The sequence below is a fragment of the Zalophus californianus genome, chromosome 8 (genome assembly GCF_009762305.2).
Source record: "Zalophus californianus isolate mZalCal1 chromosome 8, mZalCal1.pri.v2, whole genome shotgun sequence".
NCBI classification, from domain to species: Eukaryota; Metazoa; Chordata; class Mammalia; order Carnivora; family Otariidae; genus Zalophus; species Zalophus californianus.
The window spans coordinates 97,920,232-97,992,320 of NC_045602.1; the positions used below are offsets into that span (position 1 = coordinate 97,920,232).

The 72,089-nt window shown below is 43.1% G+C and overlaps 1 pseudogene; it reads right to left on the reverse strand.

Annotated features, from left to right (window-relative positions):
- Positions 1 to 11,773: 11,773 nt before the first annotated feature.
- On the reverse strand, positions 11,774 to 58,305 carry LOC113938090 (annotated as a pseudogene).
- Positions 58,306 to 72,089: the final 13,784 nt, after the last annotated feature.

Genomic DNA, 72,089 nt, shown 5'->3' on the forward strand with positions numbered 1-72,089 from the left:
TCATTAGCAGTTGCAAAAAGGTGATATTCCAATTCAATAATTCTTCACCTAAAGGCTGCCAGTTTCTGTAAAGAGAAATTTTCTCTCATCTACCAACTCTGCAAGTTTTAATATGTGCACTGCACCAGACAGTGATGCCTATTTCACCACGACCACCTGGACATGTGTGATTGAAATAAAGTTGTGGGTGTGCATAGAGGGGCTGCGTGGTATGAAAATAATAGCTTCTTTGAGCATGGGAATTATACTTGTCGCTGAGAGGTCTCACATAGAGAGCTGAGTGGGAGTCCAGGACAGTTGGGAAGAGATGATGCGCATCTCCGAACGCACACTTCCTTCCAGAGTTCTGCGTGTGCGCATTTGTGTGTATATTTGTCAATTGTGTACAGTTGAACTCACACAAGTTAAATGCAAATGTGATGTATAATATCATAAACTTTGTTATATTATAGGGGTTAGTTCTGTGTACTGTTTCTCTCCCCTCAGATTATAAGCACATTTACATGATCTTCATCAACCTCAAAGTCCTCAAAGTCAAGATTCTTACAAAAGTCATGTGCCAACTTGAATCCCTGCATTCTTACCTCGCTTTCTGTCTGAGCAGTCCTTAGTTGTGTTCTCCCACCCACTGCCAAGACAGGAGCCCGACGCAAGACGTTGTGTCTCTAGTTGCTGGGGGTCTTATCTATAATGTAGACTGAGCCCTGTTTCTATGGCCCCATGATGCTCAAAATAGCCAAGCAAAGTAACTATTATTATCCCTGTTTTCACATGAGAAAATTGAGGTTAAGAGACATAAAGTAGCTTATGCATAGGAAAAGAGTTAGTGAGAATACAATTAATGTTCCTCTATATTTTCCAAGCAAGATTCTGTCTAGTATCTCCTTTTTTTAGTATAAATTTTTTAAATGAAGTATAACCTATGGAAAAGTGCAAAAAGTCATAAGTGCACAACCCAGTGGATTTTCACAGAATGAACACACCCATTTCCTCAGAAACCAGCTCAAGAAAGAGAACAGAACTGGTAGGCCCTTCATGTTCCTTCCAGTTACTACCTTACCGAAGAGTAACCACTATCTAAACTTCCAACAGATTAGAGTAGCTTTATTTATTTTTTAACTTTATATAAGGGGAATCATACCAAATGTACTATTTTGTGTCCAGCTTCTCTCACACAACATGAGATTTCATCCAGCCAAGAACTATATTTCCCAGGCTCCCTTGCAGCTAGGTGGGGACATGTGACTAGTTTTGGCCAATGGAGTGTGAGGGAGAGTGTTACTACCAGGCATAGCTGGTAAGAATCTGGTGTGCCTTCCTTACATTCTCCCTATACCTTCTGTGAAGACCCCTGAAGGTGTGTATTGAGCCTGGTAGTGTTTAAGCTGGAAGGATGCCAAATTCCTAAAACACTGGTCAGACAAGGAGGGCAACCTGACTGGGAACATCCACGTTTGACTTTGCATGTGCAAGAAATAAACTTCTACTGTAGTGAGTCATGAAGGTTTGGAAAATATTGGTTATAGCAACTGGCCTACCCTGATAGATACAGTGAACTCCTGGGTCTCTCTGTTTTTCAGGACAAAGTTTCAGAGGGAGAGATCCAATGTGGCAAAAGAGTATTTTTCCCTCATCTCTTTCTTTCCAAACCCTTGAAGAAATGATTTCTTTAGCATAGGAAAAGAAAACTATATTTCCTAGACTGTGCCTTTCACCCCTGTGACTTATTCATTCCATAGCTGGGGCCTCTACCTCCCACCCCTCTTCACCCATTTTGCTCATCCCCCCACCCCCCAAGGTGTTCACTCCTTGCTCCCTCTACGTTTAAAGAACGAAAAGTCTTTTCTCCTACATCTCTAATTCCAGATTACTTGAGGATGATAGTGTGTGTAGGGATTATTCCAGATTTCTCGTTTGATTGTTTACACCTGAAAAACATGCCTGGAGGGTTCCTGTTCTTTCAGTGTCAGGGAAGACAAGTGAGGAGGGCACTTGAATTTTTAATCTAGAACAAGGGCTAGCAAACTTTTTTGGTAAGGAGCCAGATAATAAGTATTTTAGACTTTGCAGGTCACATACAGGCTCTGAGGCATATTCATCTTTGGGTTTTTGATTGTTGGTTTACAAACCTTCAAACATGTACAAGCTATCTTAGCTCAAGGACCATACAGATACAGGCCACTGGCTGGATGTGCTACGTGAGCCATGGTTTGCCACTGCTGGTCTAGAGCAGTACTCACTTTGACCTGGATCCTGGTGTCTCTGGATCCTTTCCACCTTGTGGAAAGAACCTGCCTTCTAATGCATAACCTGGAGCAAAATTAAACAGGGATTTACTCAAGCATTCTTTGGAGGCTGCTGAAGACTTGAAAGAGATTCTTTTCCGGCTTCCCAGCCCAACAATCCTCAGTGAGGTCTGGGGACCTGGCCGAGAGGTCAATTGAGAGGTCAATAGCCAGAGGCCTGGCTGCTGTGGCTTTGAATCGCTCCTGACTCACAACAGGTGGGTATGGACCACAGCATGATTTCCTAATGCCCTCTGGCAGCAGAGCGCATCCTGGGCGGTATCAACAGGAAGATTGCTCATGTCAGATTATCATGTATTCCAGCCTAGTGCCGCTTCGTAATCGTGACGTTTTTATTTGATCCTAAATGCCCGGGGGCCAGGAGGTGACCTCTCTACTCACTGCAACCTCTGAGTTGGCAGCCATTGAGTTCCTAGACCCCTCATCGATGCCTGCTACTTTTTGCCCTAGAGCCAGTTCGAGGCCCTCAGACAGATGCTAATACGCAATTGTGGACACTTTACCCAGATATTTGTTTCACTCTTTCTCAGGTGCTTTAATTCCCAGCTGCTCCACGTGTGGCCTCCGACCCAGTAGCATCAGCATTCCCTGGAAACTTGATAGAAATGTGGACCTGGGACTCTGCCTCAGACCGATTTGAATCTGGATCTACATTATTAACAAGATCCCCTGGTGATTGGTATGCACATTCAATTTCAAAATGCACTGCTGTAATACTTGTTTTGTAGATAGTTTAGCTATATACATGGTTCTTTGTCTGTACATTGAGCCACCTGAGGAGCTTGGAAACATACAGCTGCCTGGGTCCCACCCTCACAGTTTCTAATTGATTTTTCGAGGTGCAAATTAGTATCACCTAGTTGCACATTAGGATCACGTAAGCTCCACTACAAACCAATTAAATTGGAATCTCTGGGAGTGGGTTTTTGGTTTAGCAAATCTGCCTCTGCCCTGGGCCCAGACATACTGGCAGTATCCACGAAAAGTCTGTGTATTTTGGTGTGGGCTGAAAGGAGCCTTTGTGGTAGGTCTTTCTAGTTAAATACTGCTATATTACAAGCTCTCCCCAAAGCTCAGGGGCTTAAAACAGCAAACATTACCTAGCTAATGAATCTGCAATTTCGACAGGGCTCAGCAAGGACAGCTCGTCTCTGCTCCACTCAGTGTCAACTGGGACAGCTTACCTGGGAACCACAGGATTTGCTTCCAAGATGGCACACAACACAAGGTGGTTCTCTCTGTTGGTTAGGAGCTCATCCAGTGTGGTGGGCTTGGTTACTGTCCACGTGGGCCTCTCCCCGGGCTGCTTGAGCTTCCCTACAGCATGGTGGCTGGGTCCTTACAGTAAGCACGCCACAGAAGAATGAGGCAGAAGCTATGTTGTCTTTTATGACCTAGCCTCAGAAGTCACATTGTATCACTTCTGCCCTAATCACAAGATTCAGGGTGAGGAAATAAGTGGGATGAGTATAAAAGTCATACTATAAAACAGAGCATGTAAGATGGAAGATTGCATTGCAGCCATCTTTGAAAAACATAGGCGACCTACCACAGACCAACTAGAATATGTTTGTATGATGATAAAATGATCAGCGACAGGGGCACCTGGGTGGCTCAGTCGGTTAAGCAGCTGCCTTCAGCTCAGGTCATGATCCTGGGGTCCTGGGATCGAGCCCCACATCCAGTTCCCTGCTCAGCGGAGAACCTGCTTCTCCCTCTCCCTCTGCCTGCCACTCTGCCTACCTGTGCTCTTTCTCTATCTCTCTGTCAAATAAATAAATAAAATCTTAAAAAAAATGATCAGTGACAGAGCTGTCTAATCAGTGTTATCACTAACATAAAAATTTTTTGGTATCCAGAAGAAAGAGAAGCCTAGAGGTTCGCTTTAGAATATAGTGTATTCATAGAAAATTTGAGATCCAGAAATGCCAACCAATCAGGAGATGATTGTCATTGAAAAGCTAGCTTGCTACTCACAGTTCCTGAGAGGAGGTGGCATGCCACGTCATGGTTGGGGGGGGGCACATGAAAAAATACTCAGCTTGGTCACATGCAGAGAGAAGGGAACTGTGGGCGAGAGGCTGTACTGTGGTATCTGCAGGAAAGAAGAGGTGAGGCAAGGTCAGCAGGCTTAAGATTGGCTGGTTTGAGTAATTTCTGCAAGCCCTGGGCCATAGGAGCTGTCCCTGGTTGTCTGGTACTTAGCCCTGGGCTGATCAGGCAAGTGGATAGTGGCCCGGAGTGTGAGACCCTGTAAAGGAAGTGGTAGGAGTGTGGGATCTGGATTGGTTGGTTTGTATTTGAAAAGAGTGCTTATAGGCATATTTTTGTTTAAAAATTTTCTCTAGGAATTGACTAGCACTGGGAGGGTCAGCAAGACCCCCAGATGTCAAAGCAACAGAATACAGATAATAAAAGTCATGGTTAACACAATACTCTAGTAGGATCCGTGTTTCTCCTGGGTCTTTTTTAGATCTCATCATTGGTAACAGCTGTCACGCAGTTGTTCCGCTAATAGCTGAGTGGCCTAATTGCTCAACTTTCTCCTTTGTCTTACACGAGCAGGGGCACCTCTTGGTTGTTTGCCCCCAAACTACCTCTTGAAATACCCAGGCAGAAGACATAGGTCTTGGCAATGAAGAGGATTAAATGCTATCATGAGGGCTCCAGAGGTACAACAAAAAAAAAATCTATATATAATCCTATTATAAAGGATTAAGTAGGCAGAGGAGGCAGTTCTCTGTTTATAGAGAATCTATGGGCTACTTCCTTTAAGGGATCCCACTTCAGTGGCCAAGGAGGTGACATTTAATAGGATTATTAAAGTCTATCTACCTTAGAATCTTCCCTCCCAGTCCACTGAAGGGGATTCTGATTCTGGACACTCATTTTCTTGTCCAGAATCTACATTCAATGGGGCTGTCAACAGGAAAGACTGCTGGGGCCATCTCTGTGTGGCTGGGCTTCCTTACCACACACCAGCTGGGTTCAGAGAAGGAGAATCCCAAGTGTAAGCATTATAAGAAGTCTTACAGGTGAGGCCTGGAACTGACACAACATCACTCTGTTACATCCTACTGATTAAGCAGCCACTGGGACAAGCCCAGAGCACAGGGAAAGGAGGACAAATTCTACCTCTCAAAAATCGAGTGATGGAGAATGAACAGTCACCTTTAAAAAAAAAAAAAGATTTATTTTGGACACCTGGGTGATTCAGTCAGTTAAGCGTCTGCCTTCAGCTCAGGTCATGATCCCAGGGTTCTGGGATCCAGTCCTACATTGGGCTCCTTGCTCATCGGGGAGCCTGCTTCTCCCTTTGCCTGCAGCTCCCTCTGCTTGTGCTTTGTCTCTCTCTCTCTCTCAAATAAATAAATAAAATCTTAAAAAAATAAAATAAGGTTTATTTATTTATTCTAGAGGGAACGAGAGAGAGAATGAGCGGGAGGAAGGGCAGAGGGAGAGGGAGAGAAACAGACTCCCTGCTGAGCATAGGGCTCGTCTCCGGGCTCCATCTCTCATGACCTGAGCTGAAATAAAGATGAGCCACCCAGGTGCCCCACAGTCATCTTTAATCCACCACACAATGTGAACCCAGGACGACAAACCAGACTCTCTTTTAGATTCTGAAAGTTCCAGAAACAGAGAATGTGCCAGGCTGAAGACCCAGCTTGATGCTAATGTTCTTTTTCCTCTGCTTGGCAAAATAACGTTTTACTGTTTATTCTCGATTCATAATTTTATCAGGATGTGCTGAAGTGTGTCTTTTTTTTCATTAATCACATTTGGAACTCCACGAGCACTTTTATCTGCAAACCAAGTCTTTGTCAGACAAGCGGAGTTTTCAATTACGTGTTTGATTAACTCCCTTCCCTCTGTTTCATCCACTCCATCTGGAATGCCTATTAGTCTCTTGTAGGTCTCTTAGATCTGGCTTCCAGATCTTTTTTTTTTTTTTCCTTGCAGCTTCTATTTCTGTATTATTCTTTCTGGTTTGAGAGAGATTTTTTTTCACTCTGTACTTTATCTTCTCAGCCACGAATTCAATTGTTAGCAGAGACCATTGTCTTCCATTTGTCTATTCATTGGAGCAAGGGAGGGGGTGCAGGGGTAAGGATAGACAACACACCTGCAATTTTTATCTCCAAATTAAGATATGAATAAAATCATGCTATTCAAACTCAGGGAAGCCCTTTGCCTATAATGTATTGTTCTGTATGTGTGTGTGTGTGTGTCTGTGTGTGTTTGTGTGTGTGTATAACCTACGGGTGCAGAGGTTTCCACTGACAGGTGGCATTTATGAAAGATTAGATAAGTGGGCATTTTCCCTTTTGCCAATTTTAGGACATAACCTTTAAAACTAATTACTACCTCTTAAAATGCATTTTAATATAATTAACATTAATGATTAATGCCTTAATATAAAATACAATCACTTAAAGTTATATACATCTGGTAAGAACAAAACAAGTGATGTATTATATGAATTCCTAAAAAAAAAAAGGAGAGAAAATTGTAATAATTTAATGGAAATGCAAGGATACAAAACAGGTAAGATGACCAAAATGATGATATACATGCTTCTTGGGGATTAATCCTGTGTGAGTTTCTTCACATCTGGGTCTCGGCCTATAATTATTACCTGAACAAATGATCTGTTTTATTTGTTCAGTCGCTGAGAGTAGAAACAGAAGGCAGATGTGGGGTGAATGAATAAAATAGTAACAGGCAGTTCTTTAGGGGATGTTCTTAAAATGTGAACCCTGGCTTAGCAGCAGCAGAACCTGGGAACTTTTGAGAAATGCAAATTCTCAGACCCCACCCCAAACCTACAGAAACTCCAGAAGTGGGGTCCAGTGATTAATGTCTTAATAAGTCTCTCAGGGGACTGTGATGTTCGCCCAAGCTGAAGGGTGGTTTCTTTAATCTGTCACCTTTCCTATAGACCAGGAAGCTATGCCAGTAACAAAGGTCAAGTTTCTTGTAACTACTATCTTTCCATCCCAATGCACCAAACGTTCTTCATTCTCCTCAAACCTCTTGCAGTTCACGCTTCCACACTCTTGGACAACCACTTAACTCATATTTGACATGACTTAAAAATCATTAAAAAAGAATTTCCATGTAGGTATGTTTTCTGCTTCTCAGGGTCAATTTTAGTAATTTGTTTCACAAACATTTATGCATTTATTATAGGTCACCAAATGTATTATTCAATAATAATTATTTTTTATGTCCTCTGTGGTATATCAAAGGTCCTTTATTTGCCACAATAATTACTTTGCTTACATTTTTTCTAGCATTTTATTATAAAAATCTTCAAACATACCAAAAATAGAAAGAACAGTACAATGAGCCCCCAGATATCCACCATCTAGATTCTATCATTGTTGGCACTTTTCTTTGCTTTTTCACAAACCTATCTAGCAGGCCATTTTACTTTTTGATACGGTTATTACTATGTTGTAGATATCAGTACGTTTCACCCCAAAACACTTCAGTATGAGTATTATTAGCTACACTTAGTATTTGTTTATTTTTTTAAAATATTTATTCTGTTTATTTATTTGAGAGAGAGTGCACATGTGCAAGCAGGGGGAGGAACAGAGGGAGAGAATCTCAAGCGGACTCTTCTCTCAGTGCAAACCCCCCTAGGGGCTCGATCTCATGACCTTAATATCATGACCTGAGCCGAAATCATGAGTTGGGCACTCAACCGACTGAGCCACCGAGGTGCCCCCAGTATTTGTTTGTTTTTAAGGTAAAATTTCCACACAGTGAAATGCTTAAATCTCAACTGTTCGATTTGATGAGTTTGGGCAAATGCATACAAATTTATGCCTTGAATCCACTCCAGTCCCCTAGTGTGCTGGTAGGGGATAAGGAAAACGGCTACAGAATGATCAACTCTGAGTTATGTGCTGGATACTTATTGAACAAAGATAATCATTTAGGTATCCAGTCAAGAAAGAGTCCTGTGTAATGGAGGAATTAAAACTGGCCTCAAGCGCCTCAATTATAGAAGGAAATAGAACAATATCAGAAAGATCTGGAGGAATAGTGTGGCCCAATCTCTGTGAACTTGATCGGGCATTGGAAAGTGAAGAGGTGATATTCTTTTTTTTTAAATAATAATTTTTATTGATATAGAACAGACATATGTTAGGTGCAAAAGTGAGTGAATCTCAAGGGCAGAGTGAAGTAAATATTTAAATATATATATACCCGTTTAACTACTAAGAGGTGATATTCTTAGACAATAAGAACTCAAACAATATCATACACATGAGCCACTATCAAAGAAGACAACTTTTAGGTTTTTGTTTTTAATTTATTTGTCAGAGAGAGAGAGAGAGAGAGAGCACAAACAAGGGGAGCGGCAGAGGGAGAAAGAGAGAGAACAAGGCTCCCCGCCAAGCAAGGAGCCCAATGTGGGACTCCATCCCAGGACCCTGGGATCATGACCAGAGCTGAAGGCAGACGCTTGACCAACTGAGCCACCCAGGCATCCCAAAGAAGACAAATGTTAAGTAAAATATAGCAGCCAAGACTAGCGGAAAAGACACAGTGTGACTGGTGGAGACAGCGATCTCCATATACGAAATTAAGATGAAATACTGAGTAATGTGGTCTATAAGGTAAATTTTGTATACTTAGATAAGGTGAATAATATTTTTACTGAAGCAGAAGTAAAAAAATATGAATAGCAGCATCCTCATTTTGTGAGGAGTTTGTCCAAATTTTAAACCAAGAAGTAGAAATGTGGCAGATGAGGAGTTTTCTCTCCTGCTCCCTACTTTAGCTGTGGCACATGCCCCACCTCGCCGCTGGAACCAAAGCCTGCCCCAGAAACATGCAAAGGGGTCTCAGTAAAGTGATGAAAGCAGATTTGAGTGTAACCACGCACTGGAATTATGTGAAGCAGAGACTGACCTTGGCAGTGGAACATTTATTTCATCTTCTATATGCTTCACTCTGATGCTCACATTAAAAAAAAAAATGTGTAATGACATTGAGCTGGGCTAGAACCACTGAGACATGAGAAATGGGACCCTGAGGTTGGGGCAGAGGGGCCAAGAGACCCTAGTGCACCAAAGGGGAGGGGGGAAAGAAAGGGAAGGGAGAGTCTGCCTCCTTTACCTCCCCTCACTAAGTTAACAATGGGCTTTTTCTTAAATCCTCACTCATTGTGATCCTTGTTTGCTCGCTCCACTGGACTCTCAGAGGCCTACACCTTCCTTGCAGCCTGTGGATCTCTTCATGTTCCTGGCCTTCCATTTCCTTTCTATAAAATGGAACTGGTAGTTCCCAAATGCAGTAAGGTCTAGGCTGATGAATCTGTAAGGTTGGGATGAGGTTTGACTACAATAGTATAAAGGCATTTTGCAAGTGTGGCCCAGGCCAGCCACTCTTATGGGATACAGTCTGACCCACAGGAAGCAGGCACTCTACCCTCCTAGGCTCCTTTGTCTCTCAATGCCATCACTAGATTAACCTTCCATGAGGCAGAAAGCTCCCCCTTCCACCTGCAGCCTTGAGTCTTCTCTGTGAGGGTCATGTGGCATCTCTGTCAAAGCTGGAGGGGTAAGACATACAAGGACTGGTGAACGGTTACAGTCTTTCCACCAACTTTGACATAGTGAGTAGAAACTGACCAGAGATGGCCTTTTCAAATTACTAACATTTGTTATAGTATCATTCAACGTATCAAAGAATTTAATCTCTCTGGACTAAATTTTCCCTATCAATTCATACACATGTTTCTATGGAACAGGGGTAGAAGCCAAAATGTCTTACTCTCTAGGAGATCCATGAAGGGCCATCAGTCACCCGGCAGGCATGGATGCTCCCTCCCTCCCTGGTGTCCGTAGGGACCATCACTGTGGATTGGATCTTATACAAGGGCTCTGAAACCAGTAAAGTCCAGGGCTCTGGCCAGCAAGTCCACCACCCAGCATTAATTAAGCAGACAGCATGTTCCCCTGCAGCTCACTACAAGAGCCACCGAGCTATGAGTACCTACGGTTCTTCTGAAATTTATTTAGTGAAGGATAGTTGTGTTTCTCGGTGGCGTAGCAATCAAGTTATATTTCACAAATGAATACGCATTGTTCTTATTCTCTGTATGAGGAACGTCTTCTCTGTGATTGGTCCCCTCAATGGTCTTGCTTGCTCAGACCTTTACCATGATTGGCTATATGCAAAGTAGCGAACCCTAATATATACGTAGTTATGATTAAGTGCAGATATTGGCTCTGCTACCCAATTTCCCAAACTGGCCATAGGCTTCATGGTTTTTGTAAACGAGTAACCATAACAGGTTAGTGAAGACATTTTATGATAGCCCATCCCCGTAATGTGAGCAGCCCTCTCGTGTGAGTATTGACAGAGAGATGTGGCCAGAATGGGGCTTTAAAGTCATAGTTCATATATTTATTACCCTCAGTCCACAAGACAAATGTCAGGTTCTCATAGGATCCCCTCAATGTCCTCCTCACTAGGCTGGAGATGAGAGTAAGCAACTCCCTTCTCCTCTCCTCCTCTTCTAAGCAATCTTGGTAAAAGATGAGGAGGGGGAAAAAAAACAAAAACAAACCACATCCCTTTTATAACCAAGAGGCGGGTGTTGGCTGCATCATGGACCAGGACTTTGGCATAGATGACCCAGAACTTACTGGGATAATTTGGCATCTGTTTTTTGTTTTGTTTTGTTTTGTTTTAAGCCTGTGGAGGCCTTGGTGGAAACTCGCAACAAAGATTCTCCTTTTAACATCCTACTAAATATTGCCATTCTGTTTAAATCAAAAAACATTAAAGTTTGTAAAAAGAAAACCTATTCACGAAACATTGCAAAATCAATTCAATACACCAAATGTAAACAAGCAATAGATGTGCTTCAAAATTGTAAAGAACATGCTTATCTTGGTGACTTGAAGACCCAACTGATACTATTATGAATAAGCCCACTGACTCTGTTTTAATAAGCCAACATCCCCCCAAACATCATTTGGAAAGGGGGAAAAAAAAAAAGAGAGAGAAAATTGACTTTTTCCTCTGTGTTGGCTGCTGAGTTTACTAAAATAATACGTACACATAAGGGTAAGAGTCAATAGCTTGTTTTATTTTTCAGTGAAATGAATTCATCTTCAAAATGATCATCATTTCATTTTGACCCTCTTTGTACTACATAGACTTAAATATCTAGGTGGTACTTGATAAACAGCTTTAAGTATGGTAGTCTTAAATTGGCCCCAGATGTCTGACTCACCGCTCTGTTGCATGACCAGTGCACTCCACATTCAGGCACTGGGCTACCTTCAGCGACACTTGGCCAAGACACCAAAACCAACCACTTGTTCCTGGTGGGACATGGCAGGTGGCCAACAGCCTGTTTGCCCTTGGTCAGAACCGGTTCAGGGACTAGGTGTGCTGCATCAGCTTCCAAGAGACTGAAGGAGCAAATAAGATGGTGAGGTCAGTCCTCAGGCATTATCTAAAGTGGAGAGGAATTAACTCCGAGGTAGGGTGCTCAGAGCTTGGCTGAGGTCTGAATCCCAGCTGTGGCTGGCAGCATATCTCTAGTGGGCTCTGTCCAAAGCCTCTGAGTCATCACAGTGGTCTGGAATAACACTGGGGGGTCAAGACCCATTATTAATAGCAACTGGCAGTGGTCAGGATGCTGGAGGTGACCCTGAGGCTGCAATCATTTATAACATCATCAGTCACTGGCACTTTTGAGTGCAAATGCGTATGAGATAACTCTTGAGATTTACAGGGATACTGAGCAGATGGAGAAAGCCTGAAGGTGTACGGGTGAAGGAGAGGGACATTGACTTTGTTTTTTGTTTTTCCATGAGAGTAGTCATTTGGCAATCAATGTGTTATCTGTCAGGGCAATTTGCTTCTTGTTGATTTTGCCATAACCACGCTTGTAGATCAATTCATTCACCGACTTCAGATTTGGTTACCCCCATGCTATATAAGGTTCCACAATCCTTAGCATGTTAACTGAAGCCTTGTTGAGCTTAACAAAGTTGCCATTGAAGATCTGGTGAAGGCGAAGAAGCTGCAACACCTTTCGAACCTTTGGACTCACATCATTGATACCTCTGATCCTGATGACAAATGCCAATTTGGGTTCCGCAGGTACGTAGAAGTTGCCAGCTTTTCTTGCCATCCTTGCCATTCGAATCTCAGTTCTGTACATCTGCCTATATTCCTTGTGGTAATGCTTAGCTTTTTCATAGATAAGCTTCCTTCTTGCCTTTCGAAGCATCTTCTGAGCAAACTTCTTCCTCAGACGCTTGATCTTCAACTCTGTGAAATTCCTTCGCTTCTTCTTATGGGTTTCTGGCACAGCAGGAACCTTCTTTTTCTTCTCTTCTGCACCCTCCATGGTTCCAGCTGGAAAAGAGGGGGACATTGACTTTGGACAGAAAACCTTTGCAAGCAAAACCATAAGAAAATGCATTATAAGTAAGAATGCGTAGACCAACTGTGGGTAGTTGAGGAAAGAGGATATGATACGTCCATCCATTTGCTCAACCAGGCAGAGAGAGGAGTATAACAGAGGCTCACAAAAATTGGATTTGCTTTAGCCTTGTGTCTTATTCATTTTTAGTGCCATTTTCTCCTGGCTCAGCTGGTCCAGAAAGAATTGTGTTTATTTTACATTGAGAAGCTGGATCCCTGGGGTTCCTACTTGCTTCGAGCAGCAGGAGAACCAAAAAAGAATGAATTCTGAACACTCTGAAAAAACAGATTTGTGGAAATGCACTGGAGATGGTTTTCAAGAAGAATTTATTCAAGGAAAACCGGAGCTTTTAAAGCCCTGCCAAAGCGAGTGTCCCGTGGTGTTTCCCCATGGATTGGCATCCATTCTTCCCATCAAGAGATGCCTACCCTCCCCTGCAGTCTGCTCAGGAAGCCCCTGGCTCGGTCAGGTCTTGCTATTCAAAGGGTCATTATTCAGCACCGTGGCTTCTGCCTCCTCTCTGCCACTTTTTGACCATCTCATTGCTCCCTAGCATTGCTGCCAGAAGGTAGGCAGCAGGGGAAATTAAAGGAGCTGAGCCATGAACCCCTCACCGTTGCTACTGCTGATGAATGGTCGGGGTGAAAGGGAGGTGGAACGATCCCCCAGATGGAGGCGCAGGATATTCTGAGATTTTTAAGAGCTCATTCTATCACTCACATTGGAAATTTGACAGCTAACTATATGCAGGTTGGAGGTAAGGCAAGACTCCGACCAAGACAGGCAAAAAATACGATTTTCCTAAGTGATTGCTTTGAGAGGTTGAAAAATAAGTTTATGCTAAGTGATTGCTTTGAGAGTTTGACTTTAGAGACTAAAGGAAGAAGGGAAGATGGAGAAGTAGTGGGTGTGAGTACGAGGCACACCACCCTTTTCTAGAAAGAACTGCTGCTAACCCCTTGATGCTGAAAAGAGCTAAGTGATTTCTATCTGGTGACCCTGACTCACCAGCACCCCAGCTGGTGACTTCAGGGAAAGCACCCAAGTCAAAGACTTGTCAGTCAACCTATGAAAGGCTTCTTGTCAACCTATGAAAAATTGAGTTTGGGAATTCTTGGGAATTTGAATTAAGCATCCTAGAGAAATACTTATTTTAGAAAGTAGTCTTAAGGCCACAGGAGCCTTCCTGGGCCATGTTTCAGTAGACATGACAAGGTAATGGACAACTGGAAGAAAATCGAGAGACAGAAGTAGGCTCATTAGCGTGTACCTGAGTCATGTTAATTGGCTGTGTAGAGACTTGGAAACCTCTGCTGCTGGTGTCTCTGGATCTGTCTTATGAATCTGCATCTTTGCTTGTGCTGATTTGCAAACAGTGATTATCACTGAAACACAAAAGATCTAAGTGCATCCTTAGGATGACTTGTCAGGAGTGATGTAGCGGCGGTGTCTGCTTTGGGGGCACCTAGAGGTAGCTGACTACTGCCCCTCCACACGCTAAAAGTCAGTGACTGTTCAGCTACCTGAATTCAGTCTCCTGTGCCCCCCTTATGTGGCCCATCAAAAACCATGACAGAATAAGGTGGTGTTCACCACTTGGCAGAGTTAAGACATAGGTGAATTTTGTCTTCTCTATTCAATAATTTTCCTTTTTTACATGATGTTTAATGTTTTGTTGAAGCATAATGTACATACAAGAAGAAATCTTAAGTGTACAGCTCCATGAATTTTTGTAAACTGAACTCATCAGTATAACATAGTCACCAAAACCTAGATCAAGAAATAGGACATCACCAGCCCACCAGCAGCACCTTGGCATCCACTTCCCATCACAAACCCCTCCCCCAGTTAAAGTCAGCACTTAAAAAAAAGGAAAAGACTTATTTATTTGAGAGAGAGAGAGAGCGTGGGGGAGAGGGGCAGAGCGAGAGGGAGAAAGAGAATCTCAAGCACACTCCCTGCTGAGCACAGAGCCCTACACAGGGCTTGATCTCATGACTCCGAGATCATGACCAGGGCTGAAATCAAGAGTTGGACGTTTAACCGACTTAGCCACCCAGGTGCCTCAGGTCAGCACTTCTGCTGGCTTTTGTACTTTATATGAATGGAATCATAAAATATGTGCTTTTTGGTACCTGAATTCTTCACGCAGTATTATGTTTTTGAGATGCATCTATGTTGTTCCCTGTAATTATAGATTTCTGTTGCTGTGTAGTATTCTATTATGTAAATATTCCACAGTTATCTTTTCTACTGTTGATGAACATGTGGGTTGTTCAGGTTGGAGCTATCACAAATAATGTTGCAAGGATAATTCCCAAACACACAGACATTTCTGTTGGGCATATACAAAGGAGTAGAATTGCTGGATAATAGGGTATGCAAATGCTTAGTGTTCTTGGACACTACCAAGGAGTTTCCCAAAGTAGTTAACCATTAGCTTTCTCTTAATGCTCCCTCATCTCTGCTCCTACATTTTTGTCCAGTCCTTACCTGCTGCCATCACCCACGTCCCATAACTTGGAATTCCAAGCTTGCCTACTGCCTTTGACTTCCTTGGGTTTGTCTGAACTCACACATACCTTAACCTTGCATGACACTAAATATTCTGGACCTTTTCCTTTGAAAAAGAAATCTTTCCGGAAAACCTACCTCTATTCCTCCAGTCCCTAAAATGGCAGGCTAATTGCCTCCAGGATCAAGTTTGTCTTCACACAAGGCCACTTAAAAACTCAAGGGCACAGTATACCTGTTCCTGCTATGGTTGTCATGCTTGGGTTCTGATGATTCTCTTTTGTGTCTGACTTGATCCACTGTTGACTGAGCTCCATTAAATCTAATGTGTCTTGTGGCCCAAGCCCTCTGCAAGTACCCCTACAAGGGCTAGGTCACATTGCTCCTGTCCAAACGCAGTGCATCGGCACTTGGTGCTCCAGTGTCCCATCCACTGTCCCCCTTCTCTTGGTGCCCATCCCCTGAAGATTTGGTGCCTAAGGAGCAGTGTCAGTTGGGCTAGGTGGCTTCTTTGGGAGAAGCAGCATTTAGGAATCCAGTCAATGGCAACTTTGACAGGTGGGCCTTCTGGCCCTCACCCAGGGTTCCAGCAATGCTATGCGTTTTCTTGACATAGTGAGCTGCCTACACAAAAAGGAAAGAGCACCAGGGGAAATATTTGGGGAAAGGCAGACCTTTCACACCATCCTTCAACTTCCAACTCTTAGCTGCTATGCTTCAATGACAGTAAGCGGCACTCGCAGGTCCTGCATTTTATTAATTCATTAAGGATCTAACAAGGTTGGGACTAGTTCCAGGGTACTTTTGAGACATAATAGCAGTGCTTTTTTGTTCATCGAATTTTAAAAATTAATAATCTAATAGAGTACCTTGTTTAGCTTATAGTAGTAGATACTAAACAAGTGTGTTTTTATTGTTTATACTATTGATATATTAGGTATGCTTCTGTGTGCAGTTCAACAAATATTTATTGACCATTTATTATGTGTGAAGTATTGCAAATAAGTTGCAGTTCCAGCTTCCAAAAGAGTCATAGAATTTAGTCCTTGGGGAAATGATTATCCTTGAGGAGACTTCAAGGATTTTACTGTTAGTATTTTTGGTTCAGGTTGCTCAGAAATAAACCTTCAAACAAAGACTTGGGGGTAAGTTGTTTGGGAGGTGTTATAGATGTTGCTGGCATCTTGCCCACACCTTGCACTCATCTGGATAGACCATAGTCAATGACTGAATACTGGGGGTTGAGGGAGTGGTCAAAGATCAGTCCCTTTGAACTTGGATATGACAACCCTGTGATGGCAGTCATGCTCCAGAGCCCCTACATGAGATCAGGCTGAAGCTAGACTTTTCCTAAAACCACATCTTTGCTCAGCTCCTTCCCTGCTTATCCTGTTTCCCTCATGAACTGTAAACGTTCTCCCTCAAAAGCACTCCCTCAATAAATCACTTGTGTAAGACTCGCCATCTCAGGCTCTACTTCTAGGGAACCTGACCTAAGGTATGAGGGAATCCCAGCATTGGTAGGAAACAGGTGAACTGATACAGGGAAGGAAGCCAAAACAGTCTGGAATATCAGCAAGTCATGTGGGCAACAAGGGTTCAAATCCTCTAGGGTAAGTTGCCAAATTTAGCAAATAAAAACACAAGATGCTCCACTAAATGAGAAGATCTAACAAACTACAAATATTTTTTTTTTTAGTAGAACAGTGTCCCATGCAATATTTAGGATATATTTAACTAAAACATTTTTTCATTATTTATCTGAAATTCAAATTTAACGGGGCATTCTACATTGTGTCTAGCCCTTCTCTGCAGGCTTCCAGGAGAGAAGGCAGTCTAGAACATGCCTCAAAGTTGTCTCATTCAAGGGATGAGGGAGCTGGGGTATTTATCCTCTGACTCATTCATCACTGATGAAAGGATACACCTGATGTTGTAAACTGGTTGGTTCTTGTGGCTTGGTCTAGAGACAGGCTGAGAGAAAAACCATCAGGCAGAGAGTAGCAATCTTGCAGAAGAATGCTCTCAACTGGTATTGGAATGGTGAGTGCAACAGGACACGGGCACCAACAGTAGAGGTAAAATTAGACCTTTCCTGAATTCCTGACAGCAAAGGCAGATAAAAAGCAGCTCTGTCTTTCCTCAGTTCTCTGGATGAGTCCAGATTATGACTACAGGATGCAAAGGAGAGAATTCGGCTGAAAGGAACTAACTGTTGCGTTAAATTATGGCAGACTGAAGAGTGTGTGTTCGTGTGTGTACTTGAAGGAGAGAGAGGAAAGGTGGTGTTTACTATTCCAGAAATGGCATGAGAAAATGAAAATTTCCTGACCTGTCATTTTCACCAAGAGTAACAGTGCAATTATAGGAAGTGTCTGGGTAGTTCTAAAAGTCTTTCTGAAACGAGGGAAAGAGTTCCCTTTCCATTTTCAGTTAGAATAATAAAGCCAAGTGATTACCTCTCCATCATCAAGCCCAATTAGATTTTCAAAATTCTCTTTAAAAAAAAAATTCTCTTTACACCAATAAGTGTCAATACTATGGGTATGTATTTTTATCATCAGTTCATTGAGTTTCCATATGCCATCTGCTCTAACACATGGGGAATGTATATTTTCTCTTGTTTTTACCATTCTTTGGGAATTGTTTAATCTCTAATCAAAGCCAGAGAAAATGAACTAGACATAATTTCAGTGCTATTTCTTTACTTGTTGCATAAATGTGTGTATTCTTCTGGTCTGAAGGGCCATGGCCTCAGTTGGGAACAGTGCAATTCATTTAGAGAGTGGTGAGAAATCATTCTTTTTTTTTTTTTTTTCTGGGTTCTCTTGGCTCAAATTCTAGTTTTAAATTATTGGGAATAAATGTAATTTGGTCTTGTGTCATGTGATATATTCAACTGCTCTAGGGAGAAGGCATAAAATATTAACGAAATGAAATGTTTTTTAGTGGTATATCCAGAGGTTAGAAGTTGGGTTTCATTGTTTCTAAATAACGTTAAGGACATTAAGTCTTGGGTTCTTTTTTTTCCTTTTTTCCTGTTCTTGAAAAGTGAGTATTATATTTGATTAATTTTTAAAGGCATGGTAGTGAACAATAGCCTATCCAAACTGGTCCATGAGCCAGCTAGACTGCTGCCCCATTTGTATCATTTCTGTCTTTGGAGGCAATGTGAATGGACAGTAGCCGGGACTACCTTGTACAGTTGTACAGGTTGTCAACAAAGACGCTCAATCAAGTTATTGAGTTGGGGCGGAAATCCAGGCATATTCCATTCACCAAGCCACGTACCCTGGGGCAGGGCTATTTCCCTCCTAGAGGAAGGGGCACTTTTCCTTAACAAACACACAGGCAGGGGCACCTGGGTGGATCAGTCATTTAAGCGTCTGCCTTTAGCTCAGGTCATGATCCCAGGATCCTGGGATTGAGCCCCGCATCAGGCTCCCTGCTCAGCGGGGAGTCTGCTTCTCCCTCTGCTGCTCCCCTTCTCGTGCTCTCTTGCTCATTTGCTCTCTCTCTCAAATAAATAAAATCTTTGAAAAAAATAAATAAACACAAAGGTGGCCATGGACTATAAAAAATCTTAGCCATAACCCTCCAAGGCATGGTTTCTACTGATTTTGAAACCAAGTTATTTCGGCAACCCTGGCAAGTTTTTCACTATTACCAATTCTACTACTGTGCTTCATCAAGACATGGTAGTTTATTGATAATACCCAGGATCCCTGCATTGTTGCAGGGTCCTTCCCCTCAAGGCCTCCAGAAAAATGCATAGTAGTCTAGTTGTTCCACAGTGCGGGGTGGGGGGAAAGGAGGTAAATGTCCTAATTCTCATAAACAAATTGGGGTGAGGAATTTTCCAGGCCATGTAAGAACTGTCCATCACTGCAGATTTCTTGACCCTCCAAGCTGGCATAACACTGTCTGCAGCACAGCCCTTTGGGGGATAATTCTGTGAAGACAGACTAGGATTGATTGGGGGAGAGCAATTCTTACCACTTTGAGGGTGAGTGACATAAATCCAGGGTGTCCAGAAGGCTAGTGCCAATTTAAGCTTTAACTGTTTTGGAAGTATAAATGCTATAAACTTAGGACAAATGGCATTTGAAAAGTTAATTATTGGGGCACCTGTTTGGGTCAGCCTGTACAGCATGTGACTCTTGATCTCAGGGTTTTGAGTTCAAGCCCCATGTTGGGCGTGGAGCCTACTTAAAAAACCATTTTGGATGTGTAGTAACTTATTCCACTGAGAGACAAGTCAGAATGAGGGCTGAGAGGACCTCAGAAAGATGCCCTGTATCTAAGCCGTTGTTTTGCATCTAAGCCTGGAGCTTCCAGCAGCTTCCAGAAGCTTCCATTCCTCTGTCAAGCTAGGAGGTGATGCCTGTACACCTGCAAAGCCATCAACAGGGACCAGCAATGTCAGATGGCCAACTGTTGCCAGCTTCCTCCGTTAGGGCAGAAGAGAAGAGCTGGTTTGGATGATACTCATTTCCTCAGCTCAGTCATACTTTCCTGACTGTATGTTAGGAAAGCTAACAAATACCAAGAGATCTAACATAAGATTCCATCTAGGTGAAAAGACTTTGTCTCACCTGGGAGCAGTGCTTAAATATGCTTATACCTCAGCCACTAGCTTAAGGATCTGGACAATTAAGGCGGCATCTACGTGACAGCCTAGAACCTTCACTTCATCATCAGTAGAGTGGAAGATAGTAACACCCACCTCACGAGATTATTGTGTGGTTTAAGACAACGCTTATGAAAAAAACAGCCATGAAGTGCATCAATTAGCCTTTGCTGCATAATAAATGATTCCAAAAATAGCGACTTAAATAAAAAAAAAAATTATCTCAAAATCCCTTGTCTTTCTTTGTGGTTTTGCTGTGCTGAGCTTGGGCTCATTCATGCAACTGCGATCAGCTTCAGGGTTGGCTGGGCCTATCTCTCCACGGAGTCCTTCATTCTCTAGGGAGCGAGACTGCGCTTCCTCATGCGGTCATGGCGGCAGTCCCAGAGCGAAGCACCAATGCACGCGCACTTAATAAGCCGCAACATTCCTCCCATTAGCTGATATCCCATTGGTGAAAGCAAGTCACATGGCCAACACGAGACTCCTTTTGAGTGGTGTTGATACCAGGCGCCATGTTTCCTTAGGGGGCATTGTTTAAACAATCTACTGCACCGGGCTACCATTTACTGAATCTTTACTATCACTAGACACCAGGCTAAGCATTTCATAGATCTTATGTCATTTAACTTATTGACAACCCAGGGAGGTTGGTGCCTTTAGCTCCATTTTACGGAAATGAGACAAAGGCTGAGCGAGATGGAGCAATATGCCAGGGTTCTGTAACTAGTTAACAGAGCTAGGATCTATTTACTGGCCTCAATCTCTCTAAAATTTGTGTTCTAAAACCACTAATTACACCTCACACTCAATATTAGGGGGAGAAAGGAATAAAGGGAGGGAAAAGAGAAGATTCTACTCTCTGCAGTGCCTTGAATCACCCTCAAGAACCACCTCTGGCCAAAGTCTTAGAAGTTTAAAAAAACAAAGCAAAGAGCTAAAGGCACAAGACAGTCCCACTTAGAGTAAACCAAGACGCCTCAACTTTTCAAGGGTTTGCCTCTTAGCACGAAGAACCAAAGGACGTCAGACGGGTGAACCTGGAGTGACCATGGCTATTGCACATATTCCAACAGCTCTGAAGTTGCGGGAGCTAATAGGAACTATGAAACTCCTTGAGATTTTAGTACTACTTGTCCCCCCCTCCCGCACCCCCATTGCATGTTGATTTTTTTTCCATGTTGATTTTTAAACTCCACGCCCAGAGAAGCAAAGAGCTTAGACAAATTACGTATTCCACCCAGCAGATAGAGTCAGTGAAAGTGATCACAGGTAAGCTCCCGCAGAAAGGGAGTGCCATTATCTTTCTTAGAAAATGGGCTATGGCTTGGCAAGCGAGCATCACCATGGAGAAGTAGAAACCCTCTCCTTAGATAAAAATCTCATTAATAATTGTTTTCTCAAACAGGAAGGGAAGAAGAAAAGATTTGTTGAGATGGAGACTGTAGAAGCAGATAGCAGCGATCCCTGGCTTCAGCCCAGAAATGCTGGAGGAAGGCGTGAAAGGTTACGTGAAAGAGGATCATTAATATTCATGGCGGCATCTGGTACTATGTTGCCAGGAGACAGTAATGAGAACAGAACATCTTCCAGGTCTAATGGCACTGCGGCTGCCACATCAATCCCGCCGTCCCCAGGAATGAGATCTCTATCATTTGCAAACAAGGAAGCATTGGTGGCTTGGCTGTCATTCCAGAAGGTCACTAAAAGATATGCAGATGAGCTGCCCATATTTCTTGGGCTGACACCCACCAGGTTCCCTACACAGCTCTGCCTTTTCAGGGACACCGTCTGACAAGGCAAATCATACAGGGGTAGAGGGAACTGGTATCTGCTCTTGATCCTGGGAACACTTGGTGAACTTCTGTCCTCATGGATTGGGTTTCTCTAGAGATAGTCGCTACATGAACTTCTTTGGAGGAATTTATCCTTGTCAATTTTGTGCTCTCAAAACGTGTGAATGTTTTAGCTTCCTCAACTGTAAATTCCTCAAGATCAGCCACCAAAACATGTAATCATAACCCCTAAGCCCTGAGCTTCCTGGGGATCTCCCAGGAACAGACCCTGAGACAAAGAGTCAACTTAAAGTGTTCATTTCTTTCCATGGTTAACGGGATTCTAAGTAGGAGAGTCATTTCAAGATCTTATCTGTCTCTACTCTCTCCCTAATTGAGCCAGAGGTTTTCCTTACATGTATTTAGAGACCAGGTAGGTGTAAAGCTCCTTTTACATTTTTATCAAAATTTCCCAGTTCCCTACCACTTTTAAACACACCTTCTCATGTTATGTTCACCACAACCTGGTGGATTATTTCTTTTTTTTTCTTTTTTATTGTTATGTTAATCACATACATTACATCATTAGTTTTGGATGTAGTGTTCCATGATTCATTGTTTGTGCATAATGCCCAGTGCTCCACGCAGAATGTGCCCTCTTTAATACCCATCACCAGGCTAAGCCATCCCCCCACCCCCTCCCCTCTAGAACCCTCAGTTTGTTTTTCAGAGTCCATCGTCTCTCATGGTTTGTCTCCCCCTCCGATTTCCCCCCTTCATTCTTCCCCTCCTTCTATCTTCTTCTTTTGTTTTTCTTAATATATATTGAATTATTTGTTTCAGAGGTACAAATCTGTGATTCAACAGTCTTGCACAATTCACAGCACTCGCCATAGCACATACCCTCCCCAATGTCTATCACCCAGCCACCCCATCCCTCCCACCCCACCCACCACTCCAGCAACCCTCAGTTTGTTTCCTGAGATTAAGAATTCCTCATATCAGTGAGGTCATATGATACATGTCTTTCTCTGATTGACTTATTTCACTCAGCATAACACCCTCCAGTTCCATCCATGTCATTGCAAATGGCAAGATCTCATTCCTTTTGATGGCTGCATAATATTCCATTGTGTATTTATACCACATCTTCTTTATCCATTCATCTGTCGATGGACATCTTGGCTCTTTCCACAGTTTGGCTATTGTGGACATTGCTGCTATAAACATCGGGGTGCATGTAACCCTTCGGATCCCTACATTTGTATCTTTGTGGTAAATACCCAGTAGTGCAATTGCTGGATCATATGGTAGCTCTATTTTCAACTCTTTGAGGAACCTCCACACTGTTTTCCAGAGTGGTTGTACCAACTTGCATTCCCACCAACAGTGTAGGAGGGTTCCCCTTTCTCCGCATCCCCACCAATATCTCTCATTTCCTGACTTGTTAATTTTAGCCATTCTGACTGCTGTGAGGTGGTATCTCCTTGAGGTTTTGATTTGGATGTCCCTGATGCCAAGCGATGTTGAGCACTTTCTCATGTGTCTGTTGGCCATTTGGTTGTCTTCTTTGGAAAAATGTCTGCTCATGTCTTCTGCCCATTCCTTGATTGGATTATTTGTTCTTTGGGTGTTGAGTTTGATAAGTTCTTTATAGATTTTGGATACTAGCCCTTTATCTGATATGTCATTTGCAAACATTTTTTCCCATTCTGTCGGTTGTCTTTTGGTTTTGTGGACTGTTTCTTTGGCTGTGCAAAAGCTTTTTATCTTGATGAAATCCCAATAGTTCATTTTTGCCCTTGCTTCCTTTGCCTTTGGCGATGTTTCTAGGAAGAAGTTGCTGCAGCTGAGGTCGAAGAGGTTGCTGCCTGTGTTCTCCTTTAGGATTTTGATGGACTCCTGTCTCACGTTTAGGTCTTTCAACCATTTGGAATCTATTTTTGTGTGTGGTGTAAGGAAATGGTCCAGTTTCATTCTTCTGCATGTGGCTCTCCAATTTTCCCAACACCATTTGTTGAAGAGACTGTCTTTTTTCCATTGGACAATCTTTCCTGGTTTGTCAAAGATGAGTTGACCATAGAGTGGAGGGTCCATTTCTGGGCTCTCTATTCTGTTCCATTGATCTATGTGTCTGCTTTTGTGCCAGGACCATACTGTCTTGACGATGACAGCTTTGTAATAGAGCTGGAAGTCCAGAATTGTGATGCCGCCAGCTTGGCTTTTCTTTTTCAACATTCCTCTGGCTATTCGGGGTCTCTTCTGGTTCCATACAAATTTTAGGATTATTTGTTCCATTTCTTTGAAAAAAGTGGATGGTATTTTGATGGGGATTGCATTGAATGTGTAGATTGCTCTAGGTAGCATGGACATCTTCACAATATTTGTTCCTCCAATCCATGAGCATGGAACATTTTTCCATTTCTTTGTGTCTTCCTCAATTTCTTTCATGAGTATTTTATAGTTTTCTGAGTACAGATCCTTTGCCTCTTTGGTTAGATTTATTCCTAGGTATCTTATGGTTTTGGGTGCAATTGTAAATGGGATCGACTCCTTAATTTCTCTTTCTTCTGTCTTGTTGTTGGTGTATAGGAATGCCACTGATTTCTGTGCATTGATTTTATATCCTGCCACTTGACTGAATTCCTGTATGAGTTCTAGCAGTTTTGGGGTGGAGTCTTTTGGGTTTTCCACATACAGTATCATATCATCTGCAAAGAGTGAGAGTTTGACTTCCTCTTTGCCGATTTGGATGCCTTGATTTCTTTTTGTTGTCTGATTGCTGTGGCTAGGACTTCTAATATCATGTTGAATAGCAGTGGTGATAGTGGACATCCCTGCCGCATTCCTGACCTTAGGGGGAAAGCTCTCAGCTTTTCCCTCTTGAGAATGATATTCGCTGTAGGTTTTTCATAGATGGCTTTTATGATATTGAGGTATGTACCCTCTATCCCTATACTCTGAAGAGTTTTGATCAAGAAAGGATACTGTACTTTGTCAAATGCCTGGTGGATTATTTCTTTTGTGTATGGATGAGGACACATGGTGAATAAAGCTAGAGGAAGTCCTGGCCTTCTTGGAATTACCTTCCAGTAGGGTGGTGGGGGAATCAGCAAACATATGCATAAATTCATTCATTCATTCACTTAGTCAGACTTTTAACAAAAGTTATGGATCACCTATTCTGTTCGAGACATCCTTCTACACACTGAGGATACAACATGGAATGAAACAAAATTCTGCCTTCTTGAAGATTATGACTTAGTGGGGGACAACAAAAACTTAAAAATAGAAATCCGTCATAGGTGGAAATAAATGCAATGAACCAAAATGAGACAAAAAGAATGACTGGGGCATGGTTGTACCTGGTGATCAGGAAAGCCCTCTTAGAGGAGGTGACATTGAGCAGAGACATGAAGAAGTCACCCAAACACTGGTGCACTGAGCCAGCTCATCTTGGCTCCCAAGAACTGATGGGGCACATCTCTTCTCAACTCCATGTTCAGTGACATCACGCTGGGAGCTTAAAATCAGCCACAGTGGATTTGTACACCACAGATCAGTAAATGCTATGAATCAGGACTTTTTTTTTTCCAGAGCCAGTTATTAAGTATTTATCAATACCCAATTGGATGCAAACACCCAGGGAAAGAGTCTTCTTGGCAGAAAGAGCATCCAGTATGAAGGTCCTGCATTGCAAGAATGCTTTATTAGTTGAGAAATATCAAAAAGATCAGTATGTCTAGGACAAGGGTCCTCACCACCTAGGACATTTTAAGATTTACAAATTTTGGGGCTCTAACTCAGACCTACTGAATCAGAAACTCTGGGGCCCAGAAATCTGTATTCAAAACCCTCCAGGTGACTCTGCTGCGGGGGAAAGTTTGACAACCACTGGTTTAGACTAAGCACAATTATCAAGCAGGACAGTGGTGGAAAGCAAGGTTGGAGAGTGAGGCTTGATCACAGAGGGCCTTCTGGCTTTGATAAGGACTTGTGATGGTTAACTTTATGTGTCAACTTGCCTGGGCCCCAGTGCCCAGATATTTGGTCAAACATTATTCTAGATGTTTCTACCAGGGTGTTTTGGGGTAAGATTTACATTTAAATGGCTGGATTTTGAGTGAAGTGGATTGCTTCTCACAATGTAGGTGATCTTTATTCAATTAGTTGAAGGTCTGAACAGAGCAAAAGACTGACTTCCCTGAGCATGGGGGAGTTTTGCCAGCAAATGACCTTTGGACTTGAACTGCTGTAACAGCTCTTCCCTGGGTCTCCAGCATGATGGTCCACCCTGCAGATTTTGAAGTTGCCAGCCTCCATAATCACATGAGCCAATTCCTTAAAATAAACCTCTCTCTCTCCCCTACTGGTCCTGTGGTTTTGCTTCTCTGGAAAACCTTGAGTAATACAGGACTCAAGCTTTTTTCTCTTAGTGAGGCGGAATGGCGAAGAGCAGGGCGGCAGGAGGAGGAAGAGGAGGTTTGAATCAGAGGCTTGACATTAAGTGACATGTTTTCAAAGCTTCCCGCTACAACTAGGGTCCTATGGCTCCAGGGCCAAATACAGCCTTCAGCCATTTGAGACAACTAAATGCAACATGTGATCCTGCATTTGAACTTGGTCCAGGAACAGGACATCAGTGCAACAGATGGTGACATTTGAATAAGGTCTGCTGGTTAGTTAGTAGTATTTTACCAGTGTTAATTTCCTGGTAGTCGCACTTCATCTGGGATGTACTGAGATGTTCATGTTTGGAGAAGTTGGGAGAAGGGTGTGCAGAAATTCTTTTGTACAAATTTTGCCAACTTCTTGTAAATCATGTGTTCTTTCAAAATGAGAACTTAAAAAAGGAAACAAAAACTAGCAAAAGCAAAGATCGCTATCTGCTCTCGAAGAGCAGACCACGGGGGGAGTGTAATAGTGGCTGGGACTCTGATGGGGGTAGCAGAGAGGATGGGTAATAGATACTATGGGAAAAAAATCAGAAATTAAAGCTGACATAACCTCTTGACTGCAGTAGGCTTTCTCATTTATAGATAAAAGTCCTGGGGTGACTGGATGGCTCCATTGGTTAAGCGTCTGCCTTCAGCTTGGGTCATGATCCCAGGGTCCTGGGATCAAGCCCCACATCGGCTCTCTGCTCAGCGGTGAGCATGCTTCTTCCTCTCCCTCTGCCTGCCACTCCCCCTGCTTGTGCTCTCTCCCTGTCAAATAAATAAAATCTTAAAAAAAAAGAAAAAGATAAAAATCCTCCATCTCAAAAGGGATTGAACAAAAAGGAACTTGTTGACTCCCAGGACAGAAAAGTCTGATGGCAGGTGTTAACCTTAAAAATAAAACAGCCAGGGGCGCCTGGGTGGCTCAGTCGATTAAGCGTCTGCCTTCGGCTCAGGTCATGATCCCAGGGTCTTGGCATCGAGCCCCGCATCGGGCTCCTTGCTCAGCGGGAAGGCTGCTTCTCCTTCTCCCTCTGCCTGCCGCTCCCCCTGCTTGTGCTCTCTCTCTCTGTGTCAAATAAATAAATTAATCTTTAAATAAATAAATAAATAAATAAAACGGCCAGATATTTTGCCAGCAAAATGGGTTTATTCCAAAATAGCAGAGAATAGCACTTTAGGACAAGCAAACTATGGCAAAACTATAAGGCAAGTCCGGAGAACAAAGGAGGGGGCTATTCTTCTATGGAGGAAAAGAGGGAGTTGGTTGGGCGGTGGGGGGTGTTATAAACAAATAGTATAATGGGGTAAACTGGGAGCTCAAAGGGTTGCCAGGCAAGGGGAAAATCTTTCTTCCTCCTGCTGGGGGAGTAAGGTATAGACTTCTTCCAGTGGAGAATGCACGGTCCATCTCTTCCTGTCCCGGTCTGTAATCGATGTTAAATGGCAAGGAGTGAGAGCTCCCCCTTCTGGCTTACCCGCTCCACTGTAGTGAGGTTTCCCCGTATTAATTTTCCCACAGGCAATGGCTGTCTTCAGAAGCTCAAATAACATCATCATGGCTCATTCCTCCTTTCCTTCATGGCACAATTCTGCTCTCCTCTATATTGACATAATTCGCAGGTTGACCACAGCATCTTCAGGCTTACATCCTCTTTAAAGCTAGCAATACCATAGGAAATAGGACTCCTCATTTCCAAGTGGTCCAGGGAGCGTCAAGAATTAAGTAATTAGGTTCACCTCGGGTGCTGTTCCCATTGATGGACTAACTTTGAAGGAAACCAAAATATGTCCCCTCAAAATATGCCTCTTTGACATAAAAGTTATTTTAAACTGGAGGCAATTAGGAAGCAGTAAACACAGAAAAACCTTCCCCTTTCTGCCTGAAGGCAGGAAATAAATTCTGCTTTTTACTAGAGACAGGCTCTTATCAGCCCAGCCTGCGGCACCAGAGGAGTCTGCAAACAAACTTGTAAAATTCGCTGTTATCTCCCTAGTTACTTCTTCACCGTTTACTGCCCCAGCCCAAATCCCTCTGTCTTGTCAATTCTTCCCAGATTTGTTGTTTCTTCATCTACAAGGTATAAAAGCTTCCTGCTCTGGTCACTTCTTTGGGTCTTCATTCTTAACTCCCAAGTACATGTAAAGATTTAATAAAATGTGTATGCTTTTCTCTTGTTGATCTTTGACAGTTTCCCTTTCAGACCTAGCCAGGGACCCTAAGAGGGTGGAAGAAAAAATTTTCCTGCACTACAGCCTCTTGGAAGATCCATAGAACATGCTGATCAGCCAGTACTGGATCATCTGACCACTAAGGTGGCTAAGGCCAGGGGAGAAGGGGGGTCATTTTCACCTAAACCTGTAGGTCAAGAGTTGGGGAGGGGTGATTTCCCTTTAAAAAAAAAAAAAAAGATGCTTTATCTGGAGGGAGATGGATGATAAGGAAATCAAATTAACTGAAGTCCCATAAGGTAATGTGGGTAGGACAAATATTTTAGTATTTGTGGACAAGTCAAGGTGATTTACTTAGAATCATAATGGTGAATAAATGTCTAAGCAGGTGCTTTAACCTCTGTCTCAGAATTCTTACTTGTTTCCCCCGGTCAGTCTTGGAGGTCTATCCTTGGAGGGGTCTACATCAATTCCTATAAAGAGAATATTTAGCAACCAGAGTTGAGAATTTAGGCTGTACTGGCATTTTCTTTACCTGCCAAATGCTCTCCAAACTGCTGAGAAGAGTGGACACCAAACTAACTTAAAACTTTAAAACTCTTGAAATCTTAAAATCTTCATCCTTCCTTCCTCCACAAAGCTTTTCCCCACTTGCTGAAAGTGAGACTATGGTATATTCTCCCTGCCCTTCATCTATTATCCTGACATTCAGTTATTACTAAGGGAAATGGGGAGACAACTCGATATCTTCCAGGAGGCCAGAGCTCTGTGGAGCTCCCTGCAGCGCAGTGAATCTATTGGCCTTCCAGTCTGTACAGCACACGGGTGAGGCTGGGGAATTGAGAGTTTGAGGCTGGGGCAACAGGGCCACAGAGGGCTAGGTCTCAGGAGGGGATCAGAACACCTCTCACCAGCAGCTAACTTGATTTTGACCTGTCTCAGCTCACAGAGCACTGTCCTGAGACCAAGTGATGACCAAGCCATGGGGGGAGGGGGGGGCCAAGTGAGGCTGGTGGGTCTGCAGGCTGGTTCCCCGGGCAGGGATCCCCTCTCCCAAGGTTTCTGCCCTTGGTGTGGACAATGTGGGCTTATGGTCTGGTCCTCACGTGTAGACGTCCAGGATTCTACTTGTTCGTTTTCCATGTCTGCTGACAAACTCAACCCATCAAAGACTGGTATGTATGTCAGAATGATGCCAGCTTACTAATGTGCAAGAGAAGAGATGCCTCCTTCAGGATTCAGAGTACTCAAGTTCTCCATCCAAGACAACTCTTTCCCAGGATGAAGGTAAGATGGAGAGTCAGAGCAAGCATTAGAAGGCTGCCTGAAGGCATTGCAGGGAGGCAGAGCATCAGAGCAAAGGGAGATGGGAGGTCCTGTCCAATCGTTGACTCTGCACATGGCAGAGTCTAGCAGATTAAGTCAGCCATAGTAGGCCCTATCCAGGGACAAAACTGGGCCCAGACATCACTAATCCATCACCAATCTCATTCAGGCCCAGCCTAAATACAACTTAATATGGCATTCCAAACCCCCAAAACCAGATTATTGGAGGTGGCACAGGAGATGATATCTCTTAGGCATGCCTATTATATATTAAGCATATATATAATTTAGGTATACACACACCCCCACACACACACAAACACACATTAGTTTAAGGATTGTACAAAAGTAGATTATGACAAATTTGGCTTGGGAGTCATAGTTTGCCAATCCCTGCACTAAATTATAGGCCTTATTTTTAAATACTCTAGTCAATAGAACCTAAACAGAAGGGAATGGATTTCTGGCACAAAACACAGGCAGCGACTTGGAATATTTGGTACCTGTCATGACTAAAGGTGCTAAGACCTGTTAAAAATAAATTCAGCTGAGTGGGTTTATTTTTTTTAAAGGTTTTATATATTTATTTGACAGAGAGTGCACAAGCAGGTGGAGCAGCAGGCAGAGGGCGAGGGAGAAGCAGGCTCCCCGCCAAGTGGAGAGCTGGACCTAAGGTTTGATCCCAGGACGGATCTCAGGTGGGATCCTGACCTGAGCCGAAGGCAGATGCTTAACGACTGAGCCACCCAGGTGCCCCCAAGTGGGTGAGTTTAAAGATCTAACTGGCATTACTCAATGATTTAGGAATCAGGCAGCATCTTATTTAGCAAGTAGACAGATGTTCCGTGGAGGTGTACAAAATGGAAGGTGGGAGGGGCAAGGAGGTTATTAGCAAAAGAAAAGAAAGGGCAAGGTCACCTCCTCTTAGGGAGAAGATCAGGGGTCTTATAAGATGGATCACCTTATCTTCCTTTGGGAGATGGAGAGGGCCCATGTGACAGATTACCTTATTGGTGCTGACCAGAAAATTACTGACTGACCGGCTAAGACTATATTTCTGGAGGAGGTTAAAATTGCAGTCAGGTTAGGTATTAGGTCTGGTTTGGTGACCTGTGGTTTTCTTTCTAACGGACCTGAGGGTCTTTATAGAATAGAACCTGGCAGAGTCTACATTTAAAGGCCAACCTAGAAAGAGTGAGGGTAGTTGGGGAGTACCACGCTCAGAGGTCAGGATGCTTCTATTCTCATTAATATGTCAATGGCAAAGTTAGAAGCCATAGTCCAGAGACCAAGGTGCCAAGAACAACCTTTCCAGTTATTTTGTCTTCTGCTGTTGGTTTCTCTACTGTGAGATCAGTGGTAAAACCACTAAAAGATCTACATTTCTGTCTTCAGGGACAGCAAAGAGGAAGGCTGAGAAGACCTCCACCTCCAGTCTCAGACAGGGGCCCCCAGCAGAATGGCGAGGGCCGGGCCAAAACACCAGGGGAAGCCTGAGCCTCAGGCATCAGCCAAGACAGAAGGAAGATCCATAGAGACTGGACTTCAGACATGATGCTGGGGGCTGTGCCAGAAGAAGATGGGTTTCTTCTCTCTAGTTCCAGAAGTAAGTCTACCTCTGATTTAAAGCGTGTACAGAAAACAGTGCTCAAAAATTCTATAGCTCGAAGTATGGTACCCTGGCTAGAGAAGGTTTAGGGTCGCTCTTGCTCTCTCGCTCTTGCTCTCTCTTCCTCTCTGGAAATGAGATTCACAGTGAAACGAATTCTGCACATGTAGCATACTGACGTGAGCAGCTCTGTTGTCATTACAGTCCATTAACTTTCTAAGGGTCCTCTTTTGGAAAATTGTTTTTGGTCACATGCCTTAAGATAAGGGAAAAACACTCTTTGGGAAAGCTGCAGAAGCTTTAAATGGATTCAAGAGGTTTTCGAAAGCACTTCAAGCCATTCTAGGTATCACATGTGTTGACATATCCTGGAGAACCCACTTTACGATATCTTCAGATTTGGTCCAACAATTCTCTTCCCCTTTTCTGCAGGAAAAGCAGGGACAGGGCTGGAGGAAACAGAGAGGAAGGCGGGCCAGGTGGTGAGTCTGGCATATTCCCAGCAGCCAGGAGCTTTGGTGCGGACTGACTTCCTTTTCAAATGAAAGAGATGTATAGGAGATAAAATAAACAAAGGAACGGAGAGACAGAGCTGGTTGGGAAGGCCCAGAGCTGGCCACAGAAGGCCCTACTGTGATATCACATTTGTTGGAAATTTACCTACGTCTCACTGAGCTTAGAACGTAGCCTGAGGTGACTTTGGTCACCTGCATCCAAGGGGCAGGAGAAGGGGCAGGAGAGGAGGACGTCACACATTCCCCGCATGACTTCCTTCGCTCCCAACAGCAACGTGAATTCCCAGAGTGTGAAACATCTATATTAAATTAGCAGTTCCAACGCACTATTAAAGGCAAATACAAATGTTTCAAGGCAACCTCTGTTGGTTATTAATCATTTCATTATCCATTAATGAATTGAAATGATTAATTTCTTTTAATGTATGATTAATGAGTGTGAATAATTCAGAGATGTTGTCCCCAAGTAGAACTTCCTGGTCTTTGTCCTTCCTCCTTTTTTCTGATTCAATAGTGGTTTCATTGCAGTTGTCCAAGCCACCCTATTTCACACAGAAAGGGAACTACTATAGGGAAGCAGATGCTCGCAAAGCCACTGACAAGATGGCAGAAAGGCTTGAGGCTGAGTTTCCAGAAGGACCTTTGGAACAGACCTTCCCAAGGAGCTGATCCTGGGGCCACGGTCAGGAAGCCACAGACCCTACCCAGCACCCCAGGGCACATGGGCTCTGTAATGATCTGAGGTCAGGAAGCCACCCCCACACCATTAGCTCCATGAATATGTCACCTCGGCTGTGACCCCTCCTGGTCAATGGGTTTCTCCTGCCCTGCCGTCTGAGAGCCTGGGACCTCTGCTGTGAAGGCTGCCGGCAACTTGCCCGCTGCCCTCACCACACTCTACTGCAGACATATAAGACAGAACAAAGAAGCAGGAAAACAGTCTCTATCTTACTGTTTCCTCCCACCTACTATAGATGTCTCCTGGAAATACTGGGTTCCCCCAAGGGACAAGGGATTCTGGCAAATGTAGGCTTTATTTTCAACCTCTAGCAAGAAGGTTAGAAGCAGGTGGGGTGGAACTGAGTGGACAAAACTGGAATGTCTGCTCTACCTTCCTTTCTTGTGCAGTGATATTTTCATTTAGAAACTTCTTTCACACCCAAATAGAAATGACTGATGGCAGTCAAAGTGTTCCTCTTTCCAGGTCGATCTGCATGGCTGAAATTCTTAAATAGTAGGGCTCTTTATTAAGTGGAAAGATAACAAGCTTCAGGATAGATTTGTAAAATTATACCATATTAGAAAAACTATGTGAACAGTGTATATGTGGGCGTTTGTACAGATATGTGCATATATACACGTACGAGTACAAAACGTGCTTATACAAGAATTAGGTGTGTATAGCCACATACATAAGTGAAAGTAGAGCAAGGAAAGTCTAGAAGGATATACACTCGATCCATGAACAGTGATTAACTCTGGGTGCAGGAATAAGGCATAATGTGAGAGAGAAATTTTTTATTTTTATAGCTTTGTAATATTTGAAAGTTATGTTAAAAAAACTATAGGACTTTTTAAATAGTTTAATATATTTTTTAAAGATTGATTTATTTATTTGAGAAACAGTGCACTGCAAGGCTCCTGCTAAGCATGGAGCCTGATGTGGGGCTTGATCTCAACACCCATGAGATCATGACCTGAGCTGAAACCAAGAATCAGATGTTTAACTGACTGAGCCACCCAGGTGTCCCTTAAATAGTTTAATATTTTAAAAGCTTTGAAACTGGGGCACCTGGGTGGCTCAGTCATTAAGCATCTGCCTGCCGTTCATGTCATGATCCCAGGGTCCTGGGATCGAGTCCCGCATTGGGCTCCCTGCTCGGCAGAAAGCCTGCTTCTCCCTCTCCCACTCCCCCTGCTTGTGTTCCCTCTCTCGCTGTGTCTATCTGTCAAATAAATAAATAAAGTCTTCTAAAAAATAAAATAAAAGCCTTGAAACCATATCATCTGTGAAAAGTTGTGGCAGAGACTTCTGGGGTGCTGATCTGTATGGTGGCTACATGGGAATCTACATACATAAAAACATCCATTACACTGTACACAAAAGACTCTCATTTACTATTGTGATTTATTCTTCAATAAACCAACACTTAAATAAAATAGATAAAAGATACAACACTCTCAGATACTTGTAAGTTATGAGAGCAACATGACAGCCACATCTAAGTAATGTCAAGTTATGTGGCCTTAGGCAAGTTATTTAACTTCTCTGAAACTCAGTTTTACTCATCTGTATAATGGGTATTATAATGGTCACTATCTCAGTATTATACAAGAATTAAACAAGTTAATTTATATAAAATACTCACTATGTGCCTGGATTATATAATAAGCACACAATAGTAATTACGGAGAGAGTCCTTGTTCTCATCTATCAGAGTAAGTATAAGTATTTTTCTATGTCTATGATGATAAATTACCACACTGGGCAGCTTAAAACAGAAATTTATTTTTTCACAGTTTGGGACTCCAGACGTCCAAAATAAAGGTGTCAGCAGAGCTGGGTCCTTCTGGAGACTTTGAGAAGAGAATCTGTTCCGTGCCTCTCTCCTAGCTTCTGGTGGTTGTCAGCAACCCTTGGCATTCCTTGGCTTGTGGACTGTTAGTTAATTAGACAAGGAGGCCGATACTCTCAAGTGGCCCTACTGCTGGGATGGCCTACAGAAGCAACCCAAAACCTCAGCCTGTAAATGCCCCCGGGTTATTAAGAACTGGAAACCTATGGGTGACCAATCATAGGCAACTGGGCTTTAAGCTACGGCCAATCAAATCACTTCTTTTCTTCGCTTCCGCGCCTTCTCTGTATAAGTCTTTTTCCCCCACTGGCTCCTGTCCTCAAGGTGCTCCTAACCATTTCCAGTTTGATGCTGCCAGATTCCAACTGATTTTTGCTCCAATACACTTTCCAAATTTGTAATATGCCTCAGTTTATCTTTTAAGAAGATGCTTCCCTCTGTCTTCCCATGGGCTTCTGCCCTATGAGTCTGTATCATCGCGTGCTCTCTCCTCCCCTATAAGGACACCAGTTATTGCATTTAGGGCCCACCCTAATACAGCATGACCCCATCTTGACTCTGAAAAGACCTTATTTCCCAAAAAGGTCACATTCTGAGGTTCCAGGTAGACCTGAATTTGGGGGTGATACTATATTCATCCTACTGCGGCCAGGCGTCATGATTGAGCCCTGAAGCTCAGAAATATTTAAAGGGCAAGGGAGCGGGGAGGGCGTCTCATTCTCCCCAGAGGTAGCCAGGAATCAGAATCCCTGACTACCCGGTATTTGTAGACTTCTAGTTTACCGTTTTTAATAAAAAATAAAGTGCCAAGTGAGGATAAATCACAAAACTCCTATGGCTACGATCCAGCCTGCTATCTTGACAGCAATATCATTTTGCATAAATGAAATGCAAACTTTTCACCACAATCAATAATAAACCAATGCTATGAACTCCCAAGTCTTGTGTAAACTCTCATTTGTTTCCTTCCATTTTAATAGGCAAGACTGGCCTCTGTGATATCTGAGGTTGCTTTTTAAATGTGCCACTAGAGGGAGGAAAGGCTGTATGTTTGTTTTTGAAGTGCATATTGCAAGGTAACGAGGTTTTTCTTTGTGCAATTACTGCAAGTATGAGCTCCGTGTCTGTGATTGCAGAGTAATTCCATCTTAATGTTGATGATGCACACCGCACTGCAGATCAAAGCGAAACTGTATAAATCACAAGCTGGGTTCCTATTAAAAGCATATTGTTTGGACAGAGATGGGAATCTATAACAATTCAAATACTTTCTTTAATCACTGAAGTTCAAATGCTGCCTTTAAAATTGGACTTTTGCAAAGTGAGGCTGGGCATTGCATTACGCACAGAGTGGTTTCCAAAGAGAGCCGTGGTGCACACATTTGAGAAGATGGAAGAGACAGGGGAGAGGCTTCAAGATTTGCGCTGTGCAGCCTCACACCTGTGACCTCTCAGGCTTGTTTTTGTGCAAATGTGGGCATCACGCTGCTAAGCAGAGTGGTCTAGCCCTGAGAAAAATACTACTAATAATAATTAACACTTTGGGAAGCCTGGGTGGCTCAGTCGGTTAAGCAACTGCCTTAAGCTCAGGTCATGATCCTGGGGTCCTGTGCACAGCAGGGGAGCCTGATTCTCCCTCTCCGTCTGCCCCTCCCTGCAGCTCGTGCTCTCACTTGCTCTTTTTCAAATGAATAAATAAAAAATCTTTAAAAAAATTAACAGTTAGGTCGTACTCATTCTGTACCAGCACTTTACATATATCAACTCATTCTTCCACCAACCTTTCAAGGTAGATATTCTATTATTCTCCTCATTTTACAGATGAAGAAACTGAAGCCCATGTTCACAAAGGTAGGTACCAAACTGCCCGCGGGGTCCAGACTCTTGACCACGATGCTATGCAGGCTTCCAAGGTGAACTTATTGGTCCCAAGTCCCACCCAGATGCTTTAATAATGCACCACATCACTCTATGCCTATTTTAAACTAAAATTAAAAAACTAAATAAAAACAAAACCCAAAATGGCAATGGCAAGTGCTGAGGAGGATGTGAAGCAACTGGAACTCGCGTACATTCTTGGTATGACTCAGCCCCTTGGGAAACAGTTTGGCTGTTTCTCTTATAAAGTGAAATATAAAATGACCACCTGATACAGAGATCCCACTTCTTGGTGCTTATCCTAGACAAATAAAAACATGTCCACATAAAAACCTGCACGTGAATGTTTACAGCTGCTTTATTCATACTTGCTCCAAACTAGAAACCATCCAAATGTCCTTCAGTTCGGGAATGGGAGAACTGCTGTCCCTCTCTGTAAAGGAATATTACTCAGCAGCTAGAAGGGACGGACGTCTGCACAAACATGGATGAATCTCACATAAATTATGCTCAGTGAAACAAGCATAACTCAAAAAGCTACATGCTATATGAGTTTATATGACATTCTGGAAAAGGCAAAATTATAAGGATTGAGAGTGATCAGTGATTGCCAAGAGCTGGGGAGGGAGGAAGCACAGATCTAAGGACAGCATGAGGGAATCTGGGGGGTGAGGGAACTGTCCTAGATCTTTTTGTAGTGGAGGTTACACGGTTATATGTGTTTGTACAAACTCATAGAACATTTACAGAAAGGATGAATTCTTTTTATTTTTTAATTTTTATTATTAGGTTAATCACCATTAATATAATCACCATCATCATCATTAGTTTTTGATGTAGTGTTCCATGATTCATTGTTTGTGCATAACACCCAGTGCTCCATGCAGTACGTGCCCTGCTTAATATCCATGACCAGGCTAACCCATCCCCCCACCCCCTCCCCTCTAGAACCCTCAGTTTGTTTTTCAGAGTCCATCAACTCTCATGGTTCGTCTCCCCCTCCAATTTCCCTGCCTTCGTTCTTCCCCTCCTGCTATCTTCTTTTTTTTTTTCTTAACATATATTGCACTATTTGTTTCAGAGGTACAGATCTGTGATTCAACAGTCTTGCACAATTCACAGCGCTCACCATAGCACATACCCTCCCCAATGTCTATCACCCAGCCACCCCATCCCTCCCACCCCCCACCACTCCAGCAACCCTCAGTTTGTTTCCTGAGATTAAGAATTCCTCATATCAGTGAGGTCATATGATACATGTCTTTCTCTGATTGGCTTATTTCACTCAGCATAACACCCTCCAGTTCCATCCACGTCGTTGCAAATGGCAAGATCTCATTCCTTTTGATGGCTGCATAATATTCCATTGTGTATATATACCACATCTTCTTTATCCGTTCATCTGTCGATGGACATCTTGGCTTTTTCCACAGTTTGCTATTGTGGACATTGCTGCTATAAACATTGGGGTCCATGTACCCCTTCGGATCCCCACATTTGTATCTTTGGGGTAAATACCCAGTAGTGCAATTGCTGGATCATATGGTACTCTATTCTCAAATTTTGGGGAACCTCCATACTGTTTTCCAGAGTGATTGCACCAGCTTGCATTCTCACCAACAATGTAGGAGGGTTCCCCTTTCACATCCCCGCCAACAACTATCCTTTCCTGACTTGTTAATTTTAGCCATTCTGACCGGTGTGAGGTGGTATCTCATGGAGGTTTTGATTTGGATTTCCCTGATGCCGAGCGATGTGGAGCACTTTTTCATGTGTCTGTTGGCCATTTGGATGTCTTCTTTGGAAAAATGTCTGCTCATGTGGCTGTCCAATTTTCCCAACACCATTTGTTGAAGAGACTGTCTTTTTTCCATTGGACAATCTTTCCTGGTTTGTCAAAGATGAGTTGACCATAGAGTGGAGGGTCCATTTCTGGGCTCTCTATTCTGTTCCATTGATCTATGTGTCTGTTTTTGTGGCAGGACCATACTGTCTTGATGATGACAGCTTTGTAATAGAGCTGGAAGTCCGGAATTGTGATGCCACCAGCTTTGCTTTTCTTTTTCAACATTCCTCTGGCTATTCGGGGTCTCTTCTGGTTCCATACAAATTTTAGGATTATTTGTTCCATTTCTTTGAAAAAAGGGGATGGTATTTTGATGGGGATTGCATTGAATGTGTAGATTGCTCTAGGTAGCATGGACATCTTCACAATGTTTGTTCTTCCAATCCATGAGCATGGAACGTTTTTCCATTTCTTTGTGTCTTCCTCAATTTCTTTCATGAGTATTTTATAGTTTTCTGAGTACAGATCCTTTGCCTCTTTGGTTAGATTTATTCCTAGGTATCTTATGGTTTTGGGTGCAATTGTAAATGGGATCGACTCCTTAATTTCTCTTTCTTCTGTCTTGTTGTTGGTGTATAGGAACGCCACTGATTTCTGTGCATTGATTTTATATCCTGCCACTTGACTGAATTCCTGTATGAGTTCTAGCAGTTTTGGGGTGGAGTCTTTTGGGTTTTCCACATAAAGTATCATATCATCAACAAAGAGTGAGAGTTTGACTTCCTCCTTGCTGATTTGGATGCCTTGATTTCTTTTTGTTGTCTGATTGCTGTGGCTAGGACTTCTAATACTATGTTGAATAGCAGTAGTGATAGTGGACATCCCTGCCGCGTTGCTGACCTTAGGGAGAAAGCTCTCAGCTTTTCCCCCTTGAGAATGATATTCGCTGAAGGTTTTTCATAGATGGCTTTTATGATATTGAGGTATGTACCCTCTATCCCTATACTCTGAAGAGTTTTGATTAAGAAAGGATGCTGTACTTTGTTAAATGCTTTTTCTGCATCTATTGAGAGGATCATATGATTCTTGTTCTTTCTTTTTTTAATGTATTCTATCACGTTGATTGATTTGCGGATGTTGAACCAACCTTGCAGCCCAGTGATAAATCCCACTTGGTCATGGTGAATAATCCTTTTAATGTACTGTTGGGTCCTATAGGCTAGTATTTTGGTGAGAATTTTTGTACCCATGTTCATCAAGGATATTGGTCTGTAATTCTCCTTTTTGGTGGGGTCTTTGTCTGGTTTGGGGATCAAGGTAATGGTGGCCTCATAAAATGAGTTTGGAAGTTTTCCTTCCATTTCTATTTTTTGGATCAGTTTCAGGAGAATAGGTATTAATTCTTCTTGAAATATTTGGTAGAATTCCCCTGGGAAGCCATCTGGCCCTGGGCTTTTGTTTGTTGGGAGATTTTTGATGACTGCTTCAATTTCCTTAGTGGTTATAGGTCTGTTCAGGTTTTCTATTTCTTCCTGGTTCAATTTTGGTCGTTGACACATCTCTAGGAATGCACCCATTTCTTCCAGGTTATCTGATTTGCTGGCATAGAGTTGCTCATAATATGTTCTTAAAATTGTTTGTATCTCTTTGGTGTTGGTTGTGATCTCTCCTCTTTCATTTATGATTTTGTTGATTTGGGTCCTTTCTCTTTTCTTTTTGATAAGTCTGGCCAGGGGTTTATCAATCTTGTTAATTCTTTCAAAGAACCAGCTCCTAGTTTCATTGATCTGTTCTACTATTCTTTTGGTTTCTATTTCATTGATGTCTGCTCTGACCTTTATTATTTCTCTTCTCCTGCTGGTTTAGGCTTGATTTGCTGTTTTTCCTCTAGCTCCTTTAGGTGTAGGGTCAGGTTGTGTATTTGAGACCTTTCTTGTTTCTTGAGAAAGGCTTGTATTGCTATATACTTTCCTCTCAGGACTGCCTTTGCTGTATCCCAAAGATTTTGAACAGTTGTGTTTTCATTTTCATTGGTTTCCATGAAATTTTTTAATTCCTCTTTAATTTCCTGGTTGACCCATTCATTCTTTAGTAGGATGCTCTTTAGCCTCCATGTATTTGAGTTCTTTCTGACTTTCCTCTTGTGATTGAGTTCTAGTTTCAAAGCATTGTGGTCTGAAAATATGCCGGGAATGATCCCAATCTTTTGGTACTGGTTGAGACCTGATTTGTGACCTAGGATGTGATCAATTCTGGAGAATGTTCCACGGGCACTAGAGAAGAATGTGTATTCCATTGCTTTGGGACAGAATGATTCTGAATATGTCTGTGAAGTCCATTTGGTCCAGTGTGTCATTTGAAGTCTTTATTTCCTTGTTGACCTTTTGCCTAGATGATCTGTCCATTTCAGTCAGGGGGTTGTTAAAGTCCCCCAGTATTATTGTATTGTTGTCAATGTGTTTCTTTGCTTTTGTTATTAATTGCCTTATATAATTGGCTGCTCCCATGTTAGGGGCATAGATATTTACAATTGTTAGATCTTCTTGTTGGATAGACCCTTTAAGTAGGATATAGTGTCCTTCCTCATCTCTTATTACAGTCTTAGTTTTAAAATCTAATTTGTCTGATATAAGGATTGCCACCCCAGCTTTCTTTTAGTGTCCATTAGCATGGTAAATGGTTTTCCACCCCATCACTTTCAATGTGGGGGTGTCTTTGGGTCTAAAATGAGTCTCTTGCAGACAGTATATCAATGGGTCTTGTTTTTTAATGCAATCTGATAGCCTGTGTCTTTTGATTGGGGCATTTAGCCCATTTACATTCAAGGTAACTATTGAAAGATATGAATTTAGTGCCATTGTATTGCCTGTAAAGTGACTGTTACTGTATATTGTCTGTATCCCTTTCTGGTCCATGCTGCTTTTAGGCTCTCTCTTTGCTTAGAGGACCCCTTTCGATATTTCTTGGAGGGCTGGTTTCGTGTTTGCAAATTCCTTTAGTTTTTGTTTGTCCTGGAAGATTTTTATCTCTCCTATTTTCAATGACAGCCTAGCTGGATATAGTATTCTTGGCTGCATATTTTTCTCATTTAGTGCTCTGAGTATATCATGCCAGTCCTTTCTGGCCTGCCAGGTCTCTGTGGATAGGTCTGTTGCCAATCTAATGTTTCTACCATTATAGGTTACATATCTTTTCTCCCGAGCTGCTTTCAGGATTTTCTCTTTGTCTCTGAGACTCGTAAGTTTTACTATTAGATGTCCGGGTGTTGACCTATTTTTATTGATTTTGAGAGGCGTTCTCTGTGCCTCCTGGATTTTGATGTCTGTTTCCTTCCCCACCTTAGGGAAGTTCTCTGCTATAATTTGCTCCAATATACCTTCTGCCTCTCTCTCTCTTTCTTCTTCTTCTGGGATCCCAATCATTCTAATGTTGTTTCATCTAATCGTATCGCTTATCTCTCGAATTTTGCCCTCGTGATCCAGTAGTTATCTCTCTTTTTCTCAGCTTCTTTATTTTCCATCATTTGGTCTTCTATATCACTGATTCTCTCTTCTGCCTTATTTATCTTAGCAGGTATTGCCCCCATTTTTTATTGCACCTCATTAATAGCCTTTTTGATTTCGACTTGGTTAGATTTTAGTTCTTTTATTTCTCCAGAAAGGGTTTCTCTAATAACTTCCATGCTTTTTTCAAGCCCAGCTAGTATCTTTAAAGTCATGATTCTGAACTCTAGGTCTGACATCGCACTAACGTCCGTATTGAGTAGGTCCCTGGCAGATGGTACTACCTCTTGTTCTTTTTGCTGAGGTGATTTTTTTCATCTTGTCATTTTGTCCAGAGGAGAATAGATGAATGAGAGAACAAAATGCTAACAGGTTAACAACATCCCCAGAAAATATACTCTAATCAAATCAGAAAAGATCTGAAACCAAGGGAAAAGAAAGGGATAGAAAGAAAAAAGAAAGAGAAAAAAGAGAAAAAGATAACAAACAAAAACAGAACAAAACAAAAAAAACAGAATATGATCAAATATGATCAGGCTGGTGCATAGATCAGTGCCACACACTAGATTTTGGGTGTATTTTAGTCTGTTAGGAGAAAGCTCCTCCTAAAATTTTAAAGAAAGAAAGACTTATATATGTACAAAAGAAGGGTTGATATGATGAAGGGATGCAATATGAATGTAAAGATAAAAATTATAAAACATTTTAAAAAAGGAATTGATAAGAAGATGTTTGAAAAAAAGAAAGAAGAGGATTTAAAAAAAGGAAAGAAAGAAAGAAAGAAAAAGCGGAGGGGGAGGCAAATGTGATCAGGCAGGAGACTAGACCAAAGCCATACACTAGAGATTTAGGGTATATTTTGATCCATTAGAAGAAACTGTATCTCAAAATTTTAAAGAGAGAACAACTTATATATATATGCCAAAAATAAAGGTAACTACTAGGAAGGGATAGAATATGACTCTAAAAATGAAAAATAAAAATGTTTTTTTAAAAAAAGGGATTGATAAGATGTTGGTTGGAAAAGGGAAAAAGAAAAATTAAAAAAAATAGTTAAAAAAATTAACTTTGAAAGACTAATGAATCATGGTAAGAAACCATGAATTCTATGTGCAGTATTCCCCTAGCGCTGGAGTTCTCCCGTTCTCCTTGATCGGTAAACTTGGTCTCGGCTGGCTGGCTGTTCGTGCTGATCTTCTGGGGGAGGGGCCTGTTGCTGTGGTTCCCAAATGTCTTTGCCGGAGGCGGAATTGCCGTGCCCTTGCCTGTCCGGGCTAAGCAATCTGCTCGGGTTTGCTCTTGGGAGCTTTTGTTCCCTGCAAGCTTTTCTACAGAGTTGGAGGACAACAGTGAAAATGGCGGCCTCCCAATCTCTGCCCCAGAGGAGCCGAGAACTCAGGGCCCCACTCCTCAGTGCACCCCCAGAGAAAAGCAGTCAGTCATTCCCGTCTCCCCGGTCTCTGGCCGCACTCCGTGCTCCCCTGGCCTGTGACCAAGTGTTTCTATCTCTGACACCCGACCACGTGTGGGGTCTTCAAACCCAGCAGATCCCTGCGGTGCACTCCCATGCCAGAAAGGGTGAATTTTGCCATATGTAAATTTAAAGGTGAAAACCAATGTAAACAATGAGGGCCGAATTTGAATTCGGGCTGACTACACCTTACTGCCTTTTCCGACACGTGCCAATGTGTAAACTTGAGAAAGCAACTTAACAGTTCTTGGCACCATTTCCCTCATATCACAACGGGGTTAGTGATATCAGTTATCACAGGATTGCCTCAAGATCATGTAAGAGTCAGTGTCCAGAAAACAAAAGCCACCTGAGGTATTTGACAGCAAGAATGTAATTACACAGGGATTGGAGGAAAGCATAAAGAGAACAGCGAGGTAGTAAGTGCAGGAAGTGGCTACCACTCTTAGGGCTGGGGAACCAAGGGGAAGAAATCAGAGTTCTAACAGAACCTAGAAAGTAGGAGGAGACGCCCCACGGAGCTTGGACCCAGACCTCGGAAGAGGGCACACCGCACAGCTGAAGTTGGTCCTCTTACAGGGACCAGAGGCTGGTTCTGGGAGAGAACAATGCTGAAAACTCAAGCTCATGGATGCCACTGGGGAAAATGCTCTAGCTAGAGCCATGCTGATGGGGAGAGCAGTGAAGCAGGAATGCTTCCAATACTTATCTTGGGTTCTGCTTGGAGCTGGGGGGAGGCAACTCTACATAAGACACCACCCAAGTCCACCCAACAATTTCAACCTCAGGGTGGTCCCTCCCTGTCATGATCTAAGAGTCAGGAACCAGATATCCCATGCTAGAAAGAGAAGAGATATAGTGAAGATCTGCCGTAGGGCACCTGTTACCAGTTCTCTTTGTTTGTTTCAAATAGAAAACATGATTATGGTCCTCCCCCCCAGGAATGCTGAAGGCTCCCCCTTGGAGCCTCCTAGTGGCGGAACCTACCCAAAAGCCAGCTGGACCACACCATGGAGATCACAGGGCTTGCCATCTGCCAGCCATCCAAAGGTAAAGTGTGGAAGTGTAGGTTTGGGGCAGAGAACCTAATAACTATCCCAGGTGTATACTCTGAGCTCATTCATTCATTTGCCAAATATTTTTTGAGGATCAGATACTCACACAGGCAGGGCTCCTGTCCTGAAGGAGCTAAAACTAAATAAGAAAACAAAGCAAGCTAAGCAGGGGTCCTGGTGTGTGTATTAGATTGGGTATCGCAATCAGATATGGGACTGTTTCCAGGGGGAAGTCATCTCTTCCAGGTTCCAGACGCTTGGAGCAGTAAAGTTAGCACATTATTGTTCTGTAGGACACTGAGACTCTAACTGTCTTCCTAGGAAAAAAAAGGACTCTGCTCTCCTGACATCCCTGGGTCACCCTATGAGATGGGCAGAATCTGATAATTTGAGTTACCTAAAAGGAGTCCTGCATGGGGTTGTTAGCCCAACAAATCCTGATGGTCAAATTTCTCTGGGATCCCGAGTGTTCTAGTCTCTCCTCCATACTCCCACGTTCCTTACAAATGAATGAATGAATGAGTGAATGAATGAGTCCAAAAAGTCCAGATCCCATTTAGAACACTTTAGATGAAGTCCCATTGCCTTTTGCTTATTTACATATACAGATACTCATGTAGCCATCTTCATATAGGTATTGACTTGACTCAATCATCCAGCTTCAAGACAATTTTGATTGTTCTACCTGGCTTATTACTAACTGTAGACAAAAATGTCTTCTGGCTTAGAAGCCTGTCTTACACTCAGGCAAGACCTTGTTCCCATCCTAGTAAACTGCCTTACAAATGAAGCCTGGCCCAGGCTCTGCTTCTAGAGAACCTGACCTAAGACATCAGTTATGTTCCTACAAGTTCTCAAAGTGAATCTTTATAGGTGCCCCCAAAGCAATTAGGTGCAGTCACCACCTGCTGCTGATGGGTCTACTCCCATAATGAGAACATCACTCTCCATACTAAGGATGGCATCACCAGATGGGCTCAGAGTTTACAATCCTCAGGGAGCTGGATTCTGTGCAGGAACCTGGGGAGCAGAACACAGTGCCTGGACATCCAGAAGGGCCAAATAGGCCCCCATTCTGTATGAATGAAGTACTTCGATTCTTGGTGACCCAGGAACTGCTATCAACCCAACACACCAGGCCAAAGTAAACGGGTCATGTCCTTGCGTCAAAGTCAAAGGCTTAATGTCAAGAGATACTTGGGCTGATGTGCTCGACCTTCTCCAAGTTCAGTTTTCTTCTTAGGGATTCTGAGTGTGTAACACTCTGTAGGGGAAAGAACGTGAGTTTTGGAGCTTGTTCTGAAATAAATGGTGGCTTACAAATCACTTAACTTCTCTGTCCCTCAATGTTCTCATCTGCAAAATAGGACCATAATACCCACATTACAGTCTCCTTGTGAAAATCACATCAATCCGTGTGAAACAAACAACATGAGGCCTGACTCTTTTCAAGTGGCAGCATTGTAGGTTCTTATTAAGGGGTCGCAACTACCCTTATTGCAGGCATGGTCTTCACTCCTCTCTGGTCCACGCTCCCTATTTTATTATGTACATGAGCACAAATGTTGACAGTACACCTGGCCTACAGTAGGAAGACATTTTGCCAATGCCCTCTGCCACTTGGGATTTCCTCCATCTTACGTTGCTTCTTCTTCCTCCCCTCACCTTTGCCCTCTTTCCATTCTTCTTTTGTCTCGTTCTCTCTTCTTCCTCTTTCACCACTCTTTCCCTGAGCCACATGCCAATGTTAATAGGAAGACAGGCTGATCCAACTTTGATCACATAAAAGCATCACAGATCTGCCTCTTATACAATCAGCCTATGAAGATGCTCTCACACTCCGCCGGTATCCCCTTGGCACTTACCCTCTCCATGGATGTCCTGCAAACACCTGGGACACCCTATAGGCTTTCTCTGGCATGCTCAGTCCACCCACAGGACTGTCTGGAAGTGCTAGGAACACCTTAGGAGAAACCCAAAGACCAGAAGAAACAAGAGTTGGAGGATTAATGCCCCCATTTCCTTGCCTCTTGGATGTATCAATTCTGAGGCATGTTCTCCACAGTCTCACAGATGTGCCAAGCAGGACCGAGCCCGAGTCATTCACTGGAGAAGCAACCTAATCATTAACATGCCTTGTATCGGCTTGCCCCCTTCCCATCTTACTTGTCCTCCCCCCTCTGGTGCATTCCAATACTTATTTCGGGTTCTACTCAGAGTTGGGGGGAGGCAACTCAACATAAGACAATACCCAAATCCACCCAACAATTTCAACCTCAGGGTGGTCCCTCCCTGTCATTACCTAAGAGTCAGGAACCAGATATCCCACGTTAGAAAGAGGAGAGATGTAGTGAAGATTTGCCGTAGGGCACCTGCGACCAGTTCTCTTTGTTTCAAATAGAAAACATGATTATGATCATAACTCACTGGATATTATTAAATCTTTCTGGCTCTCGCTTCCATAGGCATTTGTCACCCAGCATTATCTCTTTATTACTTAACCATAATAGGTTTCTCATTTCTTGAAAGACATAGCAACAGTACTGTGAACAATGAAGACAAAATTGGCTGATAGGGGAAATATATTGGGGGTACCAGAAGCTTACCAACAAAGAGTTATTAAAACATCTCCCTGGTACAGTTAAAAAAGAAAACCAACAAATTGTTCCATTTCAGCTAATGTGAAGGCAGGTATGTCGAAGGAAGAAAAGAAGAGATTCCTTAGAGACATTCTCATTTTTCTACTCCCTGGCTCTGTAACAATTAGATGTCAACCACCAACACCTATTCTTCATCCATTCCCTTTCGTATTTATCTCCAGCCAACATTCCTGCCTGAAATTGGAAAGCTGAGAGAGGTAAATTTTTTTCTTTCAGCAAACTTAACACTAATGGTCAAATTTAAGTGACAAACATTCTTCATGATAAAAATAAGGCCCAAAGCTCCAGCACTGGTTGCACATCGTTTTCCATTCATCTAAACCCTTATTATGAGCAGAAGCTTAAGGATAGAGTGAGCAGGGACTTCCACTAGATGTGTTCATTGTGAATTTTAAAGATTTCTGTTGAAAAAATACAGAAAGCCTATAAAAAGGTAAAGTCATTCATAATTTCCCATACTTAAAATTTGATTATAAAATAAGAAATAAAATAAACTCTTCCTCCCCACCCCTCCAAACACCTCCCCTCACTCCAGGGGGGGCCATAATTCCACTGTGATAGACAGACCCCTAGTCCCTTTGCATACCCACCAGGCATACTGGTATTCACATTCACCCTCCTGCTATTTTTCTATTGCAAATAAAGGAATGTGTTCATATTGTTGAGAAATTTGTTTTTCTACCTAATAGATCATTGACATCCCTCTAACAAATCACAAATAAGCCTACTGTGCCCTTTGTAACAGTTGTATAGTATTCCAGGGTTAGCTCTTCATTTCCCAAAGGGTGTTTAATGAAAACCGGTCCTCTGAGATGTGTTCTCTCTCGTGTGTGTGTGTGTGTGTGTGTGTGTGTGCATTTTTGTGAATTATTTCAAATTGTAGTTCACCCTTTTGCAGATTTACAATGCGTACTAAAGATTTTGACATGTCCTACAAGCCCCCAATTTTTTATTCTGTGTAACACAATGATCACAAATTCCTTGGATCACAGAATTCTCTACTATGGGAACGTCCAGCACTCTACTAGAAAGCATACCCTTGAATATACTTAAGGAGTATTCATTTAGAACCTCCTAGAATCCATCTAAAGTTAGGGAGAAACTCCCTTGAGCCATCTGGAGTCAGAGAAAGACAAGGAGAAAGCCTCAGGACTGAATCATCCCCGGGGGCGGGGGGGGGGGGGGGCGGAGATGAATACTAAAGAGAAAACGTTACCAGAGATCCAGAAAGAGCAACTCACACACCCATGAGATCCTTGCTGCCCCCATGTTCTGAAGCATTTGAACCACAGCCAGTGTCCACCCTGATAGAGCCGAGTGTGGAGCACGAAGAATGGGCTGCTGGCTCTTTCCTGTAAGATCTTAACAGGTGAGAATTCAAGGGGAGCAGATTATGCCACCCCAAGATATGCCTCTTTGGCATAAAGATTCTTTTGAACTGATTATTTTGAGAAACTACAGACACAGGAGAAGCTCTGAAAACAGACTAGACACTATCCTTTTTGCAAAGGAAGTTCCCATTAAAAAGGCCTGTGCCATATAATGTTATTTGTTTCAGGGGTACAGGTCTGTGATTCAACAGTCTTACACGATTCACAGCGCACACCGTAGCACATACCCTCCCCAATGTCTATCACCCAGCCACCCCATCCCTCCCACCCCCCACCACTCCAGCAACCCTCAGTTTGTTTCCTGAGATTAAGAATTCCTCACATCAGTGAGATCATATGATACCTGTCTTTCTTTGATTGACTTATTTCGCTCAGCATAATACCCTCTAGTTCCATCCACGTCATTGCAAATGGCAAGATTTCGTGTTTTTTGATGGCTGCAAAAAAAAAAAAAAAAAAAAAAAAAAGGCCTGTACCAGGAAAAGAGCTATTACCAGAAATAACTCGTCACCTGAGAGACAGTGTCTGCAGGGCAGGGCACCCTTTGTTTACCAAACATTTCCTCTTCTCACCTTCCCCTCTTTGAAATCCAGGATCCCTATCCCTTTCCTTAGCCTGGGCATGCAAGCCTCAATCACCTGGCCTCCTTCTGAGTTTCTGATCTTTGTGGGGCTCCTTGACCTAAGTACATACATAAGAAACATTGTGGGGTTTTTTTTTTCTCTCCTGTAATTCGTCTTTTCTTACAGGGGTTTCTCAGCCAAGAACTCAGAGGGGTAGAAGGAAAATTCTTTTTCCTTCCCTATAGAATCACTGCAGAAAGCAAAAACAAAACAAAATCAGAAGAAAGAAAAGCAAGGAGGAAGGAAAGAGCTAGCTGCCCAAAGCCAGTGTATTCCTCAGATCAAGATGAGTGAATGAGAGACTGAGAATAAATACCACCTGATGTTTTATAATCTCTTCGAGCAGAAAGTCCAACCCGAAGCATCGGGAGTGACACCGAAGTTCTCTGTGACAGGAAGACCACATCTTCTCTAAAAGGACTCTGGAAAGGTAGAAGACTTGTTAGCCCGAAAAACCCACACAAAGCTGATTGTTTCCTCTCCAAGTTCTTGAAAGGTTGATATTGGCTCAGCAAAGCCTATTAACAATGATGCTTGGGGGTGCCTGGGTGGTTCAGTCCTTAAGCGTCTGCCTTCGGCTCAGGTCATGATCCTGGGGTCCTAGGATCGACCCCGGCATCGGGCTCCCTGCTCAGTGGGAAGCCTGCTTCTCCCTCTCCCTCTCCCCCCGCTGTGTTCCCTTTCTTGCTATGTCTCTGTCAAATAAATAAAAAAAATCTTAAAACAACAACAATAATGATGCTTTGGGTGTTAAAATAATAACAATAATAATAATAATAAACAACTTGTTTCTCAGCCTTTTGAGGCCAGTAGAGAAAGTTTCAATAGCACAAGTCAATATGGGCCAATGCTTCTGCCTGATTTTTAATAATAATACTAGTGTTATTTAGCGCTTACCATAGCCAGGCTCTGGGGAATAAACTCTCACATGAATTAACTTATTTAATCCTCAACCAGCCCTCTGGGTGGGTACTACATTAATAGGTCAGGAAACACAGAAAGGGTTTACTGACTTGGCTGAGGTCACACAAATGAGACCATATGAATCTGGACAGTCTGATTCTGGACAGTCCATCCCAGTCTACATTGCCTGCTGGTATGTCAGTTCCTCTCCCTGGCAGCTTGGAGTGAGGCTGAGTCTTGCTCAGTCTTCAATGCGTTGTGGGTCTATCCCATGCCAGGCCCAGAGCTGCCTCCTGTACCTTTGCTCATGGTCTAGATGTCCTCATTTTGCTATTGGTCATTGTTGCTTCTCTTAGATTTCCTATAAATGTGACATTTGAAAAATCCTTATGCCATCGATTGACCCAGGAATTAAAGGGAATTTTTTTTTTTAAGATTTTATTTATTTGACAGACAGAGACATAGCGAGAGAGGGAACACAAGCAGAGGGAGTGGAAGAGGGAGAAGCAGGCTGCCCACTGAGCAGGGAGCCCGATGTGGGGCTCAATCCCAGGATCATGACCTGTGCTGAATGCAGACACTTAACAACTGAGCCACCCAGGCGCCCCTAAAGGGAATTTTTCGTATGCCTTAGTCAAAGATGGAAAGGAAGGTAACATAGGCTTAATGGTCCAACACGGTGAGGAGTGATGTGAACCATCCCTGTCATTCAGAGTGAAGGATGGGGGCTGAGGATAGAGCGAGAAAGTGTAGAAATGTGCATGGTTACCAAGAAATCAAGTGGAGAAAAAGATCTCTCTCTCATCTCTTGGACTGGTCCCTCTCAGGGCAATGAGAGGCTGGTAAAGAGCTTGCATTTGTTATGTATTTATTCCGGTCTGACTCTACCCTTGGTTGTTCCGGTTGATGGGATGGGTAAGGGAAGAAGAGAAAGGGGATTAGAGAAGCACAGTTCAAACCTGGCAGTAGGAATCTTCTAGAGACTGAATAGAGAGACGGATGTGTCCAACCTGCTCCAGTTCTCTCTAGGCCACCCATAGGCACACATTCACCTAAATTACCTTTAACATCAGAAAGAAAAGTATTAGTCACGTGGACACAAGTAAAGGCACAAATGGCCTTCCAGGACCCTCTTCTTCCTCCATGGCCCAAGATGGGAGTGACCCAGGGCTCAGCTATGTCCACCTTGGAAGGGAGGAGGACATGAGGCCCCGAGTCCTCCTGGTTCAGAGCTGGCCTCACAGGCCTCCATCTTCCCCAAAGCAGACAGAAGTGTAACTCCCAGCTCACCAGCCCCAGGACCTGGCCTACTCCCCGTGCTGCCCACACTTTCAGGCCCAGCCTCTCTTGTGCTGCCCCATGAAGTGGTCGATGCTTCTGATAAGCTTACCTCCCCTCAACACCCACAGAGAAGGACTTGGGCTGTCATTGTTCAATCCCTGTTCTTTCACAGGGGACAAGTTTGATAGAACAGAAAATTATTTTGGTTGGATTTATAATGGCCAATAATGAAAAGGGTCTTTTTCATTCAGGGTGTATTTTAAGCCAATATATGTTCACTATCAGATAATTGACCATTAATTAGTGTGTGTGTGTGTGTGTGTGTGTGTGTATTTTTAAGGAAAGTAAAACCATTTATACAGTAAAGTTCCATATACAGGTCAAAGCCTGCCTCACTTTCCTCCATCTGCTTTACTTAACCCACCCCAAGGTTAGAGAATAATATGCTTAATTTTAAGAAATAAGCTCCATGGGAGAGACTGGTCTTCATCTGGGAAAATGCCCTAAGGCATCTCTGAGTGAGAATTTGGAAACCCCACAGTAGGCCGGACTAAAGTAGATGAGCAGATCTCTTCAGGAGGGTTCTGTACATGAAGTGGGAGGAACATGGAGGATCTGGGAGCAGCCTGAAGAGCAGGGGACAAACAGGTGCCGTTTTCAGACAAGGACAGGCAGCCTGAGGGAGGATGGGGGGATTTAGAAGGAAGGTCAGCTCACGAGAATGGCCGGGGGCGGGGGAGGAGGCAGTGTTATTTCTGAGCCCAGATTGCCTAACATTTACCTTTGTTAAAAATAAAAACCATAGACTCAAAATGGTGTCACTTAGGCCGGGTCACCAAACCAGGGTTTAATACTTATCTTAATCATAGTTTCAACCTTCATCAGAGATGTAGTCTTAACGGGTCAGTCAGGAGTTTGCTGATCAGCACCAATGAGGAAATCTGTCACATCAATCCCTCTCCATCCCCCAAAGGAAGATGAGATCATCTGGATGATTTGACCCCTTGTTCTTCCCCATAAGGGAAAATAACCTTGCTTGAAACCATCTTTTTCTTTTGCCAATAACTTCCTTGCCCCCACCCTCCTTCCTATAAAAACCTTCCATTTTGTATGACTCTTCTGAGCTCCTTACTCACTAGATGGGATGCTGCCCAACTTATGAATGGCTTAATACAGCCAATTAGTTCTTCAAATGTAGTTGAATTTTTTTCTCTAACACCTTAGAGTTATTTGCCAGGCTTTTATATATTTCCTTTATTATACTAAGTCTCTTGTAGGGGAAGAAAAATTTTCCACTACTCTTCAAAAATGTCCTCTATCTGGTCTAAGAATTAAATTGACATGAGACAGATTAGCAGGAGAAAATCAAATTTAATTTCATATATCCAGGAACCCCACATACAGGAGAAGCTCAAAGAAAGATGAAAGGAGTATATATGCCATCCTAAGCTAAGGAATGGGATGGGGGCTTGGGGCTTCAAAGGGGAGGAAGAATTCACAGAGCAGTAAGGAAGATGTTTGGTAATGAGACGTTTACCCCGCCATACAGATGAGTCACTTAAATAAAATGTACCTCTAATAACAACTCTAATTCTGGGAAAGCTCCCAAATGAGATTCTTCTAGGCAGTTATGGAAGGGCAAAAGTGTCTCTTGAGACCAGAGAGTCTCATTTGCCTTCAGCTCAAAATGGTCCACATGCCGAAGTGGCATTCTGGGGAGACTTGCTCTGAACACTTTCACTTTGAAATCTCAGTTGGAGCCACAGTTTCACAGAGCACCTCTGGTAGCTATGGCTGCCATGTTGGGCAGCACGGTTTTAGATCACTAGAGAGAGGCCATGCTTTAAAAATGGCTGAGCACAAAGTAGAAGCAGCCTGAGACCCTGGATTTACGGAGCTTCCCTGACAGCACCAAGCAGCTTATCGCTAAACTCTATTTTACATTAGAAAGGAACTTTATATTAGAATGGAACTTAGAAAACCATAGATGGTTTACTTTTTGAATAAATAAATAAGTAAAAATGTGTGTGTATTTATATTAAAAATATATATGTCTTCTTTAAACCATTGTTGTTTTTGGTTTTCTGCCACTTGTAGCAAGACCAAATTCTAATGGATTCACAATACTGTGTTTTACAATGTCCCCAATCTGCTCCCAGTCCTGATATGCAGCAAGCACATTAAGGAAAGCAACTCTGCTGTGCTAAGCAGGAAGAATTCCACAGAGATGGTACACCGGAGACCCACATCAGGGTTTTGTTTGGCCTTCCCGGTGTTTGCTCGACATTTAAAAATCAACAATTTCACATAAAATCCAGACTTTCAGCTTCTCTCAAAATATCAGATGAACTGGCAATGCTGAGCTAGCCCTAACTGAGGCGGAGACCTCGTGGCGCTTTCAGACAGGCCTGACTCTCCATTTGCCACGGTCCTTTCTTTCTCTTTTCTTAAGACCATGAGTATACCTGGCTCACAGATGTTTCGTAGATGCTGGCTGTGACCTGGTCCGCATCCTCCACCTTCCCTGAGTACTATGTTTGACAGCTATCCCCTTCTCCTTCTCAGCCACAGGGGAGCTGCCTCCTAGGAGTCTGTGTGCCCTTTCCCACACGGGGCACCTCCTTGCCAATGACTGACAGAGGTAGACATACAAAAGGCTGGCCTTCTTGCCTCAAGGTGGGACCAACTCTGTAGCAGTATTCATGCCAGAGCTCCCCATGGTGCCAGGTTGCTGCTCAACTCCAGCTGAGCCCACATCCCAACTCAGCTTCTTCCCCTGCTCTACCCAGCTTCCCACCCCTCTCCTGGCATGCTCCTCTAACAAAGCCAGTGCACCAAAATTCCCGGTCCTGGTGCAGTTTCCAGCCCCTTGTAACAATCTGAGTTTTCATCCTTGGATTAGGGAGACCCCTGAAGTGTGCTGAAACAGTTAAAATAGAACTTCTGCACCAAGCAGGGCTGAGTAGTTGGCCAGAAGAGGCATGCTTCAAGTAGTCACAGTCAATCTTCAGAGGTCAATACAGACTGTCAGATTGATGGGTATCATGAAGGACCCAGAATACATTCTTGCAGTGGTCTGAGAGAGTTATTGTTCTGAGCAAGCACATGATTCTTTGTATTGTAGACCTTGGCTTACTTATCTCCTAATTAGTGCTTACCCTGATTTGGATGTCCTTTCTCTGTCATTAGCTAAGCAAACAGCTTATCCACAGTCAACATCACAAAACCGCTATGCTCCTGGACTGCTGCCAGGAAAGGCCAGCATGTGGGGGCATCTTCCTCCACATTTGCCTTACCAGAAGAGCTTAGTTTCTGGGCACAAGATAGCTAGCCCATTATTTTAGACCAATTAGGTAATGCTCCAACTTCATACTCTGCTGGAAATGACTGAATCTCTAAGAGCATGCATATGGCATCTGTGGAGTTTCTAAGAGAACCTACTGAGAGGAACGTCATTGGATGAGAGCCTCCAGCTGCTACAACTTCAGACCCACTCAGCGTTCACACCAGGGCCATGCTGCTGCCAGCAAATGATTAAACACGTGGGGGTACGAGAAGCAGGACAACTCTTGTTCTGAGGCTCCCCAGGGGCCTGGCTGGGACCTGAGGTGCATCCTATCCAATCCCTCTCCTTCCGCCAGCCCTCCCTTCTCTGGAGTCAAGCCTGTATCTGCTCTGAAGTCTCTTCCTTTCTACTCCTGTGTCCTTTCCCTTTGATTCTTTACAGGCATTTCCCCCAGGATATTTCTCGCATTTCTTAATCCATCCTGGCATTTGCTTCTTGTAGGACCAAAGCTGAGACATTAGATTTAAGCCCTGACATATGATTTGTGGAGCTGTGGGTGGAAAGTGAAGATCAAGTACAAACAAGACATTACAATGGAATCCAAGGCAGGAATACCTAAAATTATGGCAAACATTTGCTAATTGGCATGGAAAGATGTTTATGATAACGTAAGCAGAGGGACTATAAAACAGTACATATACGTATTCCAAATTTGTTTTGAAAACTATATAGAAAAATTTTAGAAAGTTCTATGTTGAAATGTTGACTGGTTTGCAGGAGTCTTTGTTTTTGTCTTTTTTGCACAATTGCATTTTCAAATTTCCCATAATGAAAATTGTTTCAGCCCAGAGGAGGAGCACCTTAGAGCCTAGAGCACTTCAGGAAGATCAAACTGGCCTGAGGTCCCTCAGAGCCTCAGGGCCGCCCCATGAAGGGACACCACGTGGGCACCATGTGGACAACATGGACCTAGGGAAGATGGGACCCTGGAAACATGAAGATCTGAGGGAAGGCCCCAGAGAGAATATATGAGAGGTCCCTTTCCCTTGTCAAAGCAGGGATCAGTTCAGTTCCTATGTCTACCAGCACCACCTATTTGATTCCCATGTCTTCCTTCTATGACCCTATAGATCTGGTTACATGTATTATTACAATTCATTCAAACAAAATTTATTTATTGAGCTATACTCTTGGCTTGGCCTTCTGTTAAACTCTAAGGATGCTAGGACATGGCAGACACCAACAGTTACATCTCAATGTCCATTCTCTCCTTTTTCTTTGTTAAGAAAATGCCGAGTTTTTTCAGGACAGCAATGTGTCTGGTTACAAACCATATGTCCCAGCCCCCCTTGCAGCTAGGAGGGGCCTGGCTCAATTAGGTACCTTTGCCCGTCAGCCTGCACCCTTCCTCACCTCTGGAAAGTAGACTGGGTGCTGGACAGGAACAACCACCTTGAGACCATAAATTGAACATGAGGGACAAAGACCATGTATTAAAGATTTTGGAACAAAAATCTTGAAAGAATTCATCACTGGCAGCATGATCAAATCACTGAAATAGACCTATAGACTTCTTGTTATGTGAGAAAAACAAACCTTCTAATCTGTCTAAACCACTGTTTTGGTTGGTTTCTGTAATTTGTAGCTCAAAATGCTAAGTGGTGCAGAGAATGAGTCATAAGCCCTACATTATGTATGGACAGAGAACAAATAAGTAAAAGGCAATTATAACCCAATGCTATTAGCAGTATAGAGGGGAGACACCTGGTTTGCATTTCACTAAGAGTATCTGTGCTACTCAGTTTGGGAATGGATGGGTGGGGTTGCGTTGGGTGAAGCATGAATGATGCTGTCATCCAGGCTCTTGTTGGCCAAGAGCCTCTGAGGATGGAAAGGGATGCCAGGAAGGTGAAGGGGCCTGAGAGGGAGCGGGAGGCCATCCCTGCATCTGAGCCCTGAAGCGTAGGAGTTATACAAGAGGGAAAAGCAATAATATGAAAGCATTTGGGGAATGGGCAACCTGGGGCAGAGCCAGGGAGGGTTCAGTAAGGCCAGAGGTAGAGGGAACATTTGGGGATGATGTCCTGTTTACCAGTGTGGTGCTTCTGAGGTTTAGTGGAAAGATCTGGCCAGGCAGGGGCAATGGACTGGTGGGTCCAAGCAGAGTCCCTAGAGCAGTGTGAGCAGAGGGAAATAAAGGTGGACGGCCATGTTTGCCACTGATGGTGAGGATGTTAGACATAAGGGGTTTGGCTGCTTTCCAAGAGAATTCAGCCCTACAATCTCATCCTGGAATGGCTTATTCCACTAACAAAGGCATGCGACACCTACTAATATGCCCGGAAATGTGGATTTTAACAAGCCGTCTTAGGACTTCTAGTGCCCACTAAAGTTTGAGAACCACTGGTCTAGATCTGTTTCTCAAACTTAAATGTGCATCCCTTGAGGATCCTGCAAAGTACAGGTTCTGATTCAGTAGATGTGGGCTGAGAGTGGAGAGTCTGCATTTCTATGACATAAAAGAGAAAGGAACCATCAGTGTGTAATACCACTGAAATTCTTTCCTTCCTTCCTTCCTTCCTTCCTTCCTTCCTGGGCGGGGGTTGGGGGAAGAGCAGAGGGAGAGAGAAAATCTTAAGCAGACTCCGTGCTGAGCTTGGAACCTGATGTGAGGCTCGATCCCATGACCCTGAGATCATGACCTAGGCCAAAATCAAGAACTCCCCAAGTCTGCATTTCTGATGAGCTTGCAGGGGCTGCTGCCGTTGCTGGTCACTGACCACACTTTGTGTAGGAAGGGTCTAGACGAGAGAACTTGTCTAGACAGTAGAGAAACAGTTTTTCGAAAGATCAAGGGATTGACTGCTTTAGCCTATAGAAGGCTGAGAGATGATTTAGTGGCATTCTTCAAAGGACGTTTTTAAATATATACATTTTTTTAATTGGGGTCAAGGCACGAGAGAAATGGGCCAGCTTTGAAGCAGGCATGATTTAGGACAGGCTACTTTCCTCCTGGCCTAGGTAATGAAGTCTTAGGAGAGCTCATCTCAAGGCTTCTGCCAGCTTGGGATTTCCAGAGAGGTTGTCCTCTCTGTACCACCCTGCCGACATCTAGAGTCTCTGCTGTATTAAGTCTGAAGACGATCTACAGGAAGCAAGGCTGGACAAGGTTAAGGGTGGAGTGAGTTGACTGAAAATGGTGGACAAGTGGGTAGAATGTTAAGGAACTGCTGCTGTGTTGGCAGCTGCTGAAGGAAACCACAGAGAGTAGCTGTGACTTCTCCCAGTTCCTAAGGGAACCTTGTTGGGGGTGGAGAAGGGCTGGAATGCCTGTCACAAATGCACTTTGTCCCACTTGACTGTCAGCGGAACCTGGCTAGGGCAAACCCAAATGCACTCAGGTGGTGATGTGTGGACCGGCAGAAGAACTGTCTGCAGGAACCGCCTCCCAGCCTCCAGCCAGTGAAAAACAGATTTATGTAAAGATAAGCCCTTTCCAGCTCCCACCTTCACCTGGGTCTCTAGGCGCCATTGGGCAAAGATTTCCTAACTAACGACTCTCTCCAAGAGGAAACCCCCTGAAGAAAATGCCTATAACAACATCTTTCACAGACCAGAGAGACAATATGAATAGTAGTTAAATTTGCCAGGCTGTGGAATCACAGTATCAAGGCTTGAATACAAACTCCAGTATTTACTAGTTATGTGTTCCTGGGGAAATTACGTTACCTCTCTGTGCTTCAGGCTCTTCATCAATCAGCTATATTCGTTCTCTCCCTTTGGCCGGGCCATGCGTTAAGGACACTGAGTGCGTTTTGCTCATTTTTTTGTCTTCTGGTGGCATCTGATTGAGAAGTTTCAGGTGCCCAACTATTCGTTTTATGATTTAAGTTGGTACCTAGAGGCAGTAAGTGTCACGGGCCTTCTGGAGAGTAAGGAAAAAGCACTGTACACTTCCGGTGGTTGTGCTGGGGAGGCTTTGGAGAAGAGAGGCCGTTCAGGCTAGGATGGCATACTCATACATTTCAAAGAAAGCGACCACTGCTGGGGTCGAAATGATGTCCTCAGGTTTCAGTCCCTTTCTCTTCACGTCTCAGACAGCTTTCCCCAGCATTGGCCCCTTCTCCAGGTTGGTTCTCCCCATCATGACTACATGGAGCCTCCAGGCTACTCCAGCTGAAAAAGTCGCAGTTCTTAACCGTTCTAACAAAAGTCCTGGAATTGAGCCCTTCTAGGACTCTGATTGGTTCGTGTGCTGGTACGTCTGGTCAGCGTCTGCTCTTATTGGCTAGGCCAGGGTCACATGCTCAGCTTGGCTACCGTGTGGGGGTGGGGCCAGCTCTACCTACTCCTACTCTTTGCGGGCTGTTGGGGGAAGGGTAGTGCCCCAAGGAAATAAGGGTGTTGCTACCAGAAGCAGTGGAAATGTATTTTGCAGGCGGAAACAACACCCGACTCTCAAAAGCATCCAGCCCTGTGCCCTTGATTCCCTGACTCTTCTCACATCCCCATTCTCCGCACCCCGGATGCTGGGCATGGCAGGCACCTGGGCCATACTCCATGTCCCTCTTACCTTTCCACTGCCTGCATCTGATTCCTGAGCTCAGCGCACAGGATTTAGCAAAATTCAAGGAAGACCAGAAAGAGTCAGTGACTCCAACATATGGAACAGACCAGCCCCTATATTTGGCTTAACTTGGGTCTTTGTGGCCAACACTTATTACATTGTTTCAATGAGAAAGTACATTGTGAGGTCCACACAACTGCTCTACAATTGAGATTTGGGGAAGTAAGTATTCAGAGACTAGGGATGCTCTGTTTCCACCTGCACCAATACCCATGTGTTGTCACTCTTCCCACCTCTGGTAAAATAAAAGCAGCAGACCAGGGTGTCCTCAAGCACAGTCCATGAGACTCAACCTTAGCTTCCGATGGTAGTTGAAATGTTTTACTACTCTGACTGTAGCCAGGGCACAAGGGTGCAGCAGTGCCTGGCAATGGGGGTCCCACACAGATCAGGTTCAGCCACTCACTGCTGGCAAAATCCAAAGGCAGAGAAACAAGTGGGGGGTGAAACGAGAAAGGAATTTCTTCCAATGAGGTCAACAGAGGGAAGAGAGCAAGCAGACTAGCTCTCAAAGACAGATACTCTGCCTACAGATATTTTGCCTCTGAGTTAAGAGATAAGCTGGAAAGAACTTAATTAGAAAGTTTGAGGTTAAAATAGAGGTAGTTGAGGTCCCCTTTCGTGACCACTTTGTCCATTTCTATGACTCTCCCACACTTGCCTCACTTCACTTTTCCCTACTTACACCACCAATGCCACACGCTTCCCTCCCCACTTACTCCTGCCAAATCAGGCAGCATCCTTGCCAAGAAGAAATAGTAGGGACTGTCCTTATGTTTAAGGGATCCGAGGCTCTGCTTTTCTAACAAATCCTTCATTCAAATCACGGCCGGGTCAGTGGCAGAAGTAGTAGTGGCAAGAGGAGTAGAGAAGCAGGGGTTCACAAGAAAAAGCAGCCAACAGGCAAATCACCTGAGCTGAAGTAGGACTTCTGGGAACACAGCAGTTAGGGCAGGATGAGGAACAGAAAACAAGAGTGTGATGACTTGCATTGTTCTATCTTGAAGGGTTCTTTAAGTTCAAGCAAGAGAAACTCACTTCAGTGCAAGAATGGAGAAATGCAATTTTTTAGAGGGCTATGAGTGCCCTCTAATAATAGGAAGACAATATGACCAGCCACGTCTGAGAGAGGATGGGAACCAGAATGGTTTTGAGATGAGACAGAGGAACCATTTTCTGTCCTTGTAAGATTCATTTGAGTTTCAAATTCCCAGGAGTCTTCTTGACCCCCTCCTGAGAGCCTACCAGAAATTGCATACAATGGAAAGAAGCTGGTCCCCAAAGGAAAGCTGAGGGGCTGTTAGCAAAAGGCAGGCAAAAAAGCGAATCTGTATCGCAGAGGTCATCATACTGTATTTATGGGCTTGCCTTTCTGTGCTGTTTCTCTATTTCTTGGTGAGAACTACAAAGATAAAGTTTCTGAGAAACACATTCAGTAACATTGCACAGGCATTTTACTGAGCACATGTGTCACACCGTCTGCTGGTCATTGCACATAAAGGCATTGCAAATAAAACATCATCATGGCCACCAAGGTTTAGGAGGAGGTAGATGTGGAACTCCTCAAGGGCAATGCAGTATTGTTGTGCAGTGGAAGAAGTGCGAGTCCGAGGAGCCATGGCCATGTCTGCCAAGGCAATGGAAGCTTAAGAAAACTATCCTCCAGGAGGTGACCCTGAGTTGGGCCTGGAAGGGTGAGGGGTTCAGCAGGGAGACACTCAGGTCAAGTGGCTTATGGGGTGACATAGATGGGGTGTGCTCAGAGCAAGAGCAAAGGCACAGAGGCACCTTCTGGATTATTGAGGCAGAGGAAGTTCTCGAATGCTGAGGATGAAGTGGGGTGTGGTGAGAGATAAGGCTAGACTGGAAGTCATAGGCCAGGCGGGACCATGGAAGGCCTTTGTAGTCCATATCAAGGACTTTGGAATAAATCTGCAGGCTGGGAGGAGTGTTACAAGGGTTTGAAGCAGAGAAGTGGCATGATTTGATTTGCATTTTAGGAAGATCCTGCTGGCTTAGAATGAAGACTGGAAGTAGACAAAGAAGATTATTACAAGAAAGTAACAGCAATGAGAGTGAAGAAGAGACAGCAAGTCAGTGTGATGTTAGAAGGGAATGATTTACAAAACCTAGAGCTGATTTGTTGGGGAAGGTGAGAGAGAGGAAGGCACCCAGCATCACCCCCAGGCCTGTTATTTCGGGAAAGGGCAGATGGTGACACCATTCTTCAAAACCAGGGTTTTTGTGAAAAAAAAAAAAGAAGAAGAAGAAGAAAGAAAGAGTAGATTTGTGAGGGGTGCCTGGGTGACTCAGTCGTTAAGCGTCTGCCTTCAGCTCAGGCCATGATCCCAGAGTCCTGGGATCGAGCCCCGTGTCGGGCTCCCTGTTCAGGGGGGGCCTGCTTCTCCCTCTCCCACTCCCCCTGTTTGTGTTCCCTCTCTGGCTGTCTCTCTTTCTCTGTCAAATAAATAAAATCTTAAAAAAAAAAAAGAATAGATTTGGGAGAGAAAAAATTAAGTTCAGGGTCAGATGTTGGATCCTGGATGTCTATGGGGGCACCCAAGAAGAGCTCTCCAGTAAGATGTTGGAACCTAACATCCTGGGGAGGAGAGACATCAGCATATGGCAGTATGGAGTGTGTGGGGGAGAGAAGATGGCCTTAGGTGTGAGTGCTTGGGAACAGAGAATGAGGAGCTGAGAGAGGAGCCAGAGAAGGAACTGTCAGGGAGGTAGGAAGAGAACAAGAGTACTGTCTGAGAAGCCAGCAGAAGGTGATGTTTTAATATGAAGTGCCCACCAATGTCAGATTCTCAAAGAGGTCCCCCACAATGAAACTCAAAAAGAGTCCATTGGGTTTGACATTTATAACATCGTTGTCGACCAAAGCTAAAGATTTTCCAGTGGAGTGGTAGCACCAGAGGCCAAATTAGGGTGAGTCCAAAGGTGAGCTGTGTGTCAAGGAAAGGGAGCCATGATCCTAGGAAGCTGACTCTCAGTATGCCTCCCCATGCCTGTGACCCCGTGCTGCTGACTCCAAGATGACCTGGGGCTCTGAGGAGAATTCATTAGAAGTCATTCATTCATTCATCCATCCATTCATTCATCTATTTGTTTATCAAGTGTCTACTACCTGCCAGCTACTGTGATAGGCACCCAGACCCAAAAGATGAGGAAGACCCAGCTGCAGCCCCAGGGACTCTTGTGATTTAATTGGGAAAACACATATGAAGATCAGACGTGTTGCCATGTGATGGAGTCTGTGTTATAGCAGAGTTATGAAGGATGATGGAAGTCACGGCAGGATTCATGAAGTGACAATTGAGCAGGGTATTTAGGATCTGTCGTATAGACAATGGTCAACCAAGAAAACTCTTGAAGCAGGGGAGCAATATGATCAGATTTTTGTTATTGTGTCATGCATAAAAGTGATGACTTTTCACAAATTTAATGCTCTCCCATAGCCAGCATCCAGACCAAGAAGGAAGACATGACCAGAAGCCCCTCATCTCCTTGTAGCCACTGGTCCACCATTATCATGATTTCTTTGCCTCCAGCACTTTGGGTTTCTTCACGTTAAAAGAGTATATAGTACAGGGGCGTCTGGGTAGCTCAGTCAGTTAAGAGTCTGCCTTGGGCTCAGGCCATGAGCCCCGGATCCTGGGATGAGTCCCACATCGGGCCCTGCTCTGTGGGGAGCCTGTTTCTCCCTTTCCTTCTGCCTTTCTTTCTCTGTCTCTCATGAATGAATAAATAAAATTTTTTTAAAAAAGGAGTACATAGTACACATTTGTGTCTTCTGTCTTTTGCTAGACATTACATCTATGAGATTCTTCCATATTGCTACATACAATACTGGATGGTCACTCTCTAAATTGTCTTTTGGGAAAATGTGACAAAGATGTGAATGAGTGGATTTTGAAACCCAGTCCCTTCCTATGCTTTATAGTCCTGGTATATATAAATAACCAATACCCTTGGTTCCCTAACCTCAACCAAATTTAAGGGGGCAGAGCTGGCTCTCCTCACTTCCACACCTCTCTCCTTAAGATTCATTATTCATTCCTCAGGTTGTTTACAGTGTTCACTTAAGTACAAGATCTCTTGTATGTCCCTGGGTGCGCATGTGTGTATTCGTGTGTGTGGGTGGGTATGTGTATGTGTGTTGTCAGAGAGGGAGAGGAAGGGAACTCTGTAGGGTTTGCTCCAGCCTGTGCCCCATCTGGGGTGAGGCTGACAGGCTGTCCCAGAGAGAGACAGGCCACTTTGCAGGGTGCATGGCTGTGATGGGAAAAGTGGGAAGTGGAGCTATGGACAAAGTGGCAGAGTGTGAATGATGGAGCTGGAGCTCAGGCTGTCCCCATAATGAAGGAACCACCCTCAGAGGAGACCTAAGTCATTACTGTCATTCTAACTGCCACCCTCTAGAATGCTCAGGAAGCTTGCAAATCCCAGAGCAATTCATTTCCCATTTCTGCTGGAAGAAAAATGAGAACTCATACACTGGGAGGAATAAGTAATTCTTGCCTGTCTGCTTAAAAATACATCAAGACCCTGCAGAGAATATGCTTTCAGACCAAGGCCTTCAGACACTGAGCAGCTGGGGGGCTTCTGCTGCCAAGGCCCATGCTGCCAGATAGCTCCCCATAAAATTCCTGAAGGAAGAGGTTATACTACTAATAAAATCTACCCCCGGAGTCTCTCTTGGCTGAGTTTTGTCTTATTAGCCCTTTATTCTCTCCCTCACCTATTCAGAGGTTAATAAGCTTATTTTTCAAGGGCAGCTCTAGATGTAAAGGAGAGCTGGCTCTTTTCTCTTTCCACCCAGAATGAAGATTTGTTCCTTCTTAAATTGACAGGAAAGGGTGCCCGGGTGGCGCAATTGGTTAAGTGACTGCCTTCGGCTCAGGTCATGATCCCAAGGTCCTGGGATCGAGTCCCACATCGGGCTCCCCCCACTCTGTGGGGAGCCTGCTTCTCCCTCTCCCTCTGCCTGCCACTTCCCCTGCTTGTGCGCACTCTCTCTCTCTCTCTGTCAAATAAATAAATAAAATCTTTTTGACAGGAGAAACATTTTGGCCTGCCATTTGAAAGGACTCTAGTGTAAATCCAGTAGGGCCACGGGCCTTGTGGGGAGGAGCAAGCTGGGGGGTCAGGGAAGATGGTGACTTCTAGCTTCTGAAATATGCATTGGCTTTCTCCCTGCGAGCGTCTAATCTAGTGCTTTGCCATTTCTCTCTCTCTTGCTCTCTTGCTCTGTATTTGCTCTTTCTTGTCTGTGAGAATCTCATTATCTTGCATATTGGCAAGGTGGCTGGTGGGTTAGAAACAACATCCTCCAGTAGCCTTAAGATATTGATTGGGAGCCAAGATGCTTAGAAGTAGAAGGGTCTGTCCAAGAATTTCTAGCTATTTAAAAAAATTTTTTTTTTCAATTTTATTTATTTGAAAGAGAGAGACAGAGATAGTGAGAGAGAGAGCACAAGTGGGGAGGAGAGGGAGAAGCAGGGAGCCTGATGCGGGACTCGATCCCAGGACCCTGGGATCATGACCTGAGCCGAAGGCAGACGCTTAACCGACTAAGCTACCCAGGCACCCGATTTCTAGCTATTTAAAGACAGAATCAGGACTGGATAGTTTTAAAAGTTGTTGTCTCTTCCCTCCCAACCTGAAGTTTCTCTTTTCTGTTTACTTCTCAGCGGCCTCCTGGTGAGAGTTCTCTGATAATCCCCTGTCATCTCTCTGTGATAACAATCACATGAGGTTATTAATGCCGCTGATGGGCAGTGTGGAGTCCCTGTGTAAACATTGTCTGCATGTCAACAGCTACAGGCATGCATACCCCTCAAATGGTCCTCTGTGTGATTTATGGTGTCCCAATTTCTTGCCTGCTCAGAGCAAGGTAGGTTGAACTTCTCCAGCCCTGTTTAATCAGGAGTGACCACACGACCTTCCTTGACCAATGAAATGGAAGTGAAAGTGACTTGTGTCACTTCCAGTGTGAGCTGTGGGAATCCATGTGTGATTTGCCACATTCCTTTGTCCTGCTTCAGCAGTTGTAAGCATATGTCAGGGTGGGTCTGCTGCCCACATTAGACCTTCAGGGGAATGAGAAATATATCTTGTTGGAGTAAACCTCTGAGATTTGGGGGATGTTTGTTACTGTAACATAACCTAGTATACCCATTTTGATTAATATGCTGTAGAATTTCAGGCATTGAAAATTGCATGCCCAGTGCCTGTGGCTTTGTCATTGTACCCTAGACTTCTGTATCCACCATGCACCAAGCCACAGTTTGGGGTATGTTGAGTGTACCCAGCATCTCGGCTATACTTATCAGGGGTACTCATTGACTTGGAGGTGGAAGGAGTCTTAGAAGGTGAGTTTGGGCCACTAAACACCTTTTTCATTCCTCTTCAGGGCCAGACAGCTTCAAGTGTGTGTGTGGCCAGGTAGAGACTGTTGGTCAGGCCTAGGAGGTGATATAGTCTGGGCTATAAGCCCAGGCTGTGTACATTATTGGATTGTAACTGACATTCATTCCTTTGCCTTGATTTGATTTTTCTCTGTGAACAACTTATATTGCTTGAACAACCTATAATGCTTTCCCATAAAAATAAAACATAAATCTCTGTGGTCAGTGTTTCAGAGGGCAGCCAAATCCATCCCTGTATATTCCCAATTAGAGCCCCAAAGTTAGCCATTGTAAATTCAATTTCACAGAGTTTAGAGATGGTCCCTGCCCTAACATTCACAGTCTAGCAGAGAAGATGCCACATTAAAAATTAACTAAAACAAAGTAAAGTACTCTATATAGCCCATTTGTTCCATAAACATGCAATGAAGACTGATATATCCTAGGTAATAGAAATTATGGAAAGTGTAGCTGTGTGATACAAACATTTAGTGATAGAAACATTTAGGAGGAATTGTCTCATTCTAGAGCAAGAGAGGTGTTCTAGATATTATTGCTTCATATCAAACCACTCCCAAACCTAGTGACTTAACATAGCCATTGTATTGAACTCACAGATGCTATGGGTTGGGAATCCATGCAGGGCAGAGCGATAATGCCTTATCTCTTCTTCTCTAAGTTTTGAAAGACACTGAAGCTGCAGGTGACCTCATGGCCTGGGACTGGAGTCATCAGACACTCCTTCACTCACATGCCTGGCACCTGAGCAGGATTGATTCAAAGACTGTGTTTAGCTAGGACTGACATCCTATATGTGGCCTTTCAATATGACTTGAGCTTCTCACGGTATGGAATCTGGGTCCCAAGAGGGAGCATCTCAGAAGGAGAGTCAAGAAAGCGAGTGTTCTGAGAGAAGCAGGTACAGTTGGCAAAGCCTTTCGTGACCTAGACTCACTCACAAGTTCTGTAATGTCACTTCCTCTGCATTCTATTGGCTATAAGTGAGTCCCTAAGGCCAACCCAGATTCAAGGGGTGGGACACAAATGCCATGTCTTAATGAGAGGAGTGCCCAATAATTTGTAGACATGTTTTAAAACCATCACGGTAGGGGTACAGAGCTTGCTAGGTGTCTAACTAGGTTCTACCTTTACCGTTTTTGTAGTGGAACCCCTGTGTTGTTAGTTAACTTAGTTTTTTTTTTTTAAGTTTTCCCAGCCTCCCTTGGACCTGGGGGAGTCCACTGAGAGGTAAATAGAAGTCATGGGAAGAGACCTTCTAGTAAGTTCTTTAAAGAACCTGATTTTCTGGAAAGAAAATGTTCCCTTCTCCACTTCTTGCTTCTTCCTGTCTGGAGTGGGAGCTCCAGTAGCCATCTTGAGGCCATGAAGCAATCTTCAGGATGGAAGCTACGCAGTAAGAATAACTGAGTAGGAACATTAAAGGGGACCGAGTCCTGGGAGACATTGATGAGCCAACATACCAGCTCCAACTTTCTACTTATGAATTTCAGGTCACGAGAAAGAAAAATAAACATTTATCTTATTTGGTAATCTCTGTCATCAAAATCAATCCCTAAAAGACACATTTGCTAAAGTGAGGAGGAGGTTGCCAGGTGAACAATGTGAGGAAGAGCATTCCATGCAGAGGGAATGATATAGTTAAAATGTTAAAGAAGTGGAGAAGTTTATGGTAAAGATCCTTCATTACTTTTTTTTTGAGAAAGAAGATGTTTTAGGCTTGCTTGGAAGTGTCTAATTGCAAATTATATTTCAGATATTCCAGAGATAGAAATATTCCAGAGATAGAAATAGTGGAGTTTCTCTATATTCCAGAGATAGAAATAGTGGAGTTTCAAGAAAGTTGAAAAAGGTAGGGTGACACATGGATATTTCACAAAAAGTTGTAATTAAATATCTTCTCATTTCGTTTTTCAGTTAATAAAGAGACACAGAGAAATGCCAAGTCACTGTGTAAGTGGTCAGTAGCTACTTGGAGACTTTCCAGCTGATTTTGGAGATGACTATACCTCAGTCAATGACAAGGCATTGTATTTCTATGACTATGTCAGTGATGTTATTCTTGACTTTTGTTTTAGGATGACACATTAGGATGCGGTTGTTCCAAGTACCAGGAAATGAAACCCACATACATTGTAAGGGATCAACCCGATGTAATTAAAAACAATGAAAAAATAGTGTTCTTGGGCCAATGTTGCATTCTGCATTCAAATTTTCTGAAATGACTTATATTCAGAGGCTCCAAGAAGGCCGTGTGTTTTCTAAAAGCCAACAGGAGATTATTTGAATTTCTTGGGCACACTGTTTTAATGACAACTAAAAAAATAAGCCAAACTTTGTATACACTTAACTCCTGAACAAAGATCTGACTCCCACCTTTGGCTGCTTTGTTGAGAGAAAATAAAGTGTAATGGTAAACACATGGGTTCCCAAGGGCCAGCTCCCCAATAGCAGTGTGATCTTGGGCTACGAACTTAGTATTTCTGTGTCTCAATTTCCTCAATATAAAATGGCAACAATTTATGGCTACTTCAGAGGTTCATCGTGAAGTTTAAAAGACGTCAGCTTTGCAAAGCACTTAGAACAGTGTTTGAAATGTAGGGAGAACTCAGTAAATGTCAGTTATTGCAAATGTTAATTTTCAAACTATGTCTCTTAGAATATCATAGCTCCTTTGGGGGCATGCATTGCCATTTACATGCAGCGCTGGTCTGATGTCATACATATAATCAGTGCTCAGTAAATACTGGTTGGCTTACACAAAAAGGAGTTGGTTTACACATAAATTGGAAAGGAGCAGGGCTGGGAAGAAATTTGTTGTTGTTGTTTTATATTTTATAGCACATATTCACCATCCAGAAGTCCATTTTGATTCATTCATGGTTTATTTTATTCTTCAGATTTTTAAATATAAAAATTCATTGTAAGAGTCTGTTAGGGAATTAGATAAGTAAAGAAATCAATTTTTCTCAAGTTATTTGATGCTGGGATAATATTTGTCTAGGGAAGGCCATTATTGTGGCTAATGTTTGGATACCATTCTCTGCTCAAGAGAGAATACCAAGCTCTCTTCTATCCATCGGTTCATCCACTAAGTCATCATGGATTTCCTATTATATGCCATTGTCAGTGTTAGACAGTGGGTCTATGGTGCTGCATAAATCCGGGCCCTTGTGATGTTTATAATCCAATCTGAAGACAGACTTCAAATAACCACACTGAGAAATGCAAAATTATAGTCTCAACAAGTGCTCTGAAGAAAAACAGGTATGGTAATTTATTCTGAGGTATATGTGTATATACATATGTGTGTGCCTGTGTGTGTATGTTCACACACTTATATGCTTACATACATATATGGATATGCACAAATGCTCAACATGCATTTTTTAAGTTTTGAGTGTCATGAATTTTGTTGGTCTACTAGTTTAGATTGGTTACAATCTAAACCGAACTGCTACTTTTATGTAATATTGGTATGAAAATAGACAACCACCTTTTCATTGTGCATATTATGTCTCTTGTGTCTTCTAGCTATTAATAATAGCTACTTGGTTTTTTTTATTAAGATTTTATTTTTAAGTAATCTCTACATCCAACGTGGGGCTCAAACTCACAACCACGAGTTGCATGCTCTACCAACGGAGCCAGCGAGGCACCCCAATAACAGCTACTTGTTGAGCACTAACAGATACATAATAATAATAAAAAAAGAAGTTAAAGAAGATCTTAAAAAAAAGCTTGACTATTTCCAACAATACTATGAGGCAGCAACTACCATGATTCTCATTTCCAGATAAGGTACTGAGGCAAGGTGAATTCAGTACCTTGTCATAAGTCAGCCACATGGCAGCTTGAGTCTCTGGCTACCTGCTTTTGTCTTTCCTCACCAAACACAATAGAGAAATGGATTCTGTGGAAGGCAGAGGTGTGCAGGGTCCGTAGGGGGGCAAGAATGTGGTAACAGTTCAAAGTACCTCAAGAGGTGAGCTTGGGAGAGCCACAGGGTTGAAATCCTATTCACCAACTGTCCCCTGGCTCTCCCTGAGTGAACTTGATTGTTCTACCAGTTCAATGGCCTCTTCTATTTGGACAGCCTCTCATCTAAGTCCCTTGTCAAGGTGGAAGACTTGTATTGTCAGTTGTCTTCAGGATACCTCAACCTGATGGTGTCTGGCCCTTCAAGCTCAGTAGGACCAAACTCATCATCATCTCTTGTTCTCTCATTACTATCGATGGCATGAATTTCAGATTCCTCTTCAGCTCCCCTCAACCCCAATGTGAAGTGGCTCACAAGGTGAGTTGATTGCATCTCAGAAACATCCTGTTTAACCCCAAGGTGCTTCAATCCCATGGCTCTTGTCTGATGATGGGATGGTTCCCATAGTCCTCTTTGAGACATGTCTTTCTCTGTGGACATTCTTTATCTCCTCATTCCTCAAAATCTGCACATGACAAGACAACCCACCCATTCACCCCATGCCCCTTAGCTTGGGTGTTGAGAATTATTTCCGTGCTTGAAATGTGAATTGTTCTGGCCACGTTAAAGGTCCCAAGGGATTTCTGTAACAGGAAAGTAGGTCACATTTCTTCTTTGGGAATGGATACTGGTGTCAGCAGATGCACCAGTCTTTGAAAATTGAACTTGGCAATTCCTCCAAAGTGCTTGGATCCTCCCCAATGCCATGCTAGCGGGCCCTCCAAAGAGGGTTGCTTCTGACTGCCCTGAAGTAATCTGTGAGGAAAGCCAGCTGCTCAGAGAATCTGGGGCCAGTTTTTCGGGGGCCTGTGCCAGGTTATGTTTCAGGCTGTGTGTGGGTGGGGGCTGCTTGTATGTGCCTGGGTGGGCAACAGGTGGCATCTAAAATTCCCAGGGCCATCAGGTAGGAGAAGCATGTCCAGCCAAAGAAAGAGGTGAAACTACTAAAAACTGTTAGTGGCTGGGACACTTCACGAAGGACTGAATTAAAAAAACAAAACAAAACTGACTTCTATGTCTGCACCAAATATTAATGATCATGAACACTTGGAAAGAGCTTAATGGTTTTAAAAGTACTTCACATATGGTATCTCGTTTAGTCCTTAAGAGAATTCCAGATGAAGCTTTTATGATCTCACCATGTACCTTTCCTTCAAAGTGTTTATCGCAAGGACAATTATGCATTTCTTTTGACATTCCTTTTAAATGGCTGTCTTCCCTAATAAACTGTAAGAATCATAGGGACAAATCTTCTTTTCACTCAGCATTCTATGCCTAGCACCTACAGCAATGCCCTGGCATATAACAGGTGCTCAATTACTATTCAGTGAATGAAGGAATTCAGTAAGTAAGTGAATAACTGTATGATAGTTGTTGTGTAGCAAATGTTACCTAAAGTAAAACATTATCCCTGACAGAGATGCATCCAGAACTTATGTTTTTAAGTGAAGAGAGATTCTAGTCTTGTTATTGTTTTATTCTTGTTCTTATTTTACTTATGACTAATGCACCAACAGACTTTATAAGAACTTTTTAATTTGAAATAATTATAGATTCCGAGAAAGTTGCATTGAGATCACAGGGAAGTCTGATGCACACTTCATTTCTCCTTCCCCCAGTTTTGAAATCTTGCATCACTCTAGTACAATTCTAAGCAAATATTTTTAAAAGCTGTGTTTTAAAAAAGAACTTGAAGGAAACAAAATCACTATTCTGAAAAAATTTCTGCATCCCCATGTTCATTGCAGCAATATTTGCACTAGTTAAGATGTGGAAAAAACCTAAATATCCACTGAGGGATTAATGGATAAAAAAGACATGAGATGTATATATATTGTGTGTATACAATATATCTATTGTGTGTGTGTGTGTGTATATATATACACATTATGTATATAACATATATATATACCTTATATATATCTACATTATATATAACAATATATATATACATTATATATAACATACATAATACATAACATGTATAACTTTCTGTATATACATTATATAGATAACAATATATATACACATTATATATAACATATATATAACACATACATAATGTATGTGTTATATATACACACACACACAATGAAACATTATTCAGCCATAAAAAAGAAGGAAATCCTGACATTTGTAACAATGTGGAATGGATCCTGAGGGCATTATGCTAAGTGAATTCAGTCAGACACACAAAGTCAAATACCATATGATCTCACTTGTACGTGGAATATAAAACAAAAATGAAAGGAAAACAAAACAAAACCAAACTTGACAGATAGAGTGAACAGACTGGTGGTTGCCAGAGGCAGGGGGTGAGGACAGGCGAAAAGGGTAAACTTAGTCATAAAGGTACAAGTCTCCAGCTGTAAGAGAAATAAGCCCTGTGAATGTGAGGTACCTCATGGTGACTGTTAACAATACTGTTTCCTGGATTGTATAATTGAAAGCTGCTAAGAGGGCGCCTGGGTGGCTCAGTCGTTAAGCGTCTGCCTTCGGCTCAGGTCATGATCCCAGGGTCCTGGGATCGAGTTCCGCATCGGGCTCCCTGCCTGCGGGGAGCCTGCTTCTCCCTCACCCACTCCCCCTGTTTGTGTTCCTGCTCTCGCTATCTCTCTCTCTGTCAAATAAATAAATAAAATCTAGAAAAAAAAAGAAAGCTGCTAAGAGAGTAAATCTTAAAAGTTCCTATCACAAGGAAAAAATGTTGTAACTCTGATGGATATTAACTAAACTCATTGTGTAATAATTTTGATATATGTGTATATACATATATATGTCTCAAATCATTATGTTGTACACCTAAAACTAATACAATGTTACATGTCAATTATATCAATAAAAAGAAAAAGAACCTGAAGAATAGAATGAGTCATACATGA